Source organism: Cetorhinus maximus, unplaced genomic scaffold, assembly GCF_964194155.1.
Source record: "Cetorhinus maximus unplaced genomic scaffold, sCetMax3.hap1.1 HAP1_SCAFFOLD_1178, whole genome shotgun sequence".
NCBI lineage: Eukaryota > Metazoa > Chordata > Chondrichthyes > Lamniformes > Cetorhinidae > Cetorhinus > Cetorhinus maximus.
The window spans coordinates 177-71,955 of record NW_027597120.1 but is presented as its reverse complement, the minus strand read 5'-3'; the positions used below and the strand labels follow the sequence as shown (position 1 = coordinate 71,955).

Here is a 71,779-nt window from a genome sequence, read left to right as displayed (position 1 = left end):
TTCATTTTGGGAAATTTGACGAAGCGATGCAGATTTTGCATTTTGAATTTTGCGGGGAAATTTTCAGCTTTCTGATTGGGGATAATTCGCAATGCCAGTGGTCAGCTTTCAAATAGTTTCAGAAACCAAGAGTGAAATGCACTTTTTATGCTTTGATGATGCTTGAAGTTGAAAATGGATTTTAATGTATTTTGAAATGGAGCTTCAAAAATGTGAATGGGATCAATTTTTACCGAATGATTTATGGAGGATATTGTAATGTACTTAATGTTAAATTTGGGAATTGTTTTGTGGACCCATCTGCACCGGCCTGCCTGTTATACACCTGTCTGCCTATTATACACCTGTCCCTGTGTTATACACCTGTCCGCCTGTTATACACCTGACCCCATGTTATACACCTGTCCACCTGTTATACACCTGTCCCCATGTTATACACCTGTCCGCCTGTTATACACCTGTCCCCATGTTATACACCTGACCCCATGTTATACACCTGTCTGCCTGTTATATACCTGTCCCCATGTTATACACCTGTCCGCCTATTATACACCTGTCCCTGTGTTATACACCTGTCCGCCTGTTATACACCTGACCCCATGTTATACACCTGTCCGCCTGTTATACACCTGTCATACACCTGTCCGCCTGTTATACACCTGTCCGCCTGTTATACACCTGTCCCCATGTTATACACCTGTCCGCCTGTTATACACCTGTCCCCATGTTATACACCTGACCCCATGTTATACACCTGTCCGCCTGTTATATACCTGTCCCCATGTTATACATCTGTCCGCCTGTTATACACCTGACCCCATGTTACACACCTGACCCCATGTTACACACCTGTCCCCATGTTATACACCTGTCCCCATGTTATACACCTGACCCCATGTTATACACCTGTCCATCTGTTGTACACCTGTCCCCATGTTATACACCTGTCCCCATGTTATACACCTGTCCCCATGTTATACACCTGTCCACCTGTTATACACCTGTCCCCATGTTATACACCTGACCCCATGTTATACACCTGTCCGCCTGTTATATACCTGTCCCCATGTTATACATCTGTCCGCCTGTTATACACCTGACCCCATGTTACACACCTGTCCCCATGTTATACACCTGTCCCCATGTTATACACCTGACCCCATGTTATACACCTGTCCGTCTGTTGTACACTTGTCCACCTGTTATACACCTGTCCCCATGTTATACACCTGTCCCCATGTTATACACCTGACCCCATGTTATACACCTGTCCCCATGTTATACACCTGACCCCATGTTATACACCTGTCCGCCTGTTATACACCTGTCCCTATGTTATATACCTGTCTGCATGTTATGCCCCTCTCCCCATGGATTTACACTTCTCCCCATGTTATCCACCTGTCTCCCTGTTATCCACCTGTCCGCCTGTTATATACCTGTCCACAGGTTATGCACCTGTCTGCCTGTTATACATCTGACCCCATGTTATACACCTGTCCCTGTATTATACAGCTGTCCACCTGTTATACACCTGTCCCCTTGTTAAACACCTGCCCACCTGTTATACACCTGTCCACATCTTATACACCTGTCCCCATGTTATACACTTATCCCCTTACAGCAACTGGATCTTCAGGTCTGGCCTTGTTCACACTGTCTTCTGGGAGATCTAAACAGCTACCGCTTCACCTAGGCTTCAGTATTTCCTGCAATGCTTTCCTTCCCTTTGATCTCTCTATTGTCTCAACCAATCTCTTCAGAAATGTTTTCTGCCCAGAATTTATTAAACTTGTTTTGTTACCCCAGCTCTTAGACTTGTAAAAACAAACTTACCCTATCTTTACCTTACTTACACCTTTTACAACCTGCATATATTCCCCTTTGAACGAAAACAACTTAATCAAAAACACTCCTGTTTTTGTTTTATGTAAAACTCGGATTGAAGTTCCTCTTGTTTCAGTAACATATCAAAACCACTTCTTACTGGTGGTTTTAAACTCCTGCAGTTACTCTGGATCTTAATCCAATACTTAACACCCCCAACAGCCTGTCTTCCAGTACATAAGAAATATGGCAGCGTTATTAACAGAAGAAAAATATTACAATTTCTTGATATTATACATCTATCCACATGTTAAACATCTGTGCACATGTTATACACCTGTCCACATGTTAAATACTTGTCCACATGTTAAACACCTGTCCACATGTTATACACCTGTCCCCATGTTATACACCTGTCCACATGTTAAATACCTGTCCACATGTTAAACACCTGTCCATGTGTTATACACCTGTCCACATGTTATACACCAGTCCACATGTTATACACCTGTCCACATGTTATACACCTGTCCCCTTGTTATACACCTGACCCCAAGTATATACACCTGACCCCATGTTATACACCTGTCCACATGTTAAATACCTGTCCCCTTGTTATACACCTGACCCCATGTTAAACACCTGACCCCATGTTATACACCTGACCCCATGTTATACACCTGACCCCATGTTATACACCTGTCCCCATGTTATACACCTGACCCCATGTTATACACCTGTCCTCAAGTTACACACCTGACCCCATGTTATACACCTGTCCTCAAGTTACACACCTGTCCTCAAGTTACACACCTGACCCCATGTTATACACTTGTCCCCAAGTTACACACCTGACCCCATGTTATACACCTGTCCTCAAGTTACACACCTGTCCTCAAGTTACACACCTGACCCCATGTTATACACTTGTCCCCAAGTTACACACCTGACCCCATGTTATACACCTGACCCCATGTTTTACACCTGACCCCGTTATACACCTGTCCCCATTTTAAACAAATGCCTACATGTTAAACACCTGTCCACATGTTAAACACCTGTCCCCATGTTATACACCTGACCCCATGTTTTACACCTGTCCACGTGTTATACACCTGTCCCCATGGTGTATATCTGTTCCCAAGTTATGCTTCATTAAAAGGCATGATGATGAATAGACAATGGCTAATATTTAAGGAACGAATATATGCATTGCAACAGTTAGACATTCCTTTCTGGTGCAAAACCACAACAGGAAAAACTCAGCAGGTCTGACAGCATCTGCGGAGAGGAAAACAGTTAACGTTTCGAGTCCGTATGACTCTTCAACAGAACTAAGGAAAAATAGAAAAGAGGTGAAATATAAGGTGGTTTAAGGGGCGGGGGGGGACAGGTAGAGCTGGATAGAGGGCCAGTGATAGGTGGAGATAACCAAAAGATGTCACAGACAAAAGGACAAAGAGGTGTTGAAGCTGGTGATATTATCTAAGGAATGTGATAATAAAGGTACAGGTAGCCCTAGTGGGGGTGGGATGGGGGGAAGGGATCGAAATAGGCTAAAAGGCAGAGATAAAACAATGGATGGAAATACATTTAAAAATAATACAAGGGAAGTGTCAGAGATGGACCATGCGAAAATGATGGATGGGTGGAAATTTCCTTTCTCCTCCTTGACCTCTCTGTCTCAATTTCTGGTGATAGACTGTCCGCCAATATCCATTACAAGCCTACCGACTCCCACAGCTACCTTGACTACAGCTCCTCACACCCCGCTTCCTGTAAGGACTCCATCCCATTCTCTCAGTTCCTTCGCCTCCGTCGCATCTGTTCTGATGACACTACCTTCAAAAACAGCTCCTCTGATATGTCTTCCTTCTTCCTTAACCGAGGTTTTCCACCCACGGTGGTTGACAGGGCCCTCAACCGTGTCCGGCCCATCTCCTGCGCATCCGCCCTCACACCTTCTCCTCCCTCCCAGAACCATGATAGGGTCCCCCTTGTCCTCACTTATCACCCCACCAGCCTCCGCACTCAAAGGATCATCCTCCACCATTTCCGCCAACTCCAGGATGATGCCACCACCAAACACATCTTCCCTTCACCCCACCCCGGCGGCATTCCGCAGGGACCGTTCCCTCCAGGACACCCTGGTCCACTCCTCCATCACCTCAACCCCCTCCCACAGCACCTTCCCATGCAACCGCAGAAGGTGCAACACCTACCCCTTTACTTCCCCTCTCCTCACCGTCCAAGGGCCCAAACACTCCTTTCAAGTGAAGCAGCATTTCACTTGCACTTCCCTCAATTTAGTCTACTGCATTCGTTGCTCCCAATGTGGTCTCCTCTACATTGGAGAGACCAAACGCAGACTGGGTCAACGCTTTGTAGAACACCCTCGGTCTGTCCACAAGCATTACCCAGACCTCCCTGTCGCTTGCCATTTTAACACTCCACCCTGCTCTCCTGCCCACATGTCCGTCCTTGGCTTGCTGCATTGTTCCAGTGAATCTCAATGCAAACTGGAGGAACAGCACCTCATCTTCCGACTAGGCACTTTACAGCCTTCCGGACTGAATATTGAGTTCAACAACTGCAGATCATGAACTCTCTCCTCCATCCCCACTCCCTTTCCGATCCCCCTTTTCTCCAATAATTTATATAGATTTTTCTTTTCCCACCTATTTCCATTATTTTTAAATGTATTTCCATCCATTGTTTTATCTCTTACCTTCTAGCCTATTTCGATCCCTTCCCCCCCACCCCACCCCCACTAGGGCTACCTGGTACCTTGCTCGTCCTGCTTTCTACCCTTAATTAGCACATTCCTTAGATAATATCACCACCTTCAACACCTCTTTGTCCTTTAGTCTATGACATCTTTTGGTTATCTCCACCTATCACTGGCCCTCTATCCAACTCTACCTGTCTCACCCTCCCTTAAACCAGCTTATATTTCACCTCTTTCTTTTTTCCCTTAGTTCTGTTGAAGAGTCATTCGGACTCGAAATGTTAACTGTTTTCCTCTCCGCAGATGCTGTCAGACCTGCTGAGTTTTTCCAGGTATTTTTATTTTTGTTTTGGATTTCCAGCATCCGCAGTTTTTTGCTTTTATCTTAGTGTTCAGTGTGATCCTGCAGTGAGTGTGTTCAGTGTGATCCTGCACTGAGTGTGATCAGTGTGATCCTGCACTGAGTGTGTTCAGTGTGATACTGCACTGAGTGTGTTCAGTGTGATCCTGCAGTGAGTGTGTTCAGTGTGATCCTGCAGTGAGTGTGTTCAGTGTGATCCTGCAGTGAGTGTGTTCAGTGTGATCCTGCAGTGAGTGTGTTCAGTGTGATCCTGCAGTGAGTGTGTTCAGTGTGATCCTGCAGTGAGTGTGTTCAGTGTGATCCTGCAGTGAGTGTGTTCAGTGTGATCCTGCACTGAGTGTGTTCAGTGTGATCCTGCAGTGAGTGTGTTCAGTGTGATCCTGCACTGAGTGTGATCAGTGTGATCCTGCAGTGAGTGTGTTCAGTGTGATGCTGCAGTGAGTGTGTTCAGTGTGATCCTGCAGTGAGTGTGTTCAGTGTGATCCTGCACTGAGTGTGATCAGTGTGATCCTGCACTGAGTGTGTTCAGTGTGATCCTGCAGTGAGTGTGTTCAGTGTGATCCTGCAGTGAGTGTGTTCAGTGTGATCCTGCACTGAGTGTGTTCAGTGTGATCCTGCAGTGAGTGTGTTCAGTGTGATCCTGCACTGAGTGTGATCAGTGTGATCCTGCAGTGAGTGTGTTCAGTGTGATGCTGCAGTGAGTGTGTTCAGTGTGATCCTGCAGTGAGTGTGTTCAGTGTGATCCTGCACTGAGTGTGTTCAGTGTGATCCTGCAGTGAGTGTGTTCAGTGTGATCCTGCAGTGAGTGTGTTCAGTGTGATCCTGCACTGAGTGTGATCAGTGTGATCCTGCACTGAGTGTGTTCAGTGTGATCCTGCAGTGAGATGTGTTCAGTGTGATCCTGCACTGAGTGTGTTCAGTGTGATCCTGCACTGAGTGTGTTCAGTGTGATCCTGCACTGAGTGTGTTCAGTGTGATCCTGCACTGAGTGTGTTCAGTGTGATCCTGCACTGAGTGTGTTCAGTGTGATCCTGCACTGAGTGTGTTCAGTGTGATCCTGCAGTAACTGTGTTCAGTGTGATCCTGCACTGAGTGTGTTCAGTGTGATCCTGCACTGAGTGTGTTCAGTGTGATCCTGCAGTGAGTGTGTTCAGTGTGATCCTGCAGTGAGTGTGTTCAGTGTGATCCTGCACTGAGTGTGTTCAGTGTGATCCTGCACTGAGTGTGTTCAGTGTGATCCTGCACTGAGTGTGATCAGTGTGATCCTGCAGTGAGTGTGATCAGTGTGATCCTGCACTGAGTGTGATCAGTGTGATCCTGCACTGAGTGTGTTCAGTGTGATCCTGCACTGAGTGTGATCAGTGTGATCCTGCACTGAGTGTGATCAGTTTGATCCTGCACTGAGTGTGTTCAGGGTGATCCTGCACTGAGTGTGTTCAGTGTGATCCTGCAGTGAGTGTGTTCAGTGTGATCCTGCACTGAGTGTGTTCAGTGTGATCCTGCACTGAGTGTGATCAGTGTGATCCTGCAGTGAGTGTGTTCAGTGTGATCCTGCACTGAGTGTGTTCAGTGTGATCCTGCAGTGAGTGTGTTCAATGTGATGCTGCAGTGAGTGTGTTCAATGTGATGCTGCAGTGAGTGTGTTCAGTGTGATCCTGCACTGAGTGTGATCAGTGTGATCCTGCACTGAGTGTGTTCAGTGTGATCCTGCACTGAGTGTGTTCAGTGTGATCCTGCAGTGAGTGTGTTCAATGTGATGCTGCAGTGAGTGTGTTCAATGTGATGCTGCAGTGAGTGTGTTCAGTGTGATCCTGCACTGAGTGTAATCAGTGTGATCCTGCAGTGAGTGTGTTCAGTGTGATCCTGCACTGAGTGTGTTCAGTGTGATGCTGCAGTGAGTGTGTTCAGTGTGATCCTGCACTGAGTGTGATCAGTGTGATCCTGCAGTGAGTGTGTTCAGTGTGATCCTGCAGTGAGTGTGTTCAGTGTGATGCTGCAGTGAGTGTGTTCAGTGTGATCCTGCACTGAGTGTGTTCAGTGTGATCCTGCACTGAGTGTGATCAGTGTGATCCTGCAGTGAGTGTGTTCAGTGTGATCCTGCACTGAGTGTGATCAGTGTGATCCTGCACTGAGTGTGTTCAGTGTGATCCTGCACTGAGTGTGTTCAGTGTGATCCTGCAGTGAGTGTGTTCAGTATGATCCTGCAGTGAGTGTGATCAGTGTGATCCTGCACTGAGTGTGTTCAGTGTGATCCTGCACTGAGTGTGATCAGTGTGATCCTGCACTGAATGTGTTCAGTGTGATCCTGCAGTGAGTGTGTTCAGTGTGATCCTGCACTGAGTGTGTTCAGGGTGATCCTGCACTGAGTGTGTTCAGTGTGATCCTGCAGTGAGTGTGTTCAGTGTGATCCTGCACTGAGTGTGTTCAGTGTGATCCTGCACTGAGTGTGATCAGTGTGATCCTGCAGTGAGTGTGTTCAGTGTGATCCTGCAGTGAGTGTGTTCAGTGTGATCCTGCAGTGAGTGTGTTCAATGTGATGCTGCAGTGAGTGTGATCAGTGTGATCCTGCACTGAGTGTGTTCAGTGTGATCCTGCAGTGAGTGTGTTCAGTGTGATCCTGCAGTGAGTGTGTTCAGTGTGATCCTGCACTGAGTGTGTTCAGTGTGATCCTGCAGTGAGTGTGTTCAGTGTGATCCTGCACTGAGTGTGATCAGTGTGATCCTGCAGTGAGTGTGTTCAGTGTGATGCTGCAGTGAGTGTGTTCAGTGTGATCCTGCAGTGAGTGTGTTCAGTGTGATCCTGCACTGAGTGTGTTCAGTGTGATCCTGCAGTGAGTGTGTTCAGTGTGATCCTGCAGTGAGTGTGTTCAGTGTGATCCTGCACTGAGTGTGATCAGTGTGATCCTGCACTGAGTGTGTTCAGTGTGATCCTGCAGTGAGATGTGTTCAGTGTGATCCTGCACTGAGTGTGTTCAGTGTGATCCTGCACTGAGTGTGTTCAGTGTGATCCTGCACTGAGTGTGTTCAGTGTGATCCTGCACTGAGTGTGTTCAGTGTGATCCTGCACTGAGTGTGTTCAGTGTGATCCTGCACTGAGTGTGTTCAGTGTGATCCTGCAGTAACTGTGTTCAGTGTGATCCTGCACTGAGTGTGTTCAGTGTGATCCTGCACTGAGTGTGTTCAGTGTGATCCTGCAGTGAGTGTGTTCAGTGTGATCCTGCAGTGAGTGTGTTCAGTGTGATCCTGCACTGAGTGTGTCCAGTGTGATCCTGCACTGAGTGTGTTCAGTGTGATCCTGCACTGAGTGTGATCAGTGTGATCCTGCAGTGAGTGTGATCAGTGTGATCCTGCACTGAGTGTGATCAGTGTGATCCTGCACTGAGTGTGTTCAGTGTGATCCTGCACTGAGTGTGATCAGTGTGATCCTGCACTGAGTGTGATCAGTTTGATCCTGCACTGAGTGTGTTCAGGGTGATCCTGCACTGAGTGTGTTCAGTGTGATCCTGCAGTGAGTGTGTTCAGTGTGATCCTGCACTGAGTGTGTTCAGTGTGATCCTGCACTGAGTGTGATCAGTGTGATCCTGCAGTGAGTGTGTTCAGTGTGATCCTGCACTGAGTGTGTTCAGTGTGATCCTGCAGTGAGTGTGTTCAATGTGATGCTGCAGTGAGTGTGTTCAATGTGATGCTGCAGTGAGTGTGTTCAGTGTGATCCTGCACTGAGTGTGATCAGTGTGATCCTGCACTGAGTGTGTTCAGTGTGATCCTGCACTGAGTGTGTTCAGTGTGATCCTGCAGTGAGTGTGTTCAATGTGATGCTGCAGTGAGTGTGTTCAATGTGATGCTGCAGTGAGTGTGTTCAGTGTGATCCTGCACTGAGTGTAATCAGTGTGATCCTGCACTGAGTGTGTTCAGTGTGATCCTGCAGTGAGTGTGTTCAGTGTGATCCTGCACTGAGTGTGTTCAGTGTGATGCTGCAGTGAGTGTGTTCAGTGTGATCCTGCACTGAGTGTGATCAGTGTGATCCTGCAGTGAGTGTGTTCAGTGTGATCCTGCAGTGAGTGTGTTCAGTGTGATGCTGCAGTGAGTGTGTTCAGTGTGATCCTGCACTGAGTGTGTTCAGTGTGATCCTGCACTGAGTGTGATCAGTGTGATCCTGCAGTGAGTGTGTTCAGTGTGATCCTGCACTGAGTGTGATCAGTGTGATCCTGCACTGAGTGTGTTCAGTGTGATCCTGCACTGAGTGTGTTCAGTGTGATCCTGCAGTGAGTGTGTTCAGTATGATCCTGCAGTGAGTGTGATCAGTGTGATCCTGCACTGAGTGTGTTCAGTGTGATCCTGCACTGAGTGTGATCAGTGTGATCCTGCACTGAGTGTGATCAGTTTGATCCTGCACTGAGTGTGTTCAGGGTGATCCTGCACTGAGTGTGTTCAGTGTGATCCTGCAGTGAGTGTGTTCAGTGTGATCCTGCACTGAGTGTGTTCAGTGTGATCCTGCACTGAGTGTGATCAGTGTGATCCTGCAGTGAGTGTGTTCAGTGTGATCCTGCACTGAGTGTGTTCAGTGTGATCCTGCAGTGAGTGTGTTCAATGTGATGCTGCAGTGAGTGTGTTCAATGTGATGCTGCACTGAGTGTGTTCAGTGTGATCCTGCAGTGAGTGTGTTCAGTGTGATCCTGCACTGAGTGTGATCAGTGTGATCCTGCAGTGAGTGTGTTCAGTGTGATCCTGCAGTGAGTGTGTTCAGTGTGATGCTGCAGTGAGTGTGTTCAGTGTGATCCTGCACTGAGTGTGTTCAGTGTGATCCTGCACTGAGTGTGATCAGTGTGATCCTGCAGTGAGTGTGTTCAGTGTGATCCTGCACTGAGTGTGATCAGTGTGATCCTGCACTGAGTGTGTTCAGTGTGATCCTGCACTGAGTGTGTTCAGTGTGATCCTGCAGTGAGTGTGTTCAGTATGATCCTGCAGTGAGTGTGATCAGTGTGATCCTGCACTGAGTGTGATCAGTGTGATGCTGCAATGAGTGTGTTCACTGTGATCCTGCACTGATTGTGTTCAGTGTGATCCTGCAGTGAGTGTGTTCAGTGTGATCCTGCACTGAGTGTGATCAGTGTGATCCTGCAGTGAGTGTGTTCAGTGTGATCCTGCACTGAGTGTGTTCAGTGTGATCCAGCAGTGAGTGTGTTCAGTGTGATCCTGCACTGAGTGTGATCAGTGTGATCCTGCACTGAGTGTGTTCAGTGTGATCCTGCACTGAGTGTGTTCAGTGTGATCCTGCAGTGAGTGTGTTCAGTATGATCCTGCACTGAGTGTGTTCAGTGTGATCCTGCAGTGAGTGTGTTCAATGTGATCCTGCAGTGAGTGTGTTCAGTGTGATCCTGCAGTGAGTGTGTTCAGTGTGATCCTGCACTGAGTGTGTTCAGTGTGATCCTGCACTGAGTGTGTTCAGTGTGATCCTGCAGTGAGTGTGTTCAGTATGATCCTGCACTGAGTGTGTTCAGTGTGATACTGCAGTGAGTGTGTTCAATGTGATCCTGCACTGAGTGTGTTCAGTGTGATCCTGCTGTGAGTGTGTTCAGTGTGATCCTGCAGTGAGTGTGTTCAGTGTGATCCTGCACTGAGTGTGATCAGTGTGATCCTGCACTGAGTGTGTTCAGTGTGATCCTGCAATGAGTGTGATCAGTGTGATCCTGCACTGAGTGTGGTCAGTGTGATCCTGCACTGAGTGTGTTCAGTGTGATCCTGCACAGAGTGTGATCAGTGTGATCCTGCACTGAGTGTGTTCAGTGTGATCCTGCAGTGAGTGTGTTCAGTGTGATCCTGCACTGAGTGCGTTCAGTGTGATCCTGCACTGAGTGTGTTCAGTATGATCCTGCACTGAGTGCGTTCAGTGTGATCCTGCACTGAGTGTGTTCAGTGTGATCCTGCACTGAGTGCGTTCAGTGTGATCCTGCACTGAGTGTGTTCAGTGTGATCCTGCACTGAGTGTGTTCAGTGTGATCCTGCAGTGAGTGTGTTCAGTGTGATCCTGCACTGAGTGTGTTCAGTGTGATCCTGTAGTGAGTGTGTTCAGTATGATCCTGCACTGAGTGTGTTCAGTATGATCCTGCACTGAGTGTGTTCAGTGTGATCCTGCACTGAGTGTGATCACTGTGATCCTGCAGTGAGTGTGTTCAGTGTGATCCTGCACTGAGTGTGATCAGTGTGATCCTGCACTGAGTGTGTTCAGTGTGATCCTGCACTGAGTGTGTTCAGTGTGATCCTGCACTGAGTGTGTTCAGTGTGATCCTGCAGTGAGTGTGATCAGTATGATCCTGCACTGAGTGTGATCAGTGTGATCCTGTAGTGAGTGTGATCAGTGTGATCCTGCAGTAAGTGTGATCAGTGTGATCCTGCAGTGAGTGTGATCAGTGTGATCCTGCAGTGAGTGTGTTCAATGTGATCCTGCAGTGAGTGTGTTCAGTGTGATCCTGCACTGAGTGTGTTCAGTGTCATCCTTCACTGAGTGTGATCAGTGTGATCCTGCACTGAGTGTGTTCAGTGTGATCCTGCAGTGAGGGTGTTCAGTGTGATCCTGCACTGAGTGTGTTCAGTGTGATCCTGCACTGAGTGTGGTCAGTGTGATCCTGCAGTGAGTGTGTTCAGTGTGATCCTGCACTGAGTGTGTTCAGTGTGATCCTGCACTGAGTGTGGTCAGTGTGATCCTGCACTGAGTGTGTTCAGTGTGATCCTGCACAGAGTGTGATCAGTGAGATCCTGCAGTGAGTGTGTTCAGTGTGATCCTGCACTGAGTGTGTTCAGTGTAATCCTGCACTGAGTGTGTTCAGTGTGATCCTGCACTGAGTGTGTTCAGTATGATCCTGCACTGAGTGTGTTCAGTGTGATCCTGCACTGAGTGTGTTCAGTGTGATGCTGCAGTGAGTGTGTTCAGTGTGATGCTGCAGTGAGTGTGTTCAGTGTGATCCTGCACTGAGTGTGTTCAGTGTGATCCTGCACTGAGTGTGATCAGTGTGATCCTGCACTGAGTGTGTTCAGTGTGATGCTGCAGTGAGTGTGTTCAGTGTGATGCTGCAGTGAGTGTGTTCAGTGTGATCCTGCACTGAGTGTGTTCAGTGTGATCCTGCACTGAGTGTGTTCAGTGTGATGCTGCAGTGAGTGTGTTCAGTGTGATGCTGCAGTGAGTGTGTTCAGTGTGATCCTGCACTGAGTGTGTTCAGTGTGATCCTGCAGTAAGTGTGTTCAGTGTGATGCTGCACTGAGTGTGTTCAGTGTGATCCTGCACTGAGTGTGATCAGTGTGATCCTGCACTGAGTGTGTTCAGTGTGACCCTGCAGTGAGTGTGTTCAATGTGATCCTGCACTGAGTGTGGTCAGTGTGATCCTGCACTGAGTGTGTTCAGTGTGATCCTGCAGTGAGAGTGTTCAATGTGATCCTGCAGTGAGTGTGTTCAGTGTGATCCTGCACTGAATGCGTTCAGTGTGATCCTGCACTGAGTGTGGTCAGTGTGATCCTGCACTGAGTGTGTTCAGTGTGATCCTGCAGTGAGTGTGTTCAGTGTGATCCTGCACTGAGTGTGTTCAGTGTAATCCTGCACTGAGTGTGTTCAGTGTGATCCTGCACTGAGTGTGTTCTGTATGATCCTGCACTGAGTGTGTTCAGTGTGATCCTGCACTGAGTGTGTTCAGTGTGATGCTGCAGTGAGTGTGTTCAGTGTGATGCTGCAGTGAGTGTGTTCAGTGTGATCCTGCACTGAGTGTGTTCAGTGTGATCCTGCACTGAGTGTGATCAGTGTGATCCTGCACTGAGTGTGTTCAGTGTGATGCTGCAGTGAGTGTGTTCAGTGTGATGCTGCAGTGAGTGTGTTCAGTGTGATCCTGCACTGAGTGTGTTCAGTGTGATCCTGCACTGAGTGTGTTCAGTGTGATGCTGCAGTGAGTGTGTTCAGTGTGATCCTGCACTGAGTGTGATCAGTGTGATCCTGCACTGAGTGTGATCAGTGTGATCATGCACTGAGTGTGATCAGTGTGATCCTGCAGTGAGTGTGTTCAGCGTGATCCTGCAGTGAGTGTGTTCAGTGTGATCCTGCACTGAGTGTGTTCAGTGTGATCCTGCAGTGAGTGTGTTCAGTGTGATGCTGCACTGAGTGTGTTCAGTGTGATGCTGCAGTGAGTGTGTTCAGTGTGATGCTGCAGTGAGTGTGTTCAGTGTGATCCTGCACTGAGTGTGTTCAGTGTGATCCTGCACTGAGTGTGATCAGTGTGATCCTGCAGTGAGTGTGTTCAGTGTGATGCTGCAGTGAGTGTGTTCAGTGTGATGCTGCAGTGAGTGTGTTCAGTGTGATCCTGCACTGAGTGTGATCAGTGTGATCCTGCACTGAGTGTGTTCAGTGTGATGCTGCAGTGAGTGTGTTCAGTGTGATACTGCACTGAGTGTGTTCAGTGTGATCCTGCAGTGAGTGTGTTCAGTGTGATCCTGCAGTGAGTGTGTTCAGTGTGATCCTGCACTGAGTGTGTTCAGTGTGATCCTGCACTGAGTGTGTTCAGTGTGATCCTGTAGTGAGTGTGTTCAGTATGATCCTGCACTGAGTGTGTTCAGTGTGATCCTGTAGTGAGTGTGTTCAGTATGATCCTGCACTGAGTGTGTTCAGTATGATCCTGCAGTGAGTGTGTTCAGTGTGATCCTGCACTGAGTGTGATCAGTGTGATCCTGCAGTGAGTGTGTTCAGTGTGATCCTGCACTGAGTGTGATCAGTGTGATCCTGCACTGAGTGTGATCAGTGTGATCCTGCAGTAAGTGTGTTCAGTGTGATCCTGCACTGAGTGTGATCAGTGTGATCCTGCACTGAGTGTGTTCAGTGTGATCCTGCACTGAGTGTGTTCAGTGTGATCCTGCACTGAGTGTGTTCAGTGTGATCCTGCAGTGAGTGTGATCAGTATGATCCTGCACTGAGTGTGATCAGTGTGATCCTGCAGTGAGTGTGATCAGTGTGATCCTGCAGTAAGTGTGATCAGTGTGATCCTGCAGTGAGTGTGTTCAGTGTGATCCTGCACTGAGTGTGTTCAGTGTGATGCTGCAGTGAGTGTGATCAGTGTGATGCTGCAGTGAGTGTGATCAGTGTGATCCTGCACTGAGTGTGTTCAGTGTGATCCTGCAGTGAGTGTGATCAATGTGATCCTGCAGTGAGTGTGTTCAGTGTGATGCTGCACTGAGTGTGTTCAGTGTCATCCTTCACTGATTGTGATCAGTGTGATCCTGCAGTGAGTGTGTTCAGTGTGATCCTGCAGTGAGTGTGTTCAGTGTGATCCTGCACTGAGTGTGTTCAGTGTGATCCTGCACTGAGTGTGGTCAGTGTGATCCTGCACTGAGTGTGTTCAGTGTGATCCTGCACAGAGTGTGATCAGTGAGATCCTGCAGTGAGTGTGTTCAGTGTGATCCTGCACTGAGTGTGTTCAGTGTAATCCTGCTCTGAGTGTGTTCAGTGTGATCCTGCACTGATTGTGTTCAGTATGATCCTGCACTGAGTGTGTTCAGTGTGATCCTGCACTGAGTGTGTTCAGTATGATCCTGCACTGAGTGTGTTCAGTGTGATGCTGCAGTGAGTGTGTTCAGTGTGATGCTGCAGTGAGTGTGTTCAGTGTGATCCTGCACTGAGTGTGTTCAGTGTGATCCTGCACTGAGTGTGATCAGTGTGATCCTGCACTGAGTGTGTTCAGTGTGATGCTGCAGTGAGTGTGTTCAGTGTGATGCTGCAGTCAGTGTGTTCAGTGTGATCCTGCAGTGAGTGTGTTCAGTGTGATCCTGCACTGAGTGTGTTCAGTGTGATGCTGTAGTGAGTGTGTTCAGTGTGATGCTGCAGTGAGTGTGTTCAGTGTGATCCTGCACTGAGTGTGTTCAGTGTGATCCTGCAGTAAGTGTGTTCAGTGTGATGCTGCACTGAGTGTGTTCAGTGTGATCCTGCACTGAGTGTGATCAGTGTGATCCTGCACTGAGTGTGTTCAGTGTGACCCTGCAGTGAGTGTGTTCAATGTGATCCTGCACTGAGTGTGGTCAGTGTGATCCTGCACTGAGTGTGTTCAGTGTGATCCTGCAGTGAGAGTGTTCAATGTGATCCTGCAGTGAGTGTGTTCAGTGTGATCCTGCACTGAATGCGTTCAGTGTGATCCTGCACTGAGTGTGGTCAGTGTGATCCTGCACTGAGTGTGTTCAGTGTGATCCTGCAGTGAGTGTGTTCAGTGTGATCCTGCACTGAGTGTGTTCAGTGTAATCCTGCACTGAGTGTGTTCAGTGTGATCCTGCACTGAGTGTGTTCAGTATGATCCTGCACTGAGTGTGTTCAGTGTGATCCTGCACTGATTGTGTTCAGTGTGATGCTGCAGTGAGTGTGTTCAGTGTGATGCTGCAGTGAGTGTGTTCAGTGTGATCCTGCACTGAGTGTGTTCAGTGTGATCCTGCACTGAGTGTGATCAGTGTGATCCTGCACTGAGTGTGTTCAGTGTGATGCTGCAGTGAGTGTGTTCAGTGTGATGCTGCAGTGAGTGTGTTCAGTGTGATCCTGCACTGAGTGTGTTCAGTGTGATCCTGCACTGAGTGTGTTCAGTGTGATGCTGCAGTGAGTGTGTTCAGTGTGATCCTGCACTGAGTGTGATCAGTGTGATCCTGCACTGAGTGTGATCAGTGTGATCATGCACTGAGTGTGATCAGTGTGATCCTGCAGTGAGTGTGTTCAGCGTGATCCTGCAGTGAGTGTGTTCAGTGTGATCCTGCAGTGAGTGTGTTCAGTGTGATCCTGCAGTGAGTGTGTTCAGTGTGATGCTGCACTGAGTGTGTTCAGTGTGATGCTGCAGTGAGTGTGTTCAGTGTGATGCTGCAGTGAGTGTGTTCAGTGTGATCCTGCACTGAGTGTGTTCAGTGTGATCCTGCACTGAGTGTGATCAGTGTGATCCTGCAGTGAGTGTGTTCAGTGTGATGCTGCAGTGAGTGTGTTCAGTGTGATGCTGCAGTGAGTGTGTTCAGTGTGATCCTGCACTGAGTGTGATCAGTGTGATCCTGCACTGAGTGTGTTCAGTGTGATGCTGCAGTGAGTGTGTTCAGTGTGATGCTGCACTGAGTGTGTTCAGTGTGATCCTGCAGTGAGTGTTTTCAGTGTGATCCTGCAGTGAGTGTGTTCAGTGTGATCCTGCACTGAGTGTGTTCAGTGTGATCCTGCACTGAGTGTGTTCAGTGTGATCCTGTAGTGAGTGTGTTCAGTATGATCCTGCACTGAGTGTGTTCAATGTGATCCTGTAGTGAGTGTGTTCAGTATGATCCTGCACTGAGTGTGTTCAGTATGATCCTGCAGTGAGTGTGTTCAGTGTGATCCTGCACTGAGTGTGATCAGTGTGATCCTGCAGTGAGTGTGTTCAGTGTGATCCTGCACTGAGTGTGTTCAGTGTGATCCTGCACTGAGTGTGATCAGTGTGATCCTGCACTGAGTGTGATCAGTGTGATCCTGCAGTAAGTGTGTTCAGTGTGATCCTGCACTGAGTGTGATCAGTGTGATCCTGCACTGAGTGTGTTCAGTGTGATCCTGCACTGAGTGTGTTCAGTGTGATCCTGCACTGAGTGTGTTCAGTGTGATCCTGCACTGAGTGTGTTCAGTGTGATCCTGCAGTGAGTGTGATCAGTATGATCCTGCACTGAGTGTGATCAGTGTGATCCTGCAGTGAGTGTGATCAGTGTGATCCTGCAGTAAGTGTGATCAGTGTGATCCTGCAGTGAGTGTGATCAGTGTGATCCTGCACTGAGTGTGTTCAGTGTGATCCTGCAGTGAGTGTGATCAATGTGATCCTGCAGTGAGTGTGTTCAGTGTGATGCTGCACTGAGTGTGTTCAGTGTCATCCTTCACTGATTGTGATCAGTGTGATCCTGCAGTGAGTGTGTTCAGTGTGATCCTGCAGTGAGTGTGTTCAGTGTGATCCTGCACTGAGTGTGTTCAGTGTGATCCTGCACTGAGTGTGGTCAGTGTGATCCTGCACTGAGTGTGTTCAGTGTGATCCTGCACAGAGTGTGATCAGTGAGATCCTGCAGTGAGTGTGTTCAGTGTGATCCTGCACTGAGTGTGTTCAGTGTAATCCTGCTCTGAGTGTGTTCAGTGTGATCCTGCACTGATTGTGTTCAGTATGATCCTGCACTGAGTGTGTTCAGTGTGATCCTGCACTGAGTGTGTTCAGTGTGATGCTGCAGTGAGTGTGTTCAGTGTGATGCTGCAGTGAGTGTGTTCAGTGTGATCCTGCACTGAGTGTGTTCAGTGTGATCCTGCACTGAGTGTGATCAGTGTGATCCTGCACTGAGTGTGTTCAGTGTGATGCTGCAGTGAGTGTGTTCAGTGTGATGCTGCAGTGAGTGTGTTCAGTGTGATGCTGCAGTGAGTGTGTTCAGTGTGATCCTGCACTGAGTGTGTTCAGTGTGATCCTGCACTGAGTGTGTTCAGTGTGATGCTGCAGTGAGTGTGTTCAGTGTGATGCTGCAGTGAGTGTGTTCAGTGTGATCCTGCACTGAGTGTGTTCAGTGTGATCCTGCAGTAAGTGTGTTCAGTGTGATCCTGCACTGAGTGTGATCAGTGTGATCCTGCACTGAGTGTGTTCAGTGTGACCCTGCAGTGAGTGTGTTCAGTGTGATCCTGCAGTAAGTGTGTTCAGTGTGATGCTGCACTGAGTGTGTTCAGTGTGATCCTGCACTGAGTGTGATCAGTGTGATCCTGCACTGAGTGTGTTCAGTGTGACCCTGCAGTGAGTGTGTTCAATGTGATCCTGCACTGAGTGTGGTCAGTGTGATCCTGCACTGAATGCGTTCAGTGTGATCCTGCACTGAGTGTGGTCAGTGTGATCCTGCACTGAGTGTGTTCAGTGTGATCCTGCAGTGAGTGTGTTCAGTGTGATCCTGCACTGAGTGTGTTCAGTGTAATCCTGCACTGAGTGTGTTCAGTGTGATCCTGCACTGAGTGTGTTCAGTATGATCCTGCACTGAGTCTGTTCAGTGTGATCCTGCACTGAGTGTGTTCAGTGTGATGCTGCAGTGAGTGTGTTCAGTGTGATGCTGCAGTTAGTGTGTTGAGTGTGATCCTGTACTGAGTGTGTTCAGTGTGATCCTGCACTGAGTGTGATCAGTGTGATCCTGCACTGAGTGTGTTCAGTGTGATGCTGCAGTGAGTGTGTTCAGTGTGATGCTGCAGTGAGTGTGTTCAGTGTGATCCTGCACTGAGTGTGTTCAGTGTGATCCTGCACTGAGTGTGTTCAGTGTGATGCTGCAGTGAGTGTGTTCAGTGTGATCCTGCACTGAGTGTGATCAGTGTGATCCTGCACTGAGTGTGATCAGTGTGATCATGCACTGAGTGTGATCAGTGTGATCCTGCAGTGAGTGTGTTCAGCGTGATCCTGCAGTGAGTGTGTTCAGTGTGATCCTGCAGTGAGTGTGTTCAGTGTGATCCTGCAGTGAGTGTGTTCAGTGTGATGCTGCAGTGAGTGTGCTCAGTGTGATCCTGCAGTGAGTGTGTTCAGTGTGATCCTGCACTGAGTGTGTTCAGTATGATCCTGCACTGAGTGTGTTCAGTGTGATCCTGCACTGAGTGTGATCAGTGTGATCCTGCAGTGAGTGTGTTCAGTGTGATCCTGAACTGAGTGTGTTCAGTGTGATCCTGCACTGAGTGTGATCAGTGTGATCCTGCACTGAGTGTGATCAGTGTGATCCTGCAGTAAGTGTGTTCAGTGTGATCCTGCACTGAGTGTGATCAGTGTGATCCTGCACTGAGTGTGTTCAGTGTGATCCTGCACTGAGTGTGTTCAGTGTGATCCTGCACTTAGTGTGATCAGTGTGATCCTGCAGTAAGTGTGTTCAGTGTGATCCTGCACTGAGTGTGTTCAGTGTGATCCTGCAGTGAGTGTGTTCAACGTGATGCTGCAGTGAGTGTGTTCAGTGTGATCCTGCACTGAGTGTGTTCAGTGTGATCCTGCAGTGAGTGTATTCAGTGTGATGCTGCAGTGAGTGTGTTCAGTGTGATCCTGCACTGAGTGTGATCAGTGTGATCCTGCACTGAGTGTGTTCAGTGTGATCCTGCAGTGAGTGTGTTCAGTGTGATCCTGCAGTGAGTGTGTTCAGTGTGATCCTGCAGTAAGTGTGTTCAGTGTGATGCTGCCCTGAGTGTGTTCTGTGTGATCCTGCACTGAGTGTGATCAGTGTGATCCTGCAGTGAGTGTGTTCAGTGTGATCCTGCAGTAAGTGTGTTCAGTGTGTGATCCTGCACTGAGTGTGTTCAGTGTGATCCTGCAGTGAGTGTGTTCAGTGTGTGATCCTGCACTGAGTGTGTTCAGTGTGATCCTGCAGTGAGTGTGTTCAGTGTGATCCTGCAGTAAGTGTGTTCAGTGTGTGATCCTGCACTGAGTGTGTTCAGTGTGATCCTGCAGTAAGTGTGTTCAGTGTGTGATCCTGCACTGAGTGTGTTCAGTGTGATCCTGCAGTGAGTGTGTTCAGTGTGTGATCCTGCACTGAGTGTGTTCAGTGTGATCCTGCACTGAGTGTGTTCAGTGTGATCCTGCAGTGAGTGTGTTCAGTGTGATCCTGCACTGAGTGTGTTCAGTGTGATCCTGCAGTGAGTGTGTTCAGTGTGATCCTGCACTGAGTGTGTTCAGTTTGATCCTGCAGTGAGTGTGTTCAGTGTGATGCTGCACTGAGTGTGTTCAGTGTGATGCTGCAGTGAGTGTGTTCAGTGTGATGCTGCAGTGAGTGTGTTCAGTGTGATCCTGCAGTGAGTGTGTTCAGTGTGATCCTGCACTGAGTGTGATCAGTGTGATCCTGCAGTGAGTGTGTTCAGTGTGATGCTGCAGTGAGTGTGTTCAGTGTGATGCTGCAGTGAGTGTGTTCAGTGTGATCCTGCACTGAGTGTGATCAGTGTGATCCTGCACTGAGTGTGTTCAGTGTGATGTTGCAGTGAGTGTGTTCAGTGTGATCCTGCAGTGAGTGTGTTCAGTGTGATCCTGCACTGAGTGTGTTCAGTGTGATCCTGCAGTGAGTGTGTTCAGTGTGATCCTGCACTGAGTGTGTTCAGTGTGATCCTGCACTGAATGTGTTCAGTGTGATCATGTAGTGAGTGTGTTCAGTATGATCCTGCACTGAGTGTGTTCAGTGTGATCCTGTAGTGAGTGTGTTCAGTATGATCCTGCACTGAGTGTGTTCAGTATGATCCTGCAGTGAGTGTGTTCAGTGTGATCCTGCACTGAGTGTGATCAGTGTGATCCTGCAGTGAGTGTGTTCAGTGTGATCCTGCACTGAGTGTGTTCAGTGTGATCCTGCACTGAGTGTGATCAGTGTGATCCTGAAGTAAGTGTGTTCAGTGTGATCCTGCACTGAGTGTGATCAGTGTGAACCTGCACTGAGTGTGTTCAGTGTGATCCTGCACTGAGTGTGTTCAGTGTGATCCTGCACTGAGTGTGTTCAGTGTGATCCTGCAGTGAGTGTGATCAGTATGATCCTGCACTGAGTGTGATCAGTGTGATCCTGCAGTGAGTGTGATCAGTGTGATCCTGCAGTGAGTGTGATCAGTGTGATCCTTCACTGAGTGTGTTCAGTGTGATCCTGCAGTGAGTGTGTTCAATGTGATCCTGCAGTGAGTGTGTTCAGTGTGATCCTGCACTGAGTGTGTTCAGTATGATCCTGCACTGAGTGTGTTCAGTGTCATCCTTCACTGAGTGTGATCAGTGTGATCCTGCACTGAGTGTGTTCAGTGTGATCCTGCAGTGAGTGTGTTCAGTGTGATCCTGCACTGAGTGTGTTCAGTGTGATCCTGCACTGAGTGTGGTCAGTGTGATCCTGCACTGAGTGTGTTCAGTGTGATCCTGCACAGAGTTTGATCAGTGAGATCCTGCAGTGAGTGTGTTCAGTGTGATCCTGCACTGAGTGTGTTCAGTGTAATCCTGCACTGAGTGTGTTCAGTGTGATCCTGCACTGAGTGTGTTCAGTATGCATCCTGCACTGAGTGTGTTCAGTGTGATCCTGCACTGAGTGAGTTCAGTGTTATGCTGCAGTGAGTGTGTTCAGTGTGATGCTGCAGTGAGTGTGTTCAGTGTGATCCTGCACTGAGTGTGTTCAGTGTGATCCTGCACTGAGTGTGATCAGTGTGATCCTGCAGTGAGTGTGTTCAGTGTGATGCTGCAGTGAGTGTGTTCAGTGTGATGCTGCAGTGAGTGTGTTCAGTGTGATCCTGCACTGAGTGTGTTCAGTGTGATCCTGCACTGAGTGTGTTCAGTGTGATGCTGCAGTGAGTGTGTTCAGTGTGATGCTGCAGTGAGTGTGTTCAGTGTGATCCTGCACTGAGTGTGTTCAGTGTGATCCTGCAGTAAGTGTGTTCAGTGTGATGCTGCACTGAGTGTGTTCAGTGTGATCCTGCACTGAGTGTGATCAGTGTGATCCTGCACTGAGTGTGTTCAGTGTGACCCTGCAGTGAGTGTGTTCAATGTGATCCTGCACTGAGTGTGGTCAGTGTGATCCTGCACTGAGTGTGTTCAGTGTGATCCTGCAGTGAGAGTGTTCAATGTGATCCTGCAGTGAGTGTGTTCAGTGTGATCCTGCACTGAATGCGTTCAGTGTGATCCTGCACTGAGTGTGGTCAGTGTGATCCTGCACTGAGTGTGTTCAGTGTGATCCTGCAGTGAGTGTGTTCAGTGTGATCCTGCACTGAGTGTGTTCAGTGTAATCCTGCACTGAGTGTGTTCAGTGTGATCCTGCACTGAGTGTGTTCAGTATGATCCTGCACTGAGTGTGTTCAGTGTGATCCTGCACTGAGTGTGTTCAGTGTGATGCTGCAGTGAGTGTGTTCAGTGTGATGCTGCAGTGAGTGTGTTCAGTGTGATCCTGCACTGAGTGTGATCAGTGTGAACCTGCACTGAGTGTGTTCAGTGTGATCCTGCACTGAGTGTGTTCAGTGTGATCCTGCACTGAGTGTGTTCAGTGTGATCCTGCAGTGAGTGTGATCAGTATGATCCTGCACTGAGTGTGATCAGTGTGATCCTGCAGTGAGTGTGATCAGTGTGATCCTGCAGTGAGTGTGATCAGTGTGATCCTTCACTGAGTGTGTTCAGTGTGATCCTGCAGTGAGTGTGTTCAATGTGATCCTGCAGTGAGTGTGTTCAGTGTGATCCTGCACTGAGTGTGTTCAGTGTGATGCTGCAGTGAGTGTGATCAGTGTGATCCTGCACTGAGTGTGTTCAGTGTGATCCTGCAGTGAGTGTGTTCAGTGTGATCCTGCACTGAGTGTGTTCAGTGTGATCCTGCACTGAGTGTGGTCAGTGTGATCCTGCACTGAGTGTGTTCAGTGTGATCCTGCACAGAGTTTGATCAGTGAGATCCTGCAGTGAGTGTGTTCAGTGTGATCCTGCACTGAGTGTGTTCAGTGTAATCCTGCACTGAGTGTGTTCAGTGTGATCCTGCACTGAGTGTGTTCAGTATGCATCCTGCACTGAGTGTGTTCAGTGTGATCCTGCACTGAGTGTGTTCAGTGTTATGCTGCAGTGAGTGTGTTCAGTGTGATGCTGCAGTGAGTGTGTTCAGTGTGATCCTGCACTGAGTGTGTTCAGTGTGATCCTGCACTGAGTGTGATCAGTGTGATCCTGCAGTGAGTGTGTTCAGTGTGATGCTGCAGTGAGTGTGTTCAGTGTGATGCTGCAGTGAGTGTGTTCAGTGTGATCCTGCACTGAGTGTGTTCAGTGTGATCCTGCACTGAGTGTGTTCAGTGTGATGCTGCAGTGAGTGTGTTCAGTGTGATGCTGCAGTGAGTGTGTTCAGTGTGATCCTGCACTGAGTGTGTTCAGTGTGATCCTGCAGTAAGTGTGTTCAGTGTGATGCTGCACTGAGTGTGTTCAGTGTGATCCTGCACTGAGTGTGATCAGTGTGATCCTGCACTGAGTGTGTTCAGTGTGACCCTGCAGTGAGTGTGTTCAATGTGATCCTGCACTGAGTGTGGTCAGTGTGATCCTGCACTGAGTGTGTTCAGTGTGATCCTGCAGTGAGAGTGTTCAATGTGATCCTGCAGTGAGTGTGTTCAGTGTGATCCTGCACTGAATGCGTTCAGTGTGATCCTGCACTGAGTGTGGTCAGTGTGATCCTGCACTGAGTGTGTTCAGTGTGATCCTGCAGTGAGTGTGTTCAGTGTGATCCTGCACTGAGTGTGTTCAGTGTAATCCTGCACTGAGTGTGTTCAGTGTGATCCTGCACTGAGTGTGTTCAGTATGATCCTGCACTGAGTGTGTTCAGTGTGATCCTGCACTGAGTGTGTTCAGTGTGATGCTGCAGTGAGTGTGTTCAGTGTGATGCTGCAGTGAGTGTGTTCAGTGTGATCCTGCACTGAGTGTGTTCAGTGTGATCCTGCACTGAGTGTGATCAGTGTGATCCTGCAGTGAGTGTGTTCAGTGTGATCCTGCACTGAGTGTGTTCAGTGTGATGCTGCAGTGAGTGTGTTCAGTGTGATCCTGCACTGAGTGTGATCAGTGTGATCCTGCACTGAGTGTGATCAGTGTGATCATGCACTGAGTGTGATCAGTGTGATCCTGCAGTGAGTGTGTTCAGCGCGATCCTGCAGTGAGTTTGTTCAGTGTGATCCTGCAGTGAGTGTGTTCAGTGTGATCCTGCAGTAAGTGTGTTCAGTGTGATGCTGCAGTGAGTGTGTTCAGTGTGATCCTGCAGTGAGTGTGTTCAGTGTGATCCTGCACTGAGTGTGTTCAGTATGATCCTGCACTGAGTGTGATCAGTGTGATCCTGCAGTGAGTGTGTTCAGTGTGATGCTGCAGTGAGTGTGTTCAGTGTGATGCTGCAGTGAGTGTGTTCAGTGTGATCCTGCACTGAGTGTGTTCAGTGTGATCCTGCACTGAGTGTGTTCAGTGTGATGCTGCAGTGAGTGTGTTCAGTGTGATGCTGCAGTGAGTGTGTTCAGTGTGATCCTGCACTGAGTGTGTTCAGTGTGATCCTGCAGTAAGTGTGTTCAGTGTGATGCTGCACTGAGTGTGTTCAGTGTGATCCTGCACTGAGTGTGATCAGTGTGATCCTGCCCTGAGTGTGTTCAGTGTGACCCTGCAGTGAGTGTGTTCAGTGTGATGCTGCAGTGAGTGTGTTCAGTGTGATCCTGCACTGAGTGTGATCAGTGTGATCCTGCACTGAGTGTGATCAGTGTGATCATGCACTGAGTGTGATCAGTGTGATCCTGCAGTGAGTGTGTTCAGCGCGATCCTGCAGTGAGTTTGTTCAGTGTGATCCTGCAGTGAGTGTGTTCAGTGTGATCCTGCAGTGAGTGTGTTCAGTGTGATGCTGCAGTGAGTGTGTTCAGTGTGATCCTGCAGTGAGTGTGTTCAGTGTGATCCTGCACTGAGTGTGTTCAGTATGATCCTGCACTGAGTGTGTTCAGTGTGATCCTGCACTGAGTGTGATCAGTGTGATCCTGCAGTGAGTGTGTTCAGTGTGATCCTGAACTGAGTGTGTTCAGTGTGATCCTGCACTGAGTGTGATCAGTGTGATCCTGCGCTGAGTGTGATCAGTGTGATCCTGCAGTAAGTGTGTTCAGTGTGATCCTGCACTGAGTGTGATCAGTGTGATCCTGCACTGAGTGTGTTCAGTGTGATCCTGCACTGAGTGTGTTCAGTGTGATCCTGCACTTAGTGTGATCAGTGTGATCCTGCAGTAAGTGTGTTCAGTGTGATCCTGCACTGAGTGTGTTCAGTGTGATCCTGCAGTGAGTGTGTTCAATGTGATGCTGCAGTGAGTGTGTTCAGTGTGATCCTGCATTGAGTGTGTTCAGTGTGATCCTGCAGTGAGTGTATTCAGTGTGATGCTGCAGTGAGTGTGTTCAGTGTGATCCTGCACTGAGTGTGATCAGTGTGATCCTGCACTGAGTGTGTTCAGTGTGATCCTGCAGTGAGTGTGTTCAGTGTGATCCTGCAGTGAGTGTGTTCAGTGTGATCCTGCAGTAAGTGTGTTCAGTGTGATGCTGCACTGAGTGTGTTCAGTGTGATCCTGCACTGAGTGTGATCAGTGTGATCCTGCACTGAGTGTGTTCAGTGTGATCCTGCAGTAAGTGTGTTCAGTGTGTGATCCTGCACTGAGTGTGTTCAGTGTGATCCTGCAGTGAGTGTGTTCAGTGTGATCCTGCAGTGAGTGTGTTCAGTGTGATCCTGCAGTAAGTGTGTTCAGTGTGTGATCCTGCACTGAGTGTGTTCAGTGTGATCCTGCAGTAAGTGTGTTCAGTGTGTGATCCTGCACTGAGTGTGTTCAGTGTGATCCTGCAGTGAGTGTGTTCAGTGTGTGATCCTGCACTGAGTGTGTTCAGTGTGATCCTGCACTGAGTGTGTTCAGTGTGATCCTGCAGTGAGTGTGTTCAGTGTGATCCTGCAGTAAGTGTGTTCAGTGTGTGATCCTGCACTGAGTGTGTTCAGTGTGATCCTGCAGTAAGTGTGTTCAGTGTGTGATCCTGCACTGAGTGTGTTCAGTGTGATCCTGCAGTGAGTGTGTTCAGTGTGTGATCCTGCACTGAGTGTGTTCAGTGTGATCCTGCACTGAGTGTGTTCAGTGTGATCCTGCAGTGAGTGTGTTCAGTGTGATCCTGCACTGAGTGTGTTCAGTGTGATCCTGCAGTGAGTGTGTTCAGTGTGATCCTGCACTGAGTGTGTTCAGTGTGTGATCCTGCACTGAGTGTGTTCAGTGTGATCCTGCACTGAGTGTGTTCAGTGTGTGATCCTGCACTGAGTGTGTTCAGTGTGTGATCCTGCACTGAGTGTGTTCAGTGTGTGATCCTGCAGTGAGTGTGTTCAGTGTGATCCTGCACTGAGTGTGTTCAGTGTGTGATCCTGCAGTGAGTGTGTTCAGTGTGATCCTGCACTGAGTGTGTTCAGTGTGTGATCCTGCAGTGAGTGTGTTCAGTGTGATGCTGCAGTGAGTGTGTTCAGTGTGATCATGCACTGTGTGTTCAGTGTGTGATCCTGCACTGAGTGTGTTCAGTGTGATGCTGCAGTGAGTGTGTTCAGTGTGTGATCCTGCACTGAGTGTGTTCAGTGTGATCCTGCACTGAGTGTGTTCAGTGTGTGATCCTGCAGTGAGTGTGTTCAGTGTGATCCTGCACTGAGCGTGTTCAGTGTGATCCTGCACTGAGTGTGTTCAGTGTGTGATCCTGCACTGAGTGTGTTCAGTGTGTGATCCTGCAGTGAGTGTGTTCAGTGTGATCCTGCACTGAGTGTGTTCAGTGTGTGATCCTGCAGTGAGTGTGTTCAGTGTGATGCTGCACTGAGTGTGTTCAGTGTGATCCTGCAGTGAGTGTGATGCTGCAGTGAGTTGTGTGAGTTGAAGCCTCCCTGTGCCTGTGGGGAGTGAGTGAGTGAGTGAGTGGAGCTGAGTGAGTGAGTGGAGCTGAGTGCAATCCTGTGCAGAGGGAGAGTCTGTTCCAGCTCTTGCAGGCAGCCCAGTCTGGGGCCTGTGGGCCTCAGTGCTGCTGCTGCTGCTGCTTTCAGTGCAATGCTATTTCCCCACCTCTGTGTGCCTGGGCTGGGGGTAGGAGACAGACCGGTGCCTGGCTCTTCTCACGTGTCCATTTTGGGATCTCACATGACCCTGTTGTTTGGCCCCGTGATCAAATCTCCTTCGAAATTCGAAATTTTGCAGCTTTCTTTGACCACATGGATATGTTAGACCAAGCCCTGGACAGCAGGTAGGTGGGGGAACTCTTTGCAAAGGGGGGGGCAAACTCCCAGGCAGTCTCCCCATCGCACACATTAAAAAACAAGATTGCAACAGTGGGAAGGAGAGATTGTCACCACCAACTTTCCAACAAAAAAATAATAAACTCTAATCATTGCAAAAAGGGAGGGAGGAAATCAATCTTTGCAGGGTTAAAAATTACATCGCTTTATAATTTTTAATTTTTTTTTTGGCCATCATTTATGTAAATCCAAATATTCAAAGCCCCAATTTTTAATTTTTGATTTTGCATTTCAATATTTGCAAATCTCTCTCTTCCTCCCCCCCCCCCCAAAAAAAAACCCCCCCCACATTTTTAATTCTTGCTTTTGTCTTTTAGTTTTTGGGGGTGAGACGATCACTGTAAGTGTGGGCTGGGTTTTTTTTTTCAGTGTGTGTCTGTGTCTACACGAGGGAGCGAGGAGGCTTTTTTCTTTTAGGTGTCGCTTTTTGGGTTGTCCCAGGCAAGGGTCGGGAGTTTGGGGTTGGGGGGTGGGGGTCAGCGGTCTCCGGCCGTGTTGACGTTCACCGGGGGTGGGGGTTGGTGGCCCGGCGACAGCTCCTGACCCTCTCTCGCCAGCTCGCGCTTATCTCAAATAAACAATGACGCTTTACCTTCTCCCCGACGGCATCTCCGATCTTGGGAAGTTCCCGGTGAATCCGATCCGGTTGCCGGGGACCAGCCCGGCGGGTTGGATTCCCACCCACCCCCCCACCCCCTCTCCCACACACACACACACAACACAACACCGCCGGGACCTGTCACAACGTCACCGCCGACAGCGCGGAGAGAAGGAGGGATCTGAATTAAACAGGAGCCTCGAGACCCCGCTCCGCCATTCGGTAAGGCCGTGGACGGGTCAGGGTTACTGCCTCAGCAAACCCCCCCCGCTGCCCCCAAATCCCTCGACCCGCTGCCCCCATATCCCTCGACCTCCTCCCCCCTCGCTGCCCCCAAATCCCTCAACCCCCTCCCCCCTCGCTGCCCCCAAATCCCTCAACCTCCTCCCGCCTCGCTGCCCCCCAAATCCCTCGACCTCCCCCCTCGCTGCCCCCATATCCCTCGACCCCCTCCCCCCCTTGTCGATCAAAGGTCTGTCTCAGCCCTTCGATATATTCTCGGACCCGGCCTCCCCACTGCTGTCCCTGTGGGCTGGCCGGGGGGGTATTGGTGGGGGGGGGTGGGGGGTGCAGAGAATTGCACAGGCTGGTGACCCTCTGAGAGAAGAAGTTCCCCCTCTTCCCCCTCCCGTCATCTCCGTCTTAAACGGGAGACCCCCCTCGTTCTCAAACAGTGCCCCTCCCCTCCCCTCCCCGGTTCTAGATTCCCCCACGAGGGGGAAACATCCTCCCAGCATCCACCCTGTCAAACCCCCTCGGAATCGGATATGTTTCAATAAGGTCACCTCTCATTCTTCTAAACCCCGATGGATACAGACCCAACCTGCTCAACATTTCCTCACAGGACAAACCCTTTATTCCCAGGAATTAGCCCAGTGAAGCTTCTCTGAACTGCCTCCAATGCAGGTCTATCCCTCCCTCTGTAAGGAGACCAGAACTGTACCCAGTGCGCCAGGTATGGGCTCACCCAAGCCCTGTACAGCTGTAGCAAGACTTCCCGACTCTTGTACTCCGTCGCCCCTTTGCAGTAAAGATCAGCATTCCCATTGCCTCCTTCCCAATTACTTGCTGTTCCCGCACACTAGCATTTTTGTGGTTCATGGACAAGGACGCCCAGATCCCTCTGCATTCTGCGGCCTCTCTCTGTGTAAATAACGTTCTGCTTCCCTGTCCTCCCTGCCCAAGTGGACAAGTTCGCATCATCCCTCGTTTTACTGCATTGCGACAGCCAAATTCATGACCCTGACGCTCGGGCGGACGCGATTATATTAGCCCTTGGGAGGGGGCGCAGCCCCAGAATGATCCCCGGGGCTGACAGGGTTAAATCCCGAGGACAGGCTGCACAGACCAGGCTTGTGTTCCCTTCGAGTCTCGAAGGTTAAGGGGTGATCGAAATCGAGGGGGTTTAGGATGATTCAAGGATTCGATAGGGTCGACAGAGAGAAACTATTCCAGAACAGGGAGACGGTGACAGAGCGGTATTGTCGGAGGACGAGTAACCCAGAGGCCCAGGCTGGTGCTCGGTGGGGGGGCGACGGGTTCAAATCTCACCAGGGCAGCTGGTGAAATTTAATTTCAGTGAATAAATTAGGAATTGAAAGCGAGTCTCAGTCATGGTGACCGTGAAACTATCATCGCTTGTTGTAAAAACCCATCTGGGTCACTAATGCCCCTTTAGGGAGGGAAATCTGCTGTTCTTACCCTGGTCTGGCCTACATGTGACTCCAGATCCCACAGCGATGCGGTTGACCCTTAATTGCCTCTGGTAGGACCGAGGAAGCCCCTCAGTTCAAGGGTAATTAGGGACGGGCAACAAATGCTGGCCTGGCCGTCAAAGAATTTTTTAAAAACAAGGGGCGGAACCTTAAAACTCGAGCCAGGCCGTTCAGGGGGTGATGTCAGGAAGCACTATCTCCACACAGAGTGGGGGTGGAAATCTGGAACTCCCTCCCCCAGAAAAAGCTGCGGAGGCTGGGGGAAGATACCAGGGAGAAGCCGGAAGGTCCCAGTTTGGAGGGGCTGAGATATCAGTAAATTATTCATAAATTTGGGCTTTCAAACAATGAAAAGGTTAAATTTAAATAGGGGGATTCATACCGAGAAACTGACGGTTATATATACCTCACAAATGTAGCAAAACACACCGAAGGTGATTCACAGGGAACATAATTCAGGCCAAATTTAACCCCGAGACGCGTAAGGGGATATTAGGGACAGGCGACCAAAATCTTGGTCAAAGTGATCGGTTTTTAAGGAGCATCTTAAAGGAGGAGAGAGGGAGAGAGAGACAGACAGAGAGAGAGAGACAGACAGAGGGAGCGAGCGAGAGAGGGAGAGAGGGAGAGACAGAAATGGAAAGAGAGGGAGAGAGACAGACCGGAGAGCGGGAGAGAGAGAGAGAGAGGTGGAAAGGTTTAGGGAGGCAATTCAAGAGCTTAGGGCCCAGGCAGCTAAAGGCACGGCCGCCAATGGTGGTGCGATGAGAATCTGGCGATGGTCAAGAAGCCGGAATTGGAGAAGCGCAGAGATCTCGGAGGGTTGTAGGGGCTGGAGGAGGTTACACAGATAGGGAGGGTTGTAGGGGCTGGAGGAGGTTACAGAGATAGGGAGGGTTGTAGGGGCTGGAGGAGTTTACAGAGATAGGGAGGGTTGTAGCGGCTGGAGGAGGTTACAGAGATAGGGAGGGTTGTGGGGGCTGGAGGAGGTTACAGAGATAGGGAGGGTTGTAGGGGCTGGAGGAGGTTACAGAGATGGAGGGGTTGTAGGGGCTGGTGGAGATTACACAGATAGGGAGGGATTGTTGGGGCTGGAGGAGGTTACAGGGATGGAGGGGTTGTAGGGTGTTTTTTGAGTTGGCTGTGGAGGGATTTGCACGGGCAAAGGGAATTTCAGATTGGAGGTTGAATGGGGAACCGTCTGGGCTGAAGTGTCAAAATCCTCACCCTCAACGTCACGGGATCCTCAGCTGAAACTGGAGCCTGGATGTTAACCCCCCCACCAGCCACACACATACCCCATCTCCCCACCCACCCTCCCCGAGCCAGGGTTATTGGACTTCCTTTGGAATGTGAATGGACCTAGCTTCTCACTCGAGGACTGGGATGAGGGAGCGAGGAGTTTGTGTGGGAAACCAGATGGGAATTTGCTTTGAATGAGAGTCCTCGGCCTACTCGCGAATGAAGCCTTCATTAAAGTAATCTAGAAATATGTTTGTTAGTAAATTGCCTGTCACATCTCAGTGATGTCCCCACCACTGAGTGTGAGGAGGCGACACCTGCATTTCCCGAACTCCCTTTTTTGAAGTGTGGTCTCTGTTGTAATGTCAGAAATGCGGCAGCCAATTTGCGCACAGCAAGATCCCACAAATAGAAATGTGATAATGAGCCATAGCATTTCTTTTTAGTGATGCTGGATCAATATTGTCCCCAGGACACAGGGGAGAACTCTCCCCCTGCTCTTCCTCCAAAGATTGGCCGTGGGAACTTTTATACCGACCCGAGAGGGCAGGTGGGACCCTCGGTTCAGTGTCTCATCTGAAAGAGAGGACAGCCGACAGTGCAGCACTCCCTCAGTACTGACCCTCTGACTGCAGCACTCCCTCAGTACTGACCCTCCGACTGCAGCACTCCCTCAGTACTGACCCTCCGACAGTGCAGCACTCCCTCAGTACTGACCCTCCGACAGTGCTGCACTCCCTCAGTACTGACCCTCCGACAGTGCAGCACTCCCTCAGTACTGACCCTCCGACAGTGAAGCACTCCCTCAGCACTGACCCTCTGACAGTGCAGCACTCCCTCAGTACTGACCCTCCGACAATGAAGCAGTCCCTCAGTACTGACCCTCCGACAGTGCAGCACTCCCTCAGTACTGACCCTCCGACAATGCAGCACTCCCTCAGTACTGACCCTCCGACAGTGCAGCACTCCCTCAGTACTGATCCCCCAACAGTGCAGCACTCCCTCAGTACTGACCCTCTGACAATGCAGCACTCCCTCAGTACTGACCCTCCAACAGTGCAGCACTCCCTCAGTATTGACCCTCCAACAGCGCAGTGCTCCCTCAGTACTGACCCCCCGACAGTGCAGCACTCCCTCAGTACTGACCCTCCGACAGTGCAGCACTCCCTCAGTACTGACCCTCCGACAGTGCAGCACTCCCTCAGTACTGACCCTCCGACAGTGCAGCACTCCCTCAGTACTGACCCTCTGACAGTGCAGCACTCCCTCAGTACTGACCCTCCGACAGTGAAGCACTCCCTCAGCACTGACCCTCTGACAGTGCAGCACTCCCGCAGTACTGACCCTCCGACAGTGAAGCAGTCCCTCAGTACTGACCCTCCGACAGTGCAGCACTCCCTCAGTACTGACCCTCCGACAATGCAGCACTCCCTCAGTACTGACCCTCCGACAGTGCAGCACTCCCTCAGTACTGACCCTCTGAAAGTGCAGCACTCCCTCAGTACTGACCCTCTGACAGTGCAGCACTCCCTCAGTACTGATCCTCCGACAGTGCAGCACTCCTTCAGTACTGACCCTCCGACAGCGCACTGCTCTCTCAGTACTGACCCTCCGACAGTGCAGCACCCCCTCAGTACTGACCCTCCGACAGTGCAGCACTCCCTCAGTATTGATCCCCCGACAGTGCGGCACTCCCTCAGTACTGACCCTCTGACAATGCGGCGCTCCCTCAGTACTGACCCTCCGACAGTGCGGCGCTCCCTCAGTACTGACCCTCCGACAGTGCAGCACTCCCTCAGTACTGACCCTCCGACAGTGCAGCACTCCCTCAGTACTGACCCTCCGACAGTGCAGCACTCCCTCAGTACTGACCCTCCGACAGTGCAGCACTCCCTCAGTACTGACCCTCCGACAGTGAAGCACTCCCTCAGCACTGACCCTCTGACAGTGCAGCACTCCCTCAGTACTGACCCTCCGACAGTGAAGCAGTCCCTCAGTACTGACCCTCCGACAGTGCAGCACTCCCTCAGTACTGACCCTCCGACAATGCAGCACTCCCTCAGTACTGACCCTCCGACAGTGCAGCACTCCCTCAGTACTGACCCTCTGAAAGTGCAGCACTCCCTCAGTACTGACCCTCTGACAGTGCAGCACTCCCTCAGTACTGACCCTCCGACAATGCAGCACTCCCTCAGTACTGACCCTCAGACAGTGCAGCAATCCCTCAGTACTGACCCTCCGACAGTGCAGCACTCCTTCAGTACTGACCCTCCGACAGTGCAGCACTCCTTCAGTACTGACCCTCCGACAGTGCAGCACTCTCTCAGTACTGACCCTCCGACAGTGCAGCACTCCTGCAGCACTGCCCCTCCGACAGTGCAGCACTCCCTCAGTACTGACCCTCTGACAGTGCAGCACTCCCTCAGTACCGACCCTCATACAGTGCAGCACTCCCTCAGTACTGACCCTCATACAGTGCAGCACTCCCTCAGTACTGACCCTCCGACAGTGCAGCACTCCCTCAGTACTTACGCTCCGACAATGCAGCCCTCCCTCAGTACTGACCCTCCGACAGTGCAGCACTCCCTCAGTACTGACCCTCCGACAATGCAGCACTCCCTCAGTACTGACCCTCCGACAATGCAGCCCTCCCTCAGTACTGACCCTCCGACAATGCAGCCCTCCCTCAGTACTGACCCTCCGACAGTGCAGCACTCCCGCAGCACTGACAGTGGGAGTATTGGTTTGGATTCTGGGACCCAAATATTTGTTTTTATTCATTGATGGGTCACTGGCTGGGCCAGTATTTATTACCCATCCCTAATTGCCCTTGAGTAGGTGATGGTGAGCCTCCTTCTTTACCCACTGCAGGTTACTTTGAGGGAGGGTGGGATTCACCCTTGGGGCTGCTGAGTCCCAGCCAACTGAGGGTGAGACAAACCGTTTCAGCTCGAACACACACAGTCACGCTCGGCACACGCGTCCAGTCTCATTCTCTTTATTTATATCTTTCAGCCACGAGAAAGGACAAGAGACAGACGACAGTGTGCAGCTCCAGGAAGGTGCGTTTCTCCGGTAACATCAACCAAAATGGCCACTTGGATACTGCAAAAAATGACCCATTTGACCGGGCTGCTTCCTGACTCTGATATCCCTTCCCTCCCTCACCTCCGGACCTCCACTTCCCTGCTCAGTCGCTTCACCATTTACAGTCTTTATCCCCGGTCTCTGACCGACGTGTCCGTTTGCCCCACAACAGTGTTACCTCCCATCCAGTTACAGCATCCGCGCTCACCCTCCCTATCCCCGTAACCTCCTCCAGCCCCTACAACCCTCCCTATCTCTGTAACCTCCTCCAGCCCCTACAACCCTATCTCTGTAACCTCCTCCAGCCCCTACAACCCTATCCCCGTAACCTCCTCCAGCCTCTACAACCCTCCCTATCCCTGTAACCTCCTCCAGCCCCTACAACCCTCCCTATCTCTGTAACCTCCTCCAGCCCCTACAACCCTCCCTATCTCTGTAACCTCCTCCAACACCTACAACTCTCCCTATCCCCGTAACCTCCTCCAGCCCCTACAACCCTCCCTATCTCTGTAACCTCCTCCAGCCCCTACAACCCTCCCTATCTCTGTAACCTCCTCCAACACCTACAACCCTCCCTATCTCTGTAACCTCCTCCAACACCTACAACCCTCCCTATCCCTGTAACCTCCTCCAGCACCTACAACCCTCCCTATCCCTGTAACCTCCTCCAGCTCCTACAACACTCCCTATCTCTGTAACCTCCTCCAGCCCCTACAACCCTCCCTATCTCTGTAACCTCCTCCAGCCTCTACAACCCTCCCTATCCCTGTAACCTCCTCCAGCACCTACAACCCTCCCTATCCCCGTAACCTCCTCCAACACCTACAACCCTCCCTATCCCTGTAACCTCCTCCAACACCTACAACCCTCCCTATCCCCGTAACCTCCTCCAACACCTACAACCCTCCCTATCCCCGTAACCTCCTCCAACACCTACAACCCTCCCTATCCCCGTAACCTCCTCCAACACCTACAACCCTCCCTATCTCTGTAACCTCCTCCAGCCCCTACAACCCTCCCTATCTCTGTAACCTCCTCCAGCCCCTACAACCCTCCCTATCCCCGTAACCTCCTCCAACACCTACAACCCTCACTATCCCCATAACCTCCTCCAACACCTACAACCCTCCCTATCCCTGTAACCTCCTCCAACACCTACAACCCTCCCTATCTCTGTAACCTCCTCCAGACCCTACAACCCTCCCTATCTCTGTAACCTCCTCCAGCCCCTACAACCCTCCCTATCTCTGTAACTTCCTCCAGCCCCTACAACCCTTCCTATCCCCGTAACCTCCTCCAACACCTACAACCCTCCCTATCCCCATGACCTCCTCCAACACCTACAACCCTCCCTATCCCTGTAACCTCCTCCAACACCTACAACCCTCCCTATCTCTGTAACCTCCTCCAGACCCTACAACCCTCCCTATCTCTGTAACCTCCTCCAGCCCCTACAACCCTCCCTATCTCTGTAACCTCCTCCAGCCCCTACAACCCTCCCTATCCCTGTAACCTCCTCCAACACCTACAACCCTCCCTATCCCTGTAACCTCCTCCAACACCTACAACCCTCCCTATCCCCATAACCTCCTCCAACACCTACAGCCCTCCCTATCCCTGTAACCTCCTCCAACACCTACAACCCTCCCTATCTCTGTAACCTCCTCCAGACCCTACAACCCTCCCTATCTCTGTAACCTCCTCCAGCCCCTACAACCCTCCCTATCTCTGTAACCTCCTCCAGCCCCTACAACCCTCCCTATCTCTGTAACCTCCTCCAGACCCTACAACCCTCCCTATCTCTGTAACCTCCTCCAGCCCCTACAACCCTCCCTAATTCTGTAACCTGCTCCAGCCCCTACAAGCCTCCCTATCTCTGTAACCTCCTCCAACCCCTACAACCCTCCCTATCTCTGTAACCTCCTCCAGCCCCTAAAACCCTCCCTATCTCTGTAACCTCCTCCAACCCCTACAGCTCTCCCTATCTCTGTAACCTCCTCAAGCCCCTGCAACCTTCCCTATTTCTGTAACCTCCTCCAGCCCTTACAACCCTCCCTATCTCTGTAACTTCCTCCAGACCCTACAACCCTCCCTATCTCTGTAAGCTCCACCAGTCCCTACAACCCTCCCTATCTCTGTAACCTCCTCCAGCTCCAACAACTATTCCTATCTTTGTAACCTCCACACCTACAACCCTCTCTATCTCTGTAACCTCCTCCACCCCTACAACCCTCCCTATCTCTGTAAACTGCTCCCACTCCTACTACCCTCCGTTTCTCTGTAACTTCCTCCAGACCCTTCAACCCTCCCTATCTCTGTAACCTCCACACCTACAACTCTCCCTATGTCTGTAACCTCCTCCAACCCATAGAAACCTCCCTATCTCTGTAACCTCCTCCACTCCTACAAACCTCTCTATCTCTGTAACCTCCTCGAGCCACGACAAACCTCCCTATCTCTGTAACCTCCTCCACCCCTACAACCCTCCCTATCTCTGTAACCTCCTCCAGAACCTACAACACTCTCTATATCTGTAACCTCCTCCAGCCCCTACAACCCTCCCTATCTCTGGAACCGCCTCCAGTCCCTAGAACCTTCCCTATCTCTGTAACCTCCTCCAGGCCCTACAACCCTACCTATCTCTGTAACCTCCTCCAGCCCCTGCAATCCTCCCTATCTCTGTAACCACTTCCAGCCCCTACAACCCTCCATGTCTCTGTAACCTCCTCCAGCCCCTACAACCCTCCCTATCTGTGTAACCTCGTCCAGCCCCTACAACACTCCTATCCCTGTAACCTCTTCCAGTCTCTACAAGGCTCCCTATCTCTGTAACCTCCTCCAGACCCTACAGCCCTCCCTATCCCTGTAACCTCCTCCAGCACCGACAACCCTCCCTATCCCCGTAACCTCCTCCAACACCTACAACCCTCCCTATCTCTGTAACCTCCTCCACCCCGAGAATGCTCCCTATCTCTGTAACCACCTCCAACCCCAACCACCCTCCCTATCTCTGTAACCTCCTGCTGCTCCTACAACCCTCCCTTTCTCTGCAACCTCCTCCACCCCTACAATCCTCCCTATCTCTGTAACCCCCCATCCCCTATTACCCTCCTTACCTGTGTAACCTCCTCCAGCTATTAAAACCCTCCCTATCTCTATACCCTCCTCCAGCCCCTACAACCCTCCCTATTTCTGTAACCTGCACAAGCCTCTACAACCCTCCCTATCTCTGTAACCTCCTCCAGCCCCTACAACCCTCCCTATCTCTGTAACGTCCTCCAGCCTATACAATCCTCACTGTCTCTGTAACCATCTCCAGCCCATACAAGCTTCCCTATCTCTGTAAACTTCTCCAGTCCCTACACCCCTCCCTATCTCTGTAAACTCCTCCAGTCCCTACGACGCTCCCTATCTCTGTAACCTCCACCAGTCCCTACACCCCTCCCTATCTGTGTAACCTCCTCCAGTCCCTACAACCCTCCCTATCTCTGTAACCTCCACCAGTCCCTACAACCCTCCCTATCTCTGTAACCTCCTCCACCCCTACAATCCTCCCTATCTCTGTAACCCCCCATCCGCTATTACCCTCCTTACCTGTGTAACCTCCTCCAGCTATTAAAACCCTCGCTATCTCTATACCCTCCTCCAGCCCCTACATCCCTCCCTATCTCTGTAACCTCCTCCAGTCCCTACAACCCTCCCTATCTCTGTAACCTCCTCCAGCCCCTTCAACCCTCCCTATCTCTGTAACCTCCTCAAGCCTATACAACCCTCCCTATCTCTGTAACCTTCTCCAGCCCCTACAACCCTCCCTACCTCTGTAACCTTCTCCAGCCCCTACAACCCTCCCTATCTCTGTAACGTTCTCCAGCCCCTACAACCCTCCCTATCTCTGTAACGTTCTCCAGCCCCTACAACCCTCCCTATCTCTGTACCCTTCTCCAACCCCTACAACCCTCCCTATCTCTGTAACCTTCTCCAGCCCCTACAACCCTCCCTATCTCTGTAACCTCTTCCAGAACCTACAACCTTCCCTATCTCTGTAACCTCCTCCAGCCACTACAACCCTCCCTATCTCTGTAACTTCCTCCAGCCACTACAACCCTCCCTATCTCTGTAACCTCCTCCAGCCCCCAGAACTTTCCCTATCTCTGTAATCTCCTCCATCCCCTGCAACCCTCCCTATCTCTGTAACCTCTTCCAGCCTCTACAACCCTCCCTATCTCTGTATCCTCCTCCAGTCCATACAACCCTCCCTATCTCTGTAACCACTTCCAGCCCCTGCAACCCTCCCTATCTCTGTAACCTCCTCCAGCCCCTTCAACCCTCCCTATCTCTGTAACCTACTCCAGAACCTACAACGCACTCTATCTCTGTAACCTCCTCCAGCCACTACAACCCTCCCTATCTCTGTAACCTCGTCCAGCACCTACAGCCCTCCCTATCTCTGTAACCTCCTCCACCCCTAGAATGCTCCCTATCTCTGTAACCACCTCCAACCCCAACCACCCTCCCTATCTCTGTAACCTCCTGCTACTCCTACAACCCTCCCTTTCTCTGCAACCTCCTCCACCCCTACAATCCTCCCTATCACTGTAACCCCCCATCCCCTATTACCCTCCTTACCTGTGTAACCTCCTCCAGCTATTAAAACCCTCCCTATATCTATACCCTCCTCCAGCCCATACAACCCTCCCTATTTCTGTCACCTGCACAAGCCTCTACAACCCTCCCTATCTCTGTAACCTCCTCCAGCCTATACAATCCTCACTGTCTCTGTAACCATCTCCAGCCCATACAAGCTTCCCTATCTCTGTAAACTCCTCCAGTCCCTACACCCCTCCCTATCTCTGTAAACTCCTCCAGTCCCTACGACGCTCCCTATCTCTGTAACCTCCACTAGTCCCTATACCCCTCCCTATCTGTGTGACCTCCTCCAGTCCCTACAACCCTCCCTATCTCTGTAACCTCCACCAGTCCCTACAACCCTCCCTATCTCTGTAACCTCCTCCAGTCCCTACAACCCTCCCTATCTCTGTAACCTCCTCCAGCCCCTTCAACCCTCCCTATCTCTGTAACCTCCTCCAGAACCTACAACGCACTCTATCTCTGTAACCTCCTCCAGCCACTACAACCCTCCCTATCTCTGTAACCTCCTCCAGTCCCCAGAACGTTCCCTACCTCTGTAACCTCCTCCAGTCCCTGCAACCCTCCCTATCTCTGTAACCACTTCCAGCCCCTACAACCATCCCTATCTCTGTAACCTCCTCCAGACCCAACCAACCTCCCTATCCCTGTAACCTCCTCCAGCCCCGACAAACCTCCCCATCTCTGTAACCTCCTCCAGCCCCTACAACCCTCCCTATCTCTGTAACCTCCTCCACACCTACAACCCTCCCTATCTCTGTAACCTCCTCCACACCTACAACCTTCCCTATCTCTGTAATCTCCTCCAGAACCTACAACCCTCTATTTCTGTAACCTCCTCCAGCCCCTGCAACCCTCCCTATCTCTGTAACCTCTTCCAGCCTCTACAACACTCCCTATCTCTGTAACCTCCTCCAGTCCCTACAACCCTCCCTATCTCTGTAACCTCCTCCAGCCCCTACCAACCTCCCTATCTCTGTAACCTCCTCCAGCCCCTACAACACTCCCTATCTCCGTAACCTCCTCCAGCCCCTACAACCCTCCCTATCTCTGGAACTTCCTCCAGCCCCTACAAACCTCCCTATCTCGGTAACCTCCGCCGCCCCTACAACCCTCCCTATCTCTGTAACCTCCTCCACACCTACAATCCTCCCTATCTCTGCAACCACTTCCAGCCCTGGCAACACTCCCTATCTCTGTAACCCCCCATCCCCTATAACCCTCCTTACCTGTGTAACCTCCTCCAGTTATTAAAACCCTCCCTATCTCTATACCCTCCTCCAGCCCCTACAACCCTCCCTATTTCTGTAACCTGCACAAGCCTCTACAACCCTCCCTATCTCTATAACCTCCTCCAGCCCCTATAACCCTCCCTATCTCTGTAACCTCCTGCAGTCCTTACAACCCACCCTATCTCTGTAACCTCCTCCAGTCCCTACAACCCTCCCTATCTCTGTAACCTCCTCCAGCCCCTTCAACCCTCCCTATCTCTGTAACCTCCCTAAGTCCCCAGAACCTTCCCTATCTCTGTAACCTCCTCCAGCCCCTGCAACCCTTCCTATCTCTGTAACCTGTTCCAGCCTCTACAACCCTCCCTATCTCTGTAACCTCCTCCAGTCCCTACAACCCTCCCTATCTCTGTTACCACTTCCAGCCCCTGCAACACTCACTATCTCTTAACCTCCTCCAGCCATGACAACCCTCCCTATCTCTGTAACCTCCTCCAGACCCTACCAACCTCCCTATCTCTGTAACCTCCTCCAGCCCCTACAACCCTCCCTATCTCTGTAACCTCCTCCACAACTACAACCTTCCCTATCTCTGTAACCTCCTCCACCCCTACAATGCTCCATTTCTCTGTAACATCCTCCAGCCCCAACAACCCTCCCTCTCTATGTAACCTCCTCCAGCCCCCAGATCCCTCCCTATCTCTGTAACCTCCTCCAGCCCCTACAACCCTCCCTATCTCTGTAACTTCCTCCAGCCCCTACAACCCTCCCTATCTCTGTAACCTCCTCCAGTCCCTACAACCCTCCCTATCTCTGTAACCTCCTCCAGCCCCTACCAACCTCCCAATCTCTGTAACCTCCTCCAGCCCCTACAACACTCCCTATCTCCGTAACCTCCTCCAGCCCCTACAACCCTCCCTATCTCTGGAACTTCCTCCAGCCCCTACAAACCTCCCTATCTCGGTAACCTCCTCCAGCCCCTACAACCCTCCCTATCTCTGTAACCTCCTCCACACCTACAATCCTCCCTATCTCTGTAACCACTTCCAGCCCTGGCAACACTCCCTATCTCTGTAACCCCCCATCCCCTATAACCCTCCTTACCTGTGTAACCTCCTCCAGTTATTAAAACCCTCCCTATCTCTATACCCTCCTCCAGCCCCTACAACCCTCCCTATTTCTGTAACCTCCTCCAGTCCCTACAACCCTCCCTATCTCTGTAACCTCCTCCAGCCCCTTCAACCCTCCCTATCTCTGTAACCTCCCTAAGTCCCCAGAACCTTCCCTATCTCTGTAACCTCCTCCAGCCTCTACAACCCTCCCTATCTCTATAACCTCCTCCAGCCCCTACAACCCTCCCTATTTCTGTAACCTCCTCCAGTCCCTACAACCCTCCCTATCTCTGTAACCTCCTCCAGCCCCTTCAACCCTCCCTATCTCTGTAACCTCCCTAAGTCCCCAGAACCTTCCCTATCTCTGTAACCTGTTCCAGCCTCTACAACCCTCCCTATCTCTGTAACCTCCTCCAGTCCCTACAACCCTCCCTATCTCTGTAACCACTTCCAGCCCCTGCAACACTCACTATCTCTTAATCTCCTCCAGCCATGACAACCCTCCCTATCTCTGTAACCTCCTCCAGACCCTACCAACCTCCCTATCTCTGTAACCTCCTCCAGCCCCTACAACCCTCCCTATCTCTGTAACCTCCTCCACACCTACAACCCTCCCTATCTCTGTAACCTCCTCCAGAACCTACAACGCACTCTATCTCTGTAACCTCCTCCAGCCACTACAACCCTCCCTATCTCTGTAACCTCCTCCAGTCCCCAGAACGTTCCCTACCTCTGTAACCTCCTCCAGTCCCTGCAACCCTCCCTATCTCTGTAACCACTTCCAGCCCCTACAACCATCCCTATCTCTGTAACCTCCTCCAGACCCAACCAACCTCCCTATCCCTGTAACCTCCTCCAGCCCCGACAAACCTCCCCATCTCTGTAACCTCCTCCAGCCCCTACAACCCTCCCTATCTCTGTAACCTCCTCCACACCTACAACCCTCCCTATCTCTGTAACCTCCTCCACACCTACAACCTTCCCTATCTCTGTAATCTCCTCCAGAACCTACAACCCTCTATTTCTGTAACCTCCTCCAGCCCCTGCAACCCTCCCTATCTCTGTAACCTCTTCCAGCCTCTACAACACTCCCTATCTCTGTAACCTCCTCCAGTCCCTACAACCCTCCCTATCTCTGTAACCTCCTCCAGCCCCTACCAACCTCCCTATCTCTGTAACCTCCTCCAGCCCCTACAACACTCCCTATCTCCGTAACCTCCTCCAGCCCCTACAACCCTCCCTATCTCTGGAACTTCCTCCAGCCCCTACAAACCTCCCTATCTCGGTAACCTCCGCCGCCCCTACAACCCTCCCTATCTCTGTAACCTCCTCCACACCTACAATCCTCCCTATCTCTGCAACCACTTCCAGCCCTGGCAACACTCCCTATCTCTGTAACCCCCCATCCCCTATAACCCTCCTTACCTGTGTAACCTCCTCCAGTTATTAAAACCCTCCCTATCTCTATACCCTCCTCCAGCCCCTACAACCCTCCCTATTTCTGTAACCTGCACAAGCCTCTACAACCCTCCCTATCTCTATAACCTCCTCCAGCCCCTATAACCCTCCCTATCTCTGTAACCTCCTGCAGTCCTTACAACCCACCCTATCTCTGTAACCTCCTCCAGTCCCTACAACCCTCCCTATCTCTGTAACCTCCTCCAGCCCCTTCAACCCTCCCTATCTCTGTAACCTCCCTAAGTCCCCAGAACCTTCCCTATCTCTGTAACCTCCTCCAGCCCCTGCAACCCTTCCTATCTCTGTAACCTGTTCCAGCCTCTACAACCCTCCCTATCTCTGTAACCTCCTCCAGTCCCTACAACCCTCCCTATCTCTGTTACCACTTCCAGCCCCTGCAACACTCACTATCTCTTAACCTCCTCCAGCCATGACAACCCTCCCTATCTCTGTAACCTCCTCCAGACCCTACCAACCTCCCTATCTCTGTAACCTCCTCCAGCCCCTACAACCCTCCCTATCTCTGTAACCTCCTCCACAACTACAACCTTCCCTATCTCTGTAACCTCCTCCACCCCTACAATGCTCCATTTCTCTGTAACATCCTCCAGCCCCAACAACCCTCCCTCTCTATGTAACCTCCTCCAGCCCCCAGATCCCTCCCTATCTCTGTAACCTCCTCCAGCCCCTACAACCCTCCCTATCTCTGTAACTTCCTCCAGCCCCTACAACCCTCCCTATCTCTGTAACCTCCTCCAGTCCCTACAACCCTCCCTATCTCTGTAACCTCCTCCAGCCCCTACCAACCTCCCAATCTCTGTAACCTCCTCCAGCCCCTACAACACTCCCTATCTCCGTAACCTCCTCCAGCCCCTACAACCCTCCCTATCTCTGGAACTTCCTCCAGCCCCTACAAACCTCCCTATCTCGGTAACCTCCTCCAGCCCCTACAACCCTCCCTATCTCTGTAACCTCCTCCACACCTACAATCCTCCCTATCTCTGTAACCACTTCCAGCCCTGGCAACACTCCCTATCTCTGTAACCCCCCATCCCCTATAACCCTCCTTACCTGTGTAACCTCCTCCAGTTATTAAAACCCTCCCTATCTCTATACCCTCCTCCAGCCCCTACAACCCTCCCTATTTCTGTAACCTCCTCCAGTCCCTACAACCCTCCCTATCTCTGTAACCTCCTCCAGCCCCTTCAACCCTCCCTATCTCTGTAACCTCCCTAAGTCCCCAGAACCTTCCCTATCTCTGTAACCTCCTCCAGCCTCTACAACCCTCCCTATCTCTATAACCTCCTCCAGCCCCTACAACCCTCCCTATTTCTGTAACCTCCTCCAGTCCCTACAACCCTCCCTATCTCTGTAACCTCCTCCAGCCCCTTCAACCCTCCCTATCTCTGTAACCTCCCTAAGTCCCCAGAACCTTCCCTATCTCTGTAACCTGTTCCAGCCTCTACAACCCTCCCTATCTCTGTAACCTCCTCCAGTCCCTACAACCCTCCCTATCTCTGTAACCACTTCCAGCCCCTGCAACACTCACTATCTCTTAATCTCCTCCAGCCATGACAACCCTCCCTATCTCTGTAACCTCCTCCAGACCCTACCAACCTCCCTATCTCTGTAACCTCCTCCAGCCCCTACAACCCTCCCTATCTCTGTAACCTCCTCCACACCTACAACCCTCCCTATCTCTGTAACCTCCTCCACCCCTACAATGCTCCATTTCTCTGTAACATCCTCCAGCCCCAACAACCCTCCCTCTCTATGTAACCTCCTCCAGCCCCCAGATCCCTCCCTATCTCTGTAACCTCTTCCAGCCCCTACAACCCTCCTTATCTCTGTAACTTCCTCCAGCCCCTACAACCCTCCCTATCTCTGTAACCTCCTCCAGCCCCTACAACCCTCCCTATCTCTGTACCTTCTCCTGCCCCTGCAAACCTCCCAATCTCTGTAACATCCTCCAGCCCCTACAAACCTCCCTATCTCTGTAAGCTACTCCAGCTTCAAGAACTCTCCCTATCTCTGTAACCTCCTCCACACCTATAAACCTCCCTATCTCTGTAACCTTCCCCAGCCTGGACAACCCTCCCTATCTCTGTAAACTCCTCCCGCTCCTACTACCCTCCCTATCTCTGTATCCGCCTCCACACCTACATCCCTCCCTATCTCTGTAACCACCTCCATCCCGTATAACCCTCCCTATCTCTGTAACCTCCACCCCATGTACAACCCTCCCTATCTCTGTATCCTCCTCCGCCCCTACAATGCTCCCTATGTCTGTAACCACCTCCAACTCGTATAACTCTCCCTATCTCTGTAAACTCTTCCAGACCCTACAACCCTCCCTCTCTCTGTAACCTCCTCGAACCCCAACCACCCTCCCTATCTCTGTAACCTCCTCCAGACCCTACCAACCTCCCTATCTCTGTAACCTCCTCCTGCTGCTCCTACAACCCTCCCTATCTCTGTAACCTTCTCCAGCCCCTACCACCCTCCCTATCTCTGTAACCTCCTCCAGCCCCTACTTACTCCCTATCTCTGTAACTTCCTCCAGCCCCTACAAACCTCCCAATCTCTGTAACTTCCTCCAGCCCCTTCAATCTTCCCTATCTCTGTAACCTACTCCAGCTTCAAGAACTCTCCCTATCTCTGTAACCTCCGCCGCCCCTACAACCCCCTTATCTCTGTAACCTCCTTCAGCCCCGACAACCCTCCCTATCTCTGTAACCTCCTCCACACCTACATCCCTCCCTATCTCTGTAACCACCTCCAACCCGTATAACCCTCCCTACCTCTGTAAACTCTTCCAGCCCCTACAACCCTCCCTCTCTCTGTAACCTCCTCCAACCCCAACCACCCTCCCTATCTCTGTAACCTTCTGCCGCTCCTACAACCCTCCCTATCTCTGTAACCTCCTCCACCCCTACAACCCTCCCTATCTCTGTAACCCCCCCATGCCCTATAACCCTCCTTATCTGTGTAACCTCCTGCAGCTATTAAAACCCTCCCTATGTCTATACCCTCCTCCAGCCCCTACAACCCTCCCTATTACTGTAACCTGCACAAGCCCCTACAACCCTCCCTATCTCTGTAATCTCCTCCAGTCCCTACAACCCTCCCTATCTCTGTAACCTCCTCCAGTCCCTACGACCCTCCCTATCTCTGTAACCTCCTCCAGAACCTACAACGCTCTCTATCTCTGTAACCTCCTCCAGCCAGTACAACCCTCCCTATCTCTGTAACCTCCTCCAGTCCCCAGAACCTTCCCTATCTCTGTAACCTCCTCCAGCCCCTGCAACCCTCCCTATCTCTGTAACCTCTTCCAGCCTCTACAACCCTCCCTATCTCTGTAACCTCCTCCAGTCCCTACAACCCTCCCTATCTCTGTAACCTCCTCCAGCCCCTACCAACCTCCCTATCTCTGTAACCTCCTCCAGCCCCTACAACACTCCCTATCTCCGAAACCTCCTCCAGCCCCTACAACCCTCCCTATCTCTGGAACTTCCTCCAGCCCCTACAAACCTTCCTATCTCTGTAACCTACTCTAGCTTCAAGAACTCTCCCTATCTCAGTTACCTCTGCCGCTCCTACAACCCCCCCTATCTCTGTAACCTCCTCCACACCTACAATCCTCCCTATCTCTGTAACCACTTCCAGCCCCTACAACACTCCCTATCTCTGTAACCCCCCATCCCCTATAACCCTCCTTACCTGTGTAACCTCCTCCAGGTATTAAAACCCTCCCTATCTCTATACCCTCCTCCAGCCCCTACAACCCTCCCTATTTCTGTAACCTGCACAAGCCTCTACAACCCTCCCTATCTCTGTAACCTCCTCCAGCCCCTACAACCCTCCCTATCTCTGTAACCTCCTGCAGTCCTTACAACCCACCCTATCTCTGTAACCTCCTCCAGCCCCTACAACCCTCCCTATCTCTGTAACCTCCTCCAGCCCCTACAACCCTCCCCATCACTGTAACCTCCTCCAGCCCCTACAACCCTCCCCATCACTGTAACCTCCTCCAGTCCCTACAACCCTCCCTATCTCTGTAACCTCCTCCAGTCCCTACAACCCTCCCTATCTCTGTAACCTCCTCCAGCCCCTTCAACCCTCCCTATCTCTGTAACCTCCTCCAGAACCTACAACGCTCTCTATCTCTGTAACCTCCTCCAGCCACTACAACCCTCCCTATCTCTGTAACCTCTTCCAGCCCCTGCAACACTCACTATCTCAGTAACCTCCTCCAGCCCCTACAACCCTCCCTATCTCTGTAACCTCCTCCACACCTACAATGCTCCATTTCCCTGTAACATCCTCCAGCCCCAACAACCCTCCCTCTCTCTTAACCTCCTCCAGCCCCCAGATCCCTCCCTATCTCTGTAACCTCCTCCAGCCCCTACTTACTCCCTATCTCTGTAACTTCCTCCAGCCCCTACAAACCTCCCAATCTCTGTAACTTCCTCCAGCCCCTTCAAACTTCTCTATCTCTGTAACCTACTCCAGCTTCAAGAACTCTCCCTATCTGTGTAACCTCCGCCGCCCCTACAACCCCCTTATCTCTGTAACCTCCTTCAGCCCCGACAACCCTCCCTATCTCTGTAACCTCCTCCAGACCCTACCAACCTCCCTATCTCTTTAACCTCCTCCAGCCCCTACAACCCTCCCTATCTCTGTAACCTCCTCCACACCTACAACCCTCCCTATCTCTGTAACCTTCCCCAGCCTGGACAATCCTCCCTATCTCTGTAAACTCCTCCCGCTCCTACTACCCTCCCTATCTCTGTAACTTCCTCCAGACCCTAACACCCTCCCTATCTCTGTAACCTCCTCCAGCCCCTTCAACTCTCCCTATCTCTGTAACCTCCTCCACACCTACATCCCTCCCTATCTCTGTAACCACCTCCAACCGTATAACCCTCCCTATCTCTGTAAACTCTTCCAGCCCCTACAACCCTCCCTCTCTCTGTAACCTCCTCCAACCCCAACCACCCTCCCTATCTCTGTAACCTTCTGCCGCTCCTACAACCCTCCCTATCTCTGTAACCTCCTCCACCCCTACAACCCTCCCTATCTCTGTAACCCCCCCATGCCCTATAACCCTCCTTATCTGTGTAACCTCCTGCAGCTATTAAAACCCTCCCTATGTCTATACCCTCCTCCAGCCCCTACAACCCTCCCTATTACTGTAACCTGCACAAGCCCCTACAACCCTCCCTATCTCTGTAATCTCCTCCAGTCCCTACAACCCTCCCTATCTCTGTAACCTCCTCCAGTCCCTACGACCCTCCCTATCTCTGTAACCTCCTCCAGAACCTACAACGCTCTCTATCTCTGTAACCTCCTCCAGCCAGTACAACCCTCCCTATCTCTGTAACCTCCTCCAGTCCCCAGAACCTTCCCTATCTCTGTAACCTCCTCCAGCCCCTGCAACCCTCCCTATCTCTGTAACCTCTTCCAGCCTCTACAACCCTCCCTATCTCTGTAACCTCCTCCAGTCCCTACAACCCTCCCTATCTCTGTAACCTCCTCCAGCCCCTACCAACCTCCCTATCTCTGTAACCTCCTCCAGCCCCTACAACACTCCCTATCTCCGAAACCTCCTCCAGCCCCTACAACCCTCCCTATCTCTGGAACTTCCTCCAGCCCCTACAAACCTTCCTATCTCTGTAACCTACTCTAGCTTCAAGAACTCTCCCTATCTCAGTTACCTCTGCCGCTCCTACAACCCCCCCTATCTCTGTAACCTCCTCCACACCTACAATCCTCCCTATCTCTGTAACCACTTCCAGCCCCTACAACACTCCCTATCTCTGTAACCCCCCATCCCCTATAACCCTCCTTACCTGTGTAACCTCCTCCAGGTATTAAAACCCTCCCTATCTCTATACCCTCCTCCAGCCCCTACAACCCTCCCTATTTCTGTAACCTGCACAAGCCTCTACAACCCTCCCTATCTCTGTAACCTCCTCCAGCCCCTACAACCCTCCCTATCTCTGTAACCTCCTGCAGTCCTTACAACCCACCCTATCTCTGTAACCTCCTCCAGCCCCTACAACCCTCCCTATCTCTGTAACCTCCTCCAGCCCCTACAACCCTCCCCATCACTGTAACCTCCTCCAGCCCCTACAACCCTCCCCATCACTGTAACCTCCTCCAGTCCCTACAACCCTCCCTATCTCTGTAACCTCCTCCAGTCCCTACAACCCTCCCTATCTCTGTAACCTCCTCCAGCCCCTTCAACCCTCCCTATCTCTGTAACCTCCTCCAGAACCTACAACGCTCTCTATCTCTGTAACCTCCTCCAGCCACTACAACCCTCCCTATCTCTGTAACCTCTTCCAGCCCCTGCAACACTCACTATCTCAGTAACCTCCTCCAGCCCCTACAACCCTCCCTATCTCTGTAACCTCCTCCACACCTACAATGCTCCATTTCCCTGTAACATCCTCCAGCCCCAACAACCCTCCCTCTCTCTTAACCTCCTCCAGCCCCCAGATCCCTCCCTATCTCTGTAACCTCCTCCAGCCCCTACTTACTCCCTATCTCTGTAACTTCCTCCAGCCCCTACAAACCTCCCAATCTCTGTAACTTCCTCCAGCCCCTTCAAACTTCTCTATCTCTGTAACCTACTCCAGCTTCAAGAACTCTCCCTATCTGTGTAACCTCCGCCGCCCCTACAACCCCCTTATCTCTGTAACCTCCTTCAGCCCCGACAACCCTCCCTATCTCTGTAACCTCCTCCAGACCCTACCAACCTCCCTATCTCTTTAACCTCCTCCAGCCCCTACAACCCTCCCTATCTCTGTAACCTCCTCCACACCTACAACCCTCCCTATCTCTGTAACCTTCCCCAGCCTGGACAATCCTCCCTATCTCTGTAAACTCCTCCCGCTCCTACTACCCTCCCTATCTCTGTAACTTCCTCCAGACCCTAACACCCTCCCTATCTCTGTAACCTCCTCCAGCCCCTTCAACTCTCCCTATCTCTGTAACCTCCTCCACACCTACATCCCTCCCTATCTCTGTAACCACCTCCAACCGTATAACCCTCCCTATCTCTGTAAACTCTTCCAGCCCCTACAACCCTCCCTCTCTCTGTAACCTCCTCCAACCCCAACCACCCTCCCTATCTCTGTAACCTTCTGCCGCTCCTACAACCCTCCCTATCTCTGTAACCTCCTCCACCCCTACAACCCTCCCTATCTCTGTAACCCCCCCATGCCCTATAACCCTCCTTATCTATGTAACCTTCTGCAGCTATTAAAACCCTCCCTATGTCTATACCCTCCTCCAGCCCCTACAACCCTCCCTATTTGTGTAACCTGCACAAGCCCCTACAACCCTCCCTATCTCTGTAATCTCCTCCAGTCCCTACAACCCTCCCTATCTCTGTAACCTCCTCCAGAACCTACAATGCTCTCTATCTCTGTAACCTCCTCCAGCCACTACAACCCTCCCTATCTCTGTAACCTCCTCCAGCCAGTACAACCCTCCCTATCTCTGTAACCTCCTCCAGCCCCTGCAACCCTCCCTATCTCTGTAACCTCTTCCAGCCTCTACAACCCTCCCTATCTCTGTAACCTCCTCCAGTCCCTACAACCCTCCCTATCTCTGTAACCTCCTCCAGCCCCTACCAACCTCCCTATCTCTGTAACCTCCTCCAGCCCCTACAACACTCCCTATCTCCGTAACCTCCTCCAGCCCCTACAACCCTCCCTATCTCTGTAACCTCCTCCAGCCCCTACCAACCTCCCTATCTCGGTAACCTACTCCAGCTTCAATAACTCTCCCTATCTCAGTAACCTCCTCCACACCTACAACCCTCCCTATCTCTGTCACCTCCTCCAGGCCTGGAAACTCTCCCAAGCTCCTCTATCTCTCTCTGTCTTTCCCCGCCCTCTCCCCCCTTCCCCGCCCTCTCCCCCCTTCCCCGCCCTCTCCTCCCTCCCCCGCCCTCTCCCCCCTTCCCCGCCCTCTCCTCCCTCCCCCGCCCTCTCCCCCCTTCTCTGCTCCCTCCCTCTCTCTCCGCCCTCTCCCCGTCTCTCGCCCTCTCCCCCTCCCCCGCCTTCTCCCCCGTATTTCGCCCTCTCCCCCGTCTTTCGCCCTCTCCCCCTCCCCCGCCCTCTCCCCGTCTTTCGCCCTCTCCCCCTCCCCCACCCTCTCCCCCGTCTTTCGCCCTCTCCCCTGCCCCCGCCCTCTCACCCCTCTCCCGTCCCCGCCCTCTCACCCCTCCCCCGCCCTCTCCCCCATCTCCCCCTCCCTCTCCCCCTCCCCCACCCTCTCCCACCTCCCCCCTCCCTCTCCTCCCTCCCCGGACCTCTCCCCCTCCCCCACCCTCTCCTCCCTCCCCCGCCCTCTCCCTCTCCCCCACCCTCTCCCTCCCCCGCCCTCTCCCACTCCCCCACCCTGTCCCACCTCCCCCTACCTATCCCCCCTCCCCCACCCTCTCCCACTCCCCTGCCCTCTCCCACCTACCCCTTCGTCTCCCCCCTCCCCCGCATTCTCCCCCCTCCCCCGCCCTCTCCCCCTCCCCCGCCCTCTCCCCCTCCCCCGCCCTCTCCCCCTCCCCCGCCCTCTCCCCCTCCCCCGCCCTCTCCCCCCTTCCCGCCCTCTCCTCCCTCCCCCGCCTCTCCCCCCTTCCCCGCCCTCTCCCCCCTTCCCCACCCTCTCCCCCTCCCCCGCCCTCTCCCCCTTCCCCGCCTTCTCCCCCTCCCTGGCCCCATTCCCCCTTCCCGCCCTCTCCCCACTTCCCCGCCCTCTCCCCCTTCCCCGCCTTCTCCCCCCTCCCCCACCTCTCCCTCTCCACCTCCCTCTCCTCCCTCCCCCGCCCACCCCCCTCCACCGCCCACTCCCCTCCCCCGCCCACCCCCCTTCCCCGCCCTCTCCCCCCTTCCCCGCCCTCTCCCCCCTTCCCCGCCCTCTCCCCACTCCCCGCCCTCTCCCCCTTCCCCGCCTTCTCCCCCCTCCCCCACCCTCTCCCTCTCCACCTCCCTCTCCTCCCTCCCCGCCCTCTTCCACCTTCCCCGCCCTCTCCCCCCTCCCCCGCCCTCTCCCCTTCCCCCTCCCCCACCCTCTCCCCCTCCCCCGCCCTCTCCCCCCTCCCCTGCCCTCTCCCCACTCCCCTGCCCTCTCCCCCCTCATTCCTGGGGTTGTGGGGGTGGGGAGGATCTCCCCACAGCTGTTCCAAGGCGCGTGGTGTGAGCTGACCGCTCTCTGAGGGATGCGTGAGGAGGGAGGGAGGGAGGGAGGGAGGGAGAGCGGAGGGGTGATTGGCAGTGCGGTCAGTCAGTCGGAATGATTTCCCCTCTGTCTCTCCGGCCTAGGGGACGGCGGCAACGCGGACGAGCAGACAGCGGTGGCCATCGCGAGCGTACAGCAAGCGGCTTTCACTGACCACAACATCCAGTACCAGTTTCGCTCAGAGAACAATGGTGGACAGGTAACCAGGAGACGCAAACCACAGCTTCTTCCAGTCCCACATCACCCAGCACCACAACACATCACCAACACACCCTGAGACAGCTCCTTCATTGGCATAAAACATCCCCGAGGGCGGGGAAAGCAAATCAAAACCAGATCCCACTCCCCACCACGTGGAGGGAATATTAGGGACAGGCGACCACAAGCTCAGTCACTGTGGCCGGTTTTTAAGGAGCATCTTAAGGGAGGAGAGAGGAAGAGAGAGGGGTGGAGAGGTTTAGAGAGGCAATTCCAGAGCTCAGGGCCCCAGGCAGCTGAAGGCCCGGCCGCCAATGGTGGAGCGATGGGAATCGGGGGATGGTCAAGAGGCCGGAATTGGAGGAGCGCAGAGATCTCGGAGTGTTGTAGGGGCTGGAGGAGGTTACAGAGATAGGGAGGGTTGTAGGGGCTGGAGGAGATTACAGAGATAGGGAGGGTTGTAGGGGCTGGAGGAGGTTACAGAGATAGGGAGGGTTGTAGGGGCTGGAGGAGGTTACAGAGATAGGGAGGGTTGTAGGGGCTGGAGGAGGTTACAGAGATAGGGAGGGTTGTAGGGGTGGAGGAGGTTACAGGGATAGGGAGGTTTGTCGTGGCTGGAGGAGGTTACAGAGATAGGGAGGAGTGTAGGGGCTGGAGGAGGTTACAGAGATAGGGAGTGGTGTACGGGCTGGAGGAGGTTACAGAGATAGGGAGAGTTGTGGAGGTTGGAGGAGGTTACAGAGATAGGGAGGGTTGCAGGGGCTGGAGGAGTTTACAGAGATAGGGAGGGTTGTAGGGGCTGGAGGAGGTTACAGAGATAGGGAGAGTTGTGGGGGCTGGAGGAGGTTACAGAGATAGGGTTATAGGGGCTGGAGGAGGTTACAGAGATAGGGTTTTGGGGTTGGAGGAGATTAAAGAGATAGGGAGGGTTGTAGGGGCTGGAGGAGGTTACAAAGATCAGGAGGGTTGTAGAGGCTGGAGGAGGTTACAGAGATAGGGAGGGTTGTAGGGGCTAGAGGAGGTTAGAGTGATAGGGAGGGTTGTGGGGGCTGGAGGAGGTTACAGAGATAGGGAGGGTTGTAGGGGCTGGAGGAGGTTACAGAGATAGGGAGGGTTGTAGGGGCTGGAGGAGGTTACAGAGGTAGGGAGGGTTGTAGGGGTGGAGGAGGTTACAGGGATAGGGAGGTTTGTCGTGGCTGGAGGAGGTTACAGAGATACAGAGGGTTGTAGTGGCTGGAGGAGGTTACAGAGATAGGGAGGGCTATAGGGGCTGGAGGAGGTTACAGAGATAGGGAAGGTTGTAGGGGCTGAAGGAGGTTACAGAGATAGGGAGGAGTGTAGGGGCTGGAGGAGGTTACAGAGATAGAGAGTGGTGTACGGGCTGGAGGAGGTTACAGAGATAGGGAGAGTTGTGGAGGTTGGAGGAGGTTACAGAGATAGGGAGGGTTGCAGGGGCTGGAGGAGTTTACAGAGATAGGGAGGGTTGTAGGGGCTGGAGGAGGTTACAGAGATAGGGAGAGTTGTGGGGGCTGGAGGAGGTTACAGGGATAGGGAGGGTTTTGGGGTTGGAGGAGATTACAGAAATAGGGAGGGTTGTAGGCGCTGGAGGAGGTTACAAAGATCAGGAGGGTTGTAGAGGCTGGAGGAGGTTACAGAGATAGGGAGGGTTGTAGGGGCTAGAGGAGGTTAGAGTGATAGGGAGGGTTGTGGGGACTGGAGGAGGTTAGAGATAGGGAGCGTTGTTGGGGCTGGAGGAGGTGACAGAGATAGGGAGGGTTGTAGGGGTGGAGGAGGTTACAGAGATAGGGAGGGTTGTAGGGGTGGAGGAGGTTACAGAGATAGGGAGGGTTGTAGGGCTGGAGGAGGGTACAGAGATAGGGAGGGTTGTAGGGCTGGAGGAGGTGACAGAGATAGGGAGGGTTGTAGGGGCTGGAGGAGGTGACAGAGATAGGGAGAGTTGTAGGGGCTGGAGGAGGTTACAGAGATAGGGAGCGTTGTTGGGGCTGGAGGAGGTGACAGAGATAGGGAGGGTTGTAGGGGCTGGAGGAGGTTACAGATATAGGGAGGGTTGTAGGGGCTGGAGGAGGTTACAGAGATAGGGAGGGTTGTAGGGGTGGAGGAGGTTACAGAGATAGGGAGGGTTGTAGGGGTTGGAGGAGGTGACAGAGATAGGGAGGGTTGTAGGGGTTGGAGGAGGTTACAGATATAGGGAGGGTTGTAGGGGCTGGAGGAGGTTACAGAGGTAGGGAGGGTTGTAGGGGTGGAGGAGGTTACAGGGATAGGGAGGTTTGTCGTGGCTGGAGGAGGTTACAGAGATAGGATTTGAAACCAAGGATGTGAATTTGGAAGTGGGTGTGTTAGGGACTAGGGGCCAGTGTAGACCAGTGCGCAGTGAGGATTGTGGGGAGGGGGTGATGGGTGATCTATACTTGGTGTGAGTTCGGGCTTCGATGGGCGTTACCTCGTTGGGAATCCTGCTCCCTACCACCCCTCCCTCACCCCTCTGCTCTGCGGGATCTGACTGCACCGTGTGGCGACCTTTCAACCGTTGGCCTTTGACCTCCCCTCTCATTGTCACCGCTCCCAGCCGTGACTTGTCTGGCGGCTTGCGGGGAATGTTCCAGAATGTTCTGCCGTAACCTGGTGACCTTAAATCAGCTTTTCGCTGAGTAATTTGATAGTTCCTCACACCCTTTCGGCCCTGCATCATGTTGTGGAGAGGAATGACGGAGCGCTGCAGTGCAGAGGGATCTGGGATTCCTTGTACATAAATCACAAATAGTCAGCATTCAGCTACAGAACAAAATTAGCAAGGCAAATGAAATGTTGGCCTTTATGGTGAAGGGGGATGGAGTATAAAAGTCGGGAAGTCTTGCTACAACTGTACAGGGATTGGTGAGACCACGCCTGGCGGTGCTGTGTACAGTTTTGGCCTCTTTACTTAAGGACTTGCATTGGAGGCGGTTCGGAGAAGCTGAGAGGATGTTTCCCCTGCTGGTGGGGAATCGAGAACGAGGGAGGGGAGGGGAGGGGCAAAGTTTCAGAATGAGGGGGTCTCCCCTTAAAGACGGAGATGAGGAGGAGTTTCTCCCTCTCTCAGGGGGTGGTCAGTCTGCAGAATTCTCTCCCCCCCACCCCGGAGAGAGTGGTGGGGGCCGGGTCACTGAATATATTCAAGGAGGAGTGGGAGAGATTTTTTTGATCGACGCGGGAGTTGAGGGAGACGGGGGCAGGAAAGCAGAGTTGAGACCATAACCGGATCAGCCACAATCTTATTGAATGTAGGAGCAGGCTCGAGGGGCCGAATGGTCGTCTCCTGCTCCTGTTTCTCATGACCTTTATTTGTCCGGTTAATCGGCACCGTTTTCTCCTGATGTTTCGGAGTCTCTCCCTCCGAGCCTGGCAGGAGTTCCGGGTTAGGGATTCTCCCGATCCCTCGCTTCTGTTTCTGACCCCGACCCGACTCTCTCCCTCTCCCTCACCCTCACCCACCCACATTGGACTTGGCCTTTTCGTTTTGGTTTGGATTTGCCCCCTCCTCGTTTTTCCCACCGAAATGGATCAGTTCACACCTGTTTTTCCCGCCCTAACCTGTATCTGCCCCCCAGCCCCCCCTCCATCTTTGGTGGGATGGGATGGGTTTGGGGTCCGTCACCTCCTGGAGGCTGTTAACCAGCCCTTCCCCCCCAACCCCCGGCCCAGGCTGACGTCCTCCACCTGCGTGGGGCTGGGGTGGGGGTTGGGGGAGGGGATACCCCTCCCCCCTCCTCTGCCAGAAGCAGCCGTCTGCGGAGAGATCCCCCCACCCCCCCTCCAGCAGAAGTTGGATGGGCTGAATGGTCCCCTCCCGTACCGGGTGACCACCCTCTGCTGCTCCCCCCTCCGCTACCGACTTGGCCGCAAACCCATCGGCAGGCGGGCACCGTGTGGGGTGTCGCACGTGGAAACAATCGGAGAGCGGGGAAAGCCCCCCTCCCCACCAACCCCATCCCCCCTCCACTTGCCCTCAGGACCACACGGCCCCTCCCGCCCGTCAGCTCGGGACAGGGACATTTCCCCTCCCTGTCCAGTCCAGGCCGGTGATGCGCTTCATGCGACAGGAGGGAAGTGTTTCTCTCCCTGGCGAAGCCGTTAAATCAGGGATTGACTCAACCGGTGCCGAACGTTTTTAATTCCGGACTTTTCCCCTGTTTATCGCGCTCCGCACTGTTCCTGCACGCGGACAGAAAAAAAAACAGACCCCCAACCGTGTGAAATCTCCGGTAGGAGGGAGTCTGCTGGAGGTCAACCTTAAAAATTGAGCTCGGTGACTAAACTTGCATTAATCGGAGGACGTGCGGGTCTGTTTAACTTCACGGATCACGGGTTTGCCAATGCCCCGGATTCGGGTAACGGTGGGGGCGGGGGGTGTTTTGTTTTGTTATTTACCCTTGTGTCGCTGGCAAGGCCGGCGTTTTTTTGCCCGTCCCTCATTGCTGCTCGAGCTGAGGCCCGTTCAGAGGGGCAGGTCCACATACACGTAGACCAGACCGGGTAAGGACGGCAGATTTCCCGGCCCTGAAGGGAACCCGATGGGTTTTTAACGACAACCGGTGATCGTCTCGTGGTCACCGTCACCGAGACCGGCTTCCAATTTACTTAACCGAATTTAATCCCCATCCCAATCCCCATCTGCCGTGGTGGTGGTGGTGGTGGGGTTTGAACGCGTGTCCCCAGAGCAGTCACCTGGGTTGTTAGCCCGGTGACATCACCACTGCGCCACCGTCTCCCCGTTTCCAGTGGATGTGAAATATTCGGTAAAGCAGTGGGGACGATTAGTTGCCGGAGCACACGGGTACATGCGTGGGCCACCAAGCTGGGCAGAGAGGGGGCGATTGCAGTTTAGCGCAGAGAAGAGTGACCCATATTGGTCGATATGATGTGGAGAGACAATATTTTTTAAAAGGGGGGGTACGATTCTAAAGGGGGTGCAGAACTTTGGGGGGACATGCGCGTAAATTACTGAAGGTGTCAGGGCAGGTTGAGAGCGCGGTTCATACGGAGGCCGGGATTTTACAACCCCACCCGCTGCAGGGGGTGTAACGGCCCAACCCAAAGGCCCTTGACCTTCGGCAGGACTGGACAATCCGGCCCAGTATCCGAGGCTCCATTGAAACTGTGACAGGGTTAAAATATAAGGCTGAGGAAGCTCTTCGTAAAACACTCCAGCTGGAGGGTTGTGTCCAACTCTGGTCACCCATCGCTTGAGGAGATTTACTCGAATGGCGCCAGGGATGAGGGACTTCAGTTCATGTGGAGAGACTGGAGAAGCTGGGATTGTTCTCCTTAGAGCAGAGAAGGTTAAGGGGGAGATTGAATCGAGATGTTCAAAATCATGAAGGGGTTTGGATAGAGTCAAGAAGGAGAAACTGTTTCCAGTGGCAGGAGGGTCGGTAACCAGAGGGACACAGATTGAAGAGAATTGGGAAAAGAAGCAGGAAGCAGAAAGGGGAGAGGAAATCTAGAACAAAAACAAAAATAGCTGGAAAACTCAGCAGGTCTGGCAGCATCTGCGGAGAGGAAAACAGTTAACGTTACGAGTCCGTATGATTCTTCAACAGAACTAAGGAAAAATAGAAAAGAGGTGAAACATAAGGTGGTTTAAGTGGGGGTGGGACAGGTACAGCTGGATAGAGGGCCAGTGATAAGGTGGAGATAACCAAAAGATGTCATAGACTAAAGGGCAAAGAGGTGGTGACGGTGGTGATATTATCTAAGGAATGTGCTAATGGGGACATTAAGGGTAGAAAGCAGGACGAGCAAGGTACCAGGTAGCCCTAGTGGGGGTGGGGTGGGGGGAAGGGATCGAAATAGGCTAGAAGGTAAGAGATAGAACAATTGATGGAAATACATTTAAAAATAATGGAAATAGGTGGGAAAAGAAAAATCTATATAAATTATTGGAGAAAAGGGGGATCGGAAAGGGGGTGGGGGTGGAGGAGAGAGTTCATGATCTAAAATTGTTGAACTCAATATTCAGTCTGGAAGGCTGTAAAGTGCCTAGTCGGAAGATGAGGTGCTGTTCCTCCAGTTTGCGTTGAGCTTCACTGGAACAATGCAGCAGGCCAAGGACGGACATGTGGGCATGAGAGCAGGGTGGAGTGTTGAAACGGCAAGCGACAGGGAGATCTGGGTCATGCTTGCGGACAGACCGAAGGTGTTCAGCAAAGCGGTCACCCAGTCTGTGTTTGGTCTCTCCAATGTAGAGGAAACCGCATTGGGAGTAGTGAATGCAGTAGAGTAAATTGGGGGAAGTGCAAGTGAAATGCTGCTTCACTTGAAAGGAGTGTTTGGGCCCTTGGACGGTGAGGAGAGGGGAAGTAAAGGGACAGGTGTTGCACCTTCTGCGGTTGCATGGGAAGGTGCCGTGGGAGGGGGTTGAGGTGTATGGGGTGATGGAGGAGTGGACCAGGGTGTCCCGGAGGGAACGATCCCTGTGGAATGCCGCCAGGGGGGGTGAAGGGAAGATGTGTTTGGTGGTGGCATCATGCTGGAGTTGGCGGAAATGGCGGAGGATGATCCTTTGAATGCGGAGGCTGGTGGTGTGATAAGTGAGGATAAGGGGGACCCTATCATGGTTCTGAGAGGGAGAGGAAGGTGTGAGGGTGGATGCACGGGAGATGGACCAGACACGGTTGAGGGCCCTGTCAACCACCGTGGGTGGAAAACCTCGGTTAAGGAAGAAGGAAGACATGTCAGAGGAACTGTTTTGGAAAGTGGCATCATCAGAACACACATCATCAGAATCTGGAACTCCCCCAGAAAAAGCTGTCGAGGATGGGAGCGGTCAATTGAAAATTTGAGAGCTGAGACTGAGAGATTTTTGCTGGGTCAGTGGGTGAAGTGTTATGGAACTGAGGCAGGTAGTTGGAGTTAAGATACAGATCGGCCGCACGCTAATGCTGTGTCAGCGACCAGGGTAGACTCAGGAGTCAGTGATGCCCTCTATAGTCGTTCAGCCAGCCAGCAACTACTGCCCCCTCTTTCCCCCACACATGCGTCCCTTACCCTGCATTCTTAGAGGGAGTCAGCAAACTAGGGGAGAGTGAGCTGGCGAAAGCTCGATTTCAGTTCCTGAATTTATTCACTCACAGTTCTGTATTCATGTAACAGCAACCCCTAACAGCCTGGAGAAAACCGGAAACTCTCTAAGGCCCAGTTTCGGTCATAGATATGTGTGTGTGTGTGTGTGTGTGTGTGTGTGAGGGTGGTTTGTGTGTAAGGGTGGTTTGTGTGTTTGTGAGGGTGGTTTGTGTGTGAGGGTGGTTTGTGTGTGTGTGAGGATGGTGTGTGTGTGAGGATGGTGTGTGTGTGTGAGGGTGGTTTGTGTGTGTGTGTGTGTGTGAGAGTGGTTTGTGCGTGTGTGAGGATGGTGTGTGTATGTGAGGATGGTGTGTGTGTGTGAGGATGGTGTGTGTGTGTGAGGATGGTGTGTGTGTGAGGGTTGTTTGTGTGTGTGTGTGAGGATGGTGTGTGTGTGTGAGGATGGTGTGTGTGTGTGAGGGTGGTGTGTGTATGTGTGTGAGGATGGTGTGTGTGTGAGGATGGTGTGTGTGTGTGAGGATGGTGTGTGTGTTTGAGGATGGTGTGTGTGTGTGAGGATGGTGTGTGTGTGTGAGGATGGTGTGTGTGTGTGAGGATGGTGTGTGTGTGAGAGTGGTTTGTGTGTGCGGGTGGTTTGTGTGTATGTGGGAGGATGGTTTGTGTGTGTGTGTGAGGGTGGTTTGTGTTTGTGTGTGTTTGTGTGTGTGTGTGTGTGGGTGGTTTGTGAGGGTGGTGTGTGTGTGAAGATGGTTTGTGTGTGTGTGTGAGGGTGGTGTGTGTGTGTGAGGGTGGTTTGTGTGTGTGTGTGAGGGTGGTTTGTGTGTGTGTGAGGGTGGTTTGTATGTGTGTGTGTGAGGGTGGTTGTGTGTGTGTGTGTGTGTGTGTGAGGGTGGTTTGTGTGTGTGTGTGAGGGTGGTTTGTGTGTGTGTGAGGGTGGTTTGTGTGTGTGTGAGGGTGGTTTGTGTGTGTGTGTGAGGGTGGTTTGTGTGTGTGTGAGGGTGGTTTGTGTGTGTGGGAGGGTGGTTTGTGTGTGTGTGAGGGTGGTTTGTGTGTGTGTGTGTGTGAGGGTGGTTTGTGTGTGTGTGAGGGTGGTTTGTGTGTGTGTGTGTGAGGGTGGTTTGTGTGTGTGTGAGGGTGGTTTGTGTGTGTGGGAGGGTGGTTTGTGTGTGTGTGAGGGTGGTTTGTGTGAGGGTGGTTTGTGTGTGTGTGTGTGTGTGAGGGTGGTTTGTGTGAGGGTGGTTTGTGTGAGGGTGGTTTGTGTGTGTGTGAGGGTGGTTTGTGTGTGTGTGTGTGAGGGTGGTTTGTGTGAGGGTGGTTTGTGTGTGTGTGTGTGTGAGGGTGGTTTGTGTGTGTGTGTGTGAGGGTGGTTTGTGTGAGGGTGGTTTGTGTGAGGGTGGTTTGTGTGTGTGTGAGGGTGGTTTGTGTGTGTGTGTGTGTGTGAGGGTGGTTTGTGTGTGTGTGAGGGTGGTTTGTGTGTGTGTGAGGGTGGTTTGTGTGTGTGTGTGTGGGTGGTTTGTGTGTGTATGTGTGTGTGAGGGTGGTTTTTGTGTGTGTGTGTGAGGGTGGTTTGTGTGTGTGTGTGTGTGTGTGAGGGTGAGGGTGGTTTGTGTGAGGGTGGTTTGTGTGTGTGTGTGTGTGTGTGTGAGGGTGGTTTGTGTGTGTGTGTGTGAGGGTGGTTTGTGTGAGGGTGGTTTGTGTGTGTGTGAGGGTGGTTTGTGTGTATGTGTGTGTGTGTGAGGGTGGTTTGTGTGTGTGTGTGTGTGTGTGTGAGGGTGGTTTGTGTGTGTGTGAGGGTGGTTTGTGTGTGTGTGTGAGGGTGGTTTGTGTGTGTGTGTGTGTGTGAGGGTGGTTTGTGAGTGTTTTATTTTTAATTAATTTACGTAATGTGGGTGTTGCTGACTAGGCCAGCATTTATTGCCCCTCCCTAACTGGCCTTAAGACATTTCAGGATGGGCAATAAATGCTGGTCTAGTCAGCGACGCCCACATTACATAAATTAATTAAAAATAAAACACTCTCAAGCCACCCTCACACACACACACACCTCCCTCACACACACACCACCCTCACACACAACCCACACACACACCTCCCTCACACACACACCTCCCTCACACACACTCAACCCACACACACCACCCTCACACACACACACACACGACCCACACACACACCACCCTCACACACACACACGACCCACACACACACCACCCTCACACACACACACACACCTCCCTCACACACACACACACACACACCACCTTCACATACACATGCACACACACGACCCACACACACACCCTCACACACACACACCACCTTCACATAAACACACACCTCCCTCACACACACACACACACCACCCTCACTCACTCACTCACACACACCCACACCCCACCCTCACACACACACACACCACCCTCACACACACACCACCCTCACACACTCACTCACACACAAACCTCCCTCTCACACACACACCACCCTCACACACACAAACCACCCTCACACACACACACACACACACACACAAACCACCCTCACACACACACACCACCCTCACACACTCACTCACACACACACACACAAACCACCCTCACACACACGCACCACCCTCACACACACACACCACCCTCACACACACAAACCACCCTCACACACACACACACATCACCCTCACATGCACACACATCACCCTCACACGCACACACGCCGCCCTCACACACACACACCACCCTCACACACACACACACAAAACACCCTCACACACACACTCACACCACCCTCACACAAACCACCCTCTCTCACTCACTCTCTCAAACACACACACACACCACCCTCACACACACACATACACCACCCTCACACACACACAAACCACCCTCTCTCACACACACACCATCCTCTCTCTCTCTCCCATTCACTCACTCACACACACACACACACACACCACCGTCACACACACATACACACACAAACCACCCTCACACACTCACTCACACACACACACACAAACCACCCTCACACACACACACCACCCTCACACATACAAACCACCCTCACACACACACACACACACATCACCCTCACACGCACACACATCACCCTCACATGCACACACGCCACCCTCACACACACACACACACACACCACCCTCACACACACACATACACAAAACACCCTCACACACACCACCCTCACACACACACATACACACACACACATACAAAACACCCTCACACACACACACACACACCACCCTCACACAAACCACCCTCTCTCACTCACTCTCTCAAACACACACATACACCACCCTCACACACACACAAACCACCCTCTCTCACACACACACCACCCTCTCTCTCTCTCCCATTCACTCACACACACACACACAAACCACCCTCACACACACACACACATCACCCTCACACGCACACACGCCACCCTCACACAAAACACCCTCACACACACCACCCCCACACTCACACACACACACACACATACACCACCCTCACACACACACAAACCACCCTCTCTCACATACACACCACCCTCTCTCTCTCTCCCATTCACTCACTCACACACACACAAACACCACCCTCACACACACACACACACACCACCCTCACACACACACACACACTACCCTCACACAAACCACCCTCTCTCACTCACTCTCTCAAACACACACACACACACCACCCTCACACTCACACACACACACACACATACACCACCCTCACACACACACAAACCACCCTCTCACACACAAACCACCCTTACACACACACACAAACCACCCTTACACACACACAAACCACCCTTACACACACACCCCTCCCTCACACACACACACCCTACCCTCACACACACACACACCACCCTCACACACACACCCCACCCTCGCACACACACACCCCACCCTCACACACACACCCCACCCTCACACACACACCCCACCCTCACACACACACACACACCACCCTCACACACACACACACACACACACACACACACCACCCTCACACACACACACCACCCTCACACAAACCACCCTCTCTCACTCCCTCACAAACACACACACCACCCTCACATTCACACACACACACACCACCCTCACACACACACAAACCACCCTCACACACACACACACACAACCCTCACACACACTCACACACACCACCCTCACACGCACACACACACCATCCTCACACACACACACCACCCTCACACAAACCACCCTCTCTCACTCCCTCACAAACACACACACCACCTTCACACACACCCTACCCTCACACACACACACACACCCCACTCTCACACACATACACAACCCTCACACACACACCACCCTCACACAAACCACCCTCTCTCACACCCTCACACACACACACACCCCACCCTCACACACACCCCACCCTCACACACACACACACACCCCACCCTCACACACACACCCCACCCTCACACACACACACATCACCCTCACACACACACAAACCACCCTCACACACACACGCACACACACACACCACCCTCACAAACACACACACACCACCCTCACACACACCACCCTCACACGCACACACACACCACCCTCACACACACACACATCACCCTCACACAAACCACCCTCACTCACTCCCTCACAAACACACACACCACCCTCACACACACACACAGCACCCTCACACACACACACAGCACCCTCACACACACACACCATCCCCACACACACACACACACACACCACCCTCACACACACACACCACCCTCACACACACACACCACCCTCACACACACACACACACACACCACCCTCACACACACACACACCACCCTCACACACACACACCACCCTCACACACACACACACACACACACACCACCCTCACACACACACAAACCACCCTCTCTCTCCCACTCACTCACTCACAAACAAACACACACACACACACACACACACCCCACCCTCTCACACACCCCACCCTCACACACACACACACACACCCCACCCTCACACACACACCCCACCCTCACACACACACACATCACCCTCACACACACACACAAACCACCCTCACACACACACGCACACACACACACCACCCTCACACACACACACACACCACCCTCACACACACCACCCTCACACGCACACACACACCACCCTCACACACACACACATCACCCTCACACAAACCACCCTCTCTCACTCCCTCACAAACACACACACCACCCTCACACACACACACAGCACCCTCACACACACACACAGCACCCTCACACACACACACCATCCCCACACACACACACACACCACCCTCACACACACACACCACCCTCACACACACACACATCACCCTCACACAAACCACCCTCTCTCACTCCCTCACAAACACACACACCACCCTCACACACACACACAGCACCCTCACACACACACACAGCACCCTCACACACACACACCATCCCCACACACACACACACACCACCCTCACACACACACACCACCCTCACACACACACACCACCCTCACACACACACACACACCACCCTCACACACACACACACCACCCTCACACACACACACCACCCTCACACACACACACACACACACACACACCACCCTCACACACACACAAACCACCCTCTCTCTCCCACTCACTCACTCACAAACAAACACACACACACACACACACACCCCACCCTCGCACAAACCACCCCCTCACACACTCACACACACAGAGACACATACACCACCCTCACACAAACCCACCTCTCTCACACAAACCACCCTCACACACACACCACCCTCACACACACACAACCACCCTGTGTGTGTGTGTGTGTGTGTGTGTGCGCGTGCGTGTGTGTGTGAGAGCGAGTGAGGGTGTGTGTGTGGTGTGGGTGAGGGTGTCTGTGTGTGTGGTGAGGGAGTGTGTGTTGGGGTAGAGGGGTGTGTGTGTGTGTGTGTGTATGTATCAGTGTTTTCCCTCAGATTCAAGTTCCAAACTTACCAGAGTCTAGACTCTAAATTGGTATAAATGGTTTTCTTTTTGGGGGAAAAAAAGTGCATTCGACAACAGATGACGGAGTTGCCCCTCGAGCCTGTTACACAGGAACAGGAGGAGGCCCATTCAGCCCCTTGAGCCTGTCACACAGGAACAGGAGGAGGCCCATTAAGCCCCTCGAGCCTGTTACACAGGAACAGGAGGAGGCCCATTCAGCCCCTCGAGCCTGTTACACAGGAACAGGAGGAGGCCCATTCAGCCCCCTCGAGCCTGTTACACAGGAACAGGAGGAGGCCCATCCAGCCCCACGAGCCTGTTACACAGGAACAGGAGGAGGTCCATTCAGCCCCTCGAGCTCCCTCCTGTTCCCGCTTGAGCAGACTGTTCCTGTGGAACAGGCTCGAGGGTGGGGCGGGGGGAGGGGAATATTGTTGATGGAGGAGGGAGACAGTTTGACCAGAGGGGAATATTTGCGGGATGGTTATGGTGATGTGGGAGGATGCCAACGAGTGCAGCAACATTGAACTGGGAATTAGTCTCAGCAAAGAGGGAGAATGGGAAGGCGAACAGATCATTCAGAGCCATCGGAGCGGGACAACACCCTGGCCTTTAGAAATAGAGGCAGATAACTGACTGCCCCTCTCTCCACCCCTTCCCCCCGCCTCGGTTTAACTCCTCCTCTTGCTGTTTGCCCTCCTCAGGTGACGTATCGAGTGGTTCAGGTTTCAGATAACCAGTTGGATGGACAGAGCGATGGCTCAGGCGCTGTCAGTGTTGTCTCATCGACGGCCTTCACAGGAGGACAACAGGCCGTGGCTCAGGTCAGTCCCCAGGACCTCGGTCCCCCTCCCTCATCGCCCTCGCTGACCCTCCCACCCTCCTCCTCCCCCCCCCTTTGATCCCTCCTCAGCTGAGTGCACTTCCACCTGACTCTCGAGGCTCGGGGTTGGGGGGGGTCAAGGGGTGCAATGGGTCGGGCGTGGGAAGCGATTGAGGGGTCGGGGGGGGGTCAGGGTGATGGAGGTGTCGGGGTAATGGAGGGGTCAGGGGTCGGGGTAATGGAGGGAGTGGGGGGGTGGTCAGGGTGGCGGAGGGGGGTCAGGGGTCAGTGTAACAGAGGGGTCGGGGGGTCAGGGTGATGGAAGGGTCAGGGGTCGGGGTAATGGAGGGGGTGGGGGTCAGGGTGGCGGAGGGGGGTCAGGGGTCAGTGTAACGGGGGGGTCAGGGTGTGTCAGGGGTCGGGGGTCATCTCAGCCCCTCGGTGACCTGTCTCCTTCTCTCCACAGGCAGTGATCCAGAATCCATTCAGTAATGGCGGGAGCCCCTCGACAGACACGGTGGGCGGAGAGACGCGTTTTGCCTATTTCCCGGCGTCGGCGGTGGGAGAGGCGACTACGGCCGTGGTCTCGGCCCAGGCTGACCCCTCGTTAGCGCAAGGCGGAGGTCAGTGAGCAGAGCGGGAGAGAGAGAGAGGAACCACCTCACTGGGATAGAGAGCGATCGGCACCTTTCCCCCATACTGTCCGTCACCAAGAGTCTTCCCAGGACAGCCCAGCCAGAGTCCAGCACAGAAACAGGCCATTCGGCCCATCTGCTCCGTGCTGGTGTTTCTGCTCCACACGAGCCTCCTCCCGCCCCCCTCTTCATCTCACCCCATCCCCATATCCTTCTATTCCTTTCTCCCTCATGTGTTTATCCAGCTTCCCCCTTAACTACATCGACACTATTCACCTCAACCACTCCCTGTGGGAGCGAGTCCCACATTCCCCCCACTCTCTGGGTAAGGATGTTTCTCCTGAATTCCCCATTGGGTTTATTAGTGATGATCTTATATCGATGGCCCCTAGTTCTGGTCTCACTCCGACAAGTGGAAACATCTTCTCTACGTCTACCCTATCGAAACCCTTTCATCATTTTAAAGACCTCGATCAGGTCACCCCCTCAGCCTTCTCTTTTCTAGAGAAAAGAGCCCCAGCCTGTTCCCTCTTTCCTGAGAGTTATAACCCCTCAGTTCTGGTAATTTTTGCAGTACGAAAAAGTCCATGATTAACTTTATATTAAAGACGTATTCTGGAAAGAGTGATCATAATATGGCAATGACGGAATGAGTTTGAGGGACATTTATTAAGTCCAAAACTAGACCCTACAATCTGAAAAAACACAAACTACATACACATGGGGAGAGAATTGCACAGCTTTGGACAGAGGGTCAGTACTGAGGGAGTGCTGCACTGTCAGAGGGTCAGTACTGAGGGAGGGCTGCACTGTCGGAGGGTTAGTACTGAGGGAGCACTGCGCTGTTGGAGGGTCAGTACTGAGAGAGTGCTGCACTGTCGGAGGGTCAGTACTGAGGGAGTGCTGCACTGTCGGAGGGTCAGTACTGAGGGAATGCTGCACTGTCGGAGGGTCAGTACTGAGGGAGTGCTGCGCTGTCAGAGGGTCAGTACTGAGGGAGTGCTGCGCTGTCAGAGGGTCAATACTGCGGGAGCGCTGCACTGTTGGAGGGTCAGTGCTGAGGGAATGCTGTGCTGTCGGAGGGTCAGTAGTGAGGGAGTGCTGCGCTGTTGGAGGGTCAGTGCTGAGGGGGTGCTGCACTGTTGGAGGGTAAGTAGTGAGGGAGTGCTGCACTGTCGGAGGGTCAGTACTGAGGGAGTGCTGCACTGTCGGAGGGTCAGTACTGAGGCAGTGCTGCATTGTCGGAGGGTCAGTACTGAAGGAGTGCTGCACTGTCGGAGGGTCAGTACTGAGGGAGTGCTGCACTGTCGGAGGGTCAGTACTGAGGGAGTGCTGCACTGTCGGAGAGTCAGTACTTCAGTGGTTCGCGGCCTCCTGAGGTGACGAGACGAGACGAGGCGCTATTGAAATGCAGATCTATTTGTGACCGGTGTTTTGTTTCTCCTCCTCAGGACAGTTCTACGTGATGATGACGCCGCAGGACGTGCTGCAGACCGGAGCACAGCGAACGATCGCTCCTCGCACACACCCCTACTCACCGTAAGTGCAGGGGTCGGGTTCACAGGGACCGGGTTCACAGGGGGCCGGGTTCACAGGGACCGGGTTCACAGGGGACCGGGTTCACAGGGGACCGGGTTCACAGGGGGCCGGGTTCACAGGGGGCCGGGTTCACAGGGGGCCGGGTTCACAGGGGGCCGGGTTCACAGGGGGCCGGGTTCACAGGGGGCCGGGTTCACAGGGGGCCGGGCTCGGGGGCCGGGTTCACAGGGGGCCGGGTTCACAGGGGACCGGGTTCACAGGGGGCCGGGTTCACAGGGGGCCGGGTTCACAGGGGGCCGGGTTCACAGGGGGCCGGGTTCACAGGGGGCCGGGCTCGGGGGCCGGGTTCACAGGGGACCGGGTTCACAGGGGGCTGGTGGTCAGCAGTGTCCACCCTGTGAAGTTCAGGTCAGCTCACTGGGCACCTCCTGCTCCCCCCCGATACCCCCCTGGGCGGACAGCGTGTGGCGCTGTTGTGTCATCGCCCTCCCTGCAGCGCATTGGCCCTGCCTGGTACCCACAGTCAGGCCGTGCCCTCTGATTGGACACCGCCCCCCTCCCCTCCCCCTCCCCTACCCTCCCCCTCCCCCTCATCTCAGGACGTGTGTATTTTTGGGTTGGAACAGCCCACGTTCGACTTCCCAAATGGGCAGCGTCCTCCTGAGATCCTCCAGCCCCCGCACCGGGAAACAGGAGGAGGCCATTCAGCCCCTCGAGCCTGTTCCCCCATTCTATCAGATCACGGCTGATCTGTATCTTAACCCCATCCACCCGGCTCGGTTCCGTGACCCTTAACCCCCCCCCGACCCAACAAAAATCTCTCAATCTCAGTTTTGAGATTTCCAATTGACCCCTCCCACCCTCGACAGCTTTTTCTGGGGGAGGGAGTTCCAGATTTCCACCCCCCTCTTTGTGTGAAGATAGTGCTTCCTGACATCACCCCTGAACGGCCTGGATCCAATTTTAAGGTTCTGTCCCCTTGTTCTGGATCCCACCCCCCACTCACCTCAGCCCCACCAGAGGAAATAGTTTCTCTCTATTGCCCGTATCAAAGCCTTTAATCATCTTAAACCCCTCGATTAGATCCCCCCTTAATCTTCGAGACTCGGGAGAACACAAGCCTGGTCTGTGCAACCTGTCCTCGGGATTTAACCCTTTCAGCCCCGGGATCGTCCCGGTGACTCTGCACAGCACCCCCTCCATGGACAATATATCCTCCCTGAGGAGCGGGGCCCGGGACTGAACCCACTAACTGCAGATGGGGTCTGAGAGGAGATTTATAAACCTGAAGTATAACTCCCAGCCCTCCTGTGTGACTGAGAGTGCTGGGTTAAAGAGGTGTGCATTCAAAAGATTTGTAGGCGGTGTTCCCATGTGCCTGCTGCCCTTGTCCTTCTATGTGTTAGTGGTTGTGGGTTTGGAAGGTGCTGTGGAAGGAGCCTTGGTGAGTTGCTGCAGTGCACCTTGTAGATGGTACACACACTGCTGCTACTGTGTGTCGGTGGTGGAGCGAGTGAATGTCGGAGGTGGCAGCTGAGGTTCAGGGCTTTTGTTGCTCGGCCATCTTGAACACATCTCGAGGGATGGGACTTTTCAATTCCTGTTCCACCGCTCGACGGGCAGAACCTGGTCCCAAGAGGCAGGCAGGCGCTGACTGTTGACTCTGGGGCTTTGTGTGAGTCGAGTGACAGAATGCGAGAGGCGGAGGGAGCGGTTTTGTCGGGTGGCGGGCAGCAGGGTGGGTGTCAAGTGCTGTTTGAGCAGCTGCTCACTGGGGGGAGTGCAGCAGTGCCGTGTGTCTCGATGGTGACCTGTTATTTTTCTCCACAGGAAAGAAGACCCAGACCTCAGCAACATGTACGTTACTCTTTACTAAAACTGCAGCCCCAAATATCAGTATTGCCCGCTTAGTTATCCCGCTTCCCCCCTCCAACCTCTCTCTCATACCTTCTCCCCTTAAGCTACCTGTATTACAGACCAATCAGAGACGGGGGAGCCAAAAGGCAAAGAGAGTGAGGAACTTTCTCCCTCCCTCTCCCTCCCTTGCACTCTCTCTCCCTCGCACTCTCGCTCTCCCCCTCCCTTGAGCCCTGTCTTCCTTCCCTCATGCTCTCCCTCCCTCGCACTCTCTCTCTCCCTCGCACTCTCTCCCTCGCACTCTCTCCCCCTCCCTTGAGCCCTCTCTTCCTTCCCTCATGCTCTCCCTCCCCCTCCCTCGCAGTCTCTCTCCCTCGCACTCTCTCTCTCCTTTGCACTCCCTCCCTCGCACTCTCCCCCTCCCTTGAGCTCTCTCTTCCTTCCCTCACGCTCTCCCTCTCCCTCCCTCGCACTCTCTCTACCTTGCTCTGCCTCTCCCTCTTCCTGCCCCTTTCCCCCCACCCCACAGACCCCTCTCCCCCCGCTTCCCAGCCTCCCCTCCCAACCCCCCTCTTGCATACATGACCACCCCCCTTGCGTGCACCCACCCTCGCCCTAGCACGTCCTCACACACCCCCCTCCTCGCCCTCGTGCAAGCCCCCATCCCTCACTCGCTCCTTCTCCCCCCTCCCCCTCCTCCTCCCCCTCCTGCTCTCCTCCCCCTCCCCTTTTCCTGGTTTGATAGTTGAAGCTGTTGTGTTCGGGGTTGGGGTTAATATATTTGAGGGTGTGAGCGAGCGCTGGCTGCACTGCCTGGCTCAGCCTCTGGGTGGCGGTGCAGGGCTGCGGCTGGGCTCTCCCACTCAATGGCTCCACCTCCCGGGGCCTGTCACTATTCGGCTGGGAAGTTCTGAAGCTCCTTGCAACCACCCCACCCCCACCCCCCCCTCCCCTCCACTGACCCCGGTCTATGCAGAGCCTGACCTCAAAGCTTGATGAAGTTCAGGCAGGGGGTGGGGCTGCCCCATTGGCCTCAGGACCGTTAGACCAGGGAGCAAAGAAAGAGGCAGGCTGTGGAGTGGGTGCGCTGATGTGCAGGGGCGGGGGGGGGATCCAAGACACCTCTTGATGTCACGCAGCTGCGAAGAGGCGGTTAGGTCATGCGACTGCGGAAGGCATCGCGGCTACACAATCTCGGTGGGGCCAGGGTGCTGGGGTCTGTCACGGGACCACTGAAACAAGAACTCCATTCCGAATTCCCCCCCTGCCCTCTCCCCAACCCCCCACCTCCCCACCAGCCCCCTGAACCCCCTCTGGACCCACAAGGTGGGAAAATCTGAATAGCGTGCAGTATTGCTCAGCTGCCACTGGATGGCGCCAGAGACCTGATAGGCTGCCACCTGGTGGCTAGGCTGGGATATTGCAGCTTCGGCCTGGATGTTGCCGCCACCTGGTGGCCGGGACTGCTGCAGCCTCGGCCTGGATGTTGCTGCCATCTGGTGGCCGCTATGGGTGACTGCTGCAGCCTTGGCCTGGATGTTGTTGCCATCTGGTGGCCGCTGTGGGTGACTGCTGCAGCCTCGGCCTGGATGTTGCTGCCATCTGGTGGCCGCTGTGGGTGACTGCTGCATCCTCGGCCTGGATGTTGCTGCCATCTGGTGGCCGGCGTGGGTGACTGCTGCAGCCTCGGCCTGGATGCTGCTGCCATCTGGTGGCCGCTTTTGGTGACTGCTGCAGCTTCGGCCTGGATGTTGCAGCCTCGGCCTGGATTTTGCCGCCATCTGGTGGCCGATGTGGGTGACTGCAGCAGCCTCGGCCTGGATGTTGCCGCCATCTGGTGGCCGCTGTGGGTGACTGCTGCAGCCTCGGCCTGGATGTTGCTGCCACCTGGTGGCCGGCGTGGGGTTAGGGCGGCCACTGCAGATTTTGATTGTACGGTTCATGGGTCAGGTATCTTGGAAGAGGTTGAGCAGGAGGCTGGGTTTGGGATTGAGCCGGATCGGGGAGGACTCTGCCTGACCTTTTTGCGTTCCCTCCCGCAGGAAGATAGACGGACCGCGTACCCCACGAGACGAGCGACGGAGAGCACAGCACAACGAAGGTGGGGGGAGCGACAATGGCGGCGGGAGCTGGGGGGGAGGTGGGGTCAAGGAGGGAGGGAGCAGGAGAGACGGAGTCTTCCATTTGCCTAGCGCCGTTCCCCACCTCAGGACGCCCCAAAGCCTCTCACAGCCGATGAGGGACTTCTTTTTGCAAGTGAGGTCACTGTTGTGGTGCAGGAAAAGCAGCAGCCAATTTGCGCACAGCAAGATCCCACAGCCAGCCCATGTGATAATGGCCCAGATCATCTGTGTTTAGTGATGTTGGTTGAGGGATAAATATTGGCCCCAGGACACCGGGGAGAACTCCCCCCTGCTCTTCTTCCAAATAGTGGCTGGGGAATCCTCCGACAGTGCAGCACTCCCTCAGTACTGACCCTCTGTCAGTGCAGCACTCCCTCAGTACTGACCCTCCGACAGTGCAGCACTCCCTCAGTACTGACCCTCCGACACTGCAGCACTCCCTCAGTACTGACCCTCCGACAGTGCAGCACTCCCTCAGTACTGACCCTCCGACAGTG

The 71,779-nt window shown here is 53.0% G+C and overlaps 1 protein-coding gene across 1 annotated transcript; it reads left to right on the top strand.

Annotated features, from left to right (window-relative positions):
* Positions 1-26,230: 26,230 nt before the first annotated feature.
* On the top strand, positions 26,231-71,299 carry LOC144675823 (upstream stimulatory factor 2-like; the record flags this gene model as incomplete). Its single annotated transcript, XM_078536394.1, has 8 exons — positions 26,231-26,624; positions 33,247-33,293; positions 51,097-51,212; positions 65,010-65,129; positions 65,595-65,751; positions 67,215-67,302; positions 69,133-69,159; positions 71,202-71,299. Coding segments are annotated over exons 1-8 (685 nt in total), but the record flags the coding sequence as incomplete, so codon positions are not given.
* Positions 71,300-71,779: the final 480 nt, after the last annotated feature.